The 70,826-nt window shown below is 47.9% G+C and overlaps 2 protein-coding genes and 1 long non-coding RNA gene across 7 annotated transcripts; 1 reads left to right on the forward strand and 2 right to left on the reverse strand.

Moving 5' to 3' along the window:
• The first annotated feature begins 16,236 nt into the window (after positions 1–16,236).
• On the forward strand, positions 16,237–30,743 carry Gm39022. 3 transcript variants are annotated; one of them, XR_880210.3, is made up of 5 exons: positions 16,237–16,290; positions 23,449–23,574; positions 24,012–24,131; positions 25,204–25,382; positions 30,022–30,743. It is a non-coding gene; the product is annotated as a predicted gene, 39022 (long non-coding RNA). The 3 variants fall into 3 exon arrangements; XR_880209.3 differs by lacking the exon at positions 30,022–30,743 and adding an exon at positions 26,180–27,639; XR_880208.3 differs by lacking the exon at positions 30,022–30,743 and having other exon boundaries at positions 25,204–27,639.
• Positions 30,744–36,133: 5,390 nt separating this feature from the next.
• On the reverse strand, positions 36,134–42,599 carry Krt9 (keratin 9). Its single transcript, NM_201255.2, has 8 exons — positions 41,981–42,599; positions 40,792–40,874; positions 40,510–40,666; positions 40,077–40,238; positions 39,274–39,399; positions 38,944–39,167; positions 37,706–38,589; positions 36,134–36,458 (listed from the first exon to the last, which is right to left on the reverse strand). Exons 1-8 carry the CDS (start codon positions 42,554–42,556, stop codon positions 36,439–36,441), a joined length of 2,232 nt encoding a protein of 743 aa, NP_957707.2. The 5' UTR covers positions 42,557–42,599; the 3' UTR covers positions 36,134–36,438.
• A 9,915-nt stretch (positions 42,600–52,514) lies between these two features.
• On the reverse strand, positions 52,515–56,863 carry Krt14 (keratin 14). 3 transcript variants are annotated; one of them, NM_016958.2, is made up of 8 exons: positions 56,266–56,863; positions 54,974–55,056; positions 54,301–54,457; positions 53,986–54,147; positions 53,777–53,902; positions 53,461–53,681; positions 53,309–53,373; positions 52,515–52,762 (listed from the first exon to the last, which is right to left on the reverse strand). In NM_016958.2, exons 1-8 carry the CDS (start codon positions 56,806–56,808, stop codon positions 52,665–52,667), a joined length of 1,455 nt encoding a protein of 484 aa, NP_058654.1. In that variant the 5' UTR covers positions 56,809–56,863; the 3' UTR covers positions 52,515–52,664. The 3 variants fall into 3 exon arrangements, with proteins under 3 accessions (NP_058654.1, NP_001300886.1, NP_001300885.1); NM_001313957.1 differs by lacking the exon at positions 56,266–56,863 and adding an exon at positions 55,324–55,383; NM_001313956.1 differs by lacking the exon at positions 53,986–54,147 and having other exon boundaries at positions 53,777–53,881.
• Positions 56,864–70,826: the final 13,963 nt, after the last annotated feature.

Consider the following 70,826-nt stretch of genomic DNA (forward strand, 5'->3'; position numbering starts at 1 on the left):
GAGTGCAGAGGGGCTGATGACTGGTTGGTTTTCTGTCTTGAAGACAGGGTCTCCTGAATCCCAGGCCAGCTTCAACCTCACTATATAGCCACAGATGGTCTCAAACTTCTGAACCTGTTGGCTCTACTTCCCAGGTACTGAGATTTCAGGCTACTATACTTGGTTTTCTGCAGTGCCAGAAAGCTAACACAAGGCCTGGGACACATTAAGCAGTTGGTCTAGGGGCTGCACCACAGCCCCAGTCAAAAGTTGCAGAGTTGCATCTTCTCAAGTGCTGGGGAAACTACAGGGAGGCAGGTTGCAGCAGCCAGGTGACAGGTAATATTTCTCAGTGTCTTCCATTTTTAAAGTCACACAAGCCATCTGGCCGACTCTTCTCGTTTACCCCCAGAGAATGCCTTGCTCTGGAAGTCACAGCAAAGGATGGTCTGGGAAGCCTTGTTGCAATAGTGAAAAGACAGAAGCAAAGACAAAAGCAATTACAAGTGAGGAGGTAGCTAAGTACATAACAGCTGGGGAGGAACAGGAGCGGAAATCAAGTAGAATGAGTAATGTCAACACGCAGTGACTTGGAAAACCCTAATAACGAGTTGTTGGGTGTAATAAAAGCAGCGGGAGGCCATGACACATCATATGATAAATGCACATTAGCATACAGTTGAAAGATAACTTATTTCTGCAGGTGTATATGAATACGGATATAAGCGTGTTTGATAAGGAATTGTCCAGACTGACTGACTGGAGAGGTTTCTTCAGGGAGAAGCTGATTAAAAGGCAGAAGTGGACATTGATCTGTGTGGTTTCCATTTCTGCAAGAATGTATTTGTGCATTGTTTGTTTTTTAAATTAAATTCTATCCAAGAAACACGTCTATTGACATTTAGAGCTGGCTGCGTTCGGGGCTGAGGAGAGGACTCTTGGTAAAGTACTTGCTATACAAACGTGAGATCCTGAATTGGAGCCTATGGTGGTTTGGATGAGATGTCCCCGTACAGTCTTGGGCATATGAGTACTTGGTCCCCATTTGGAAGTGCTGTTTAGGGAGGTGTGGCCTGGTTGAAGGAAGTCTGTCACTGGGGAGGGGATAGGCTTTGAGATGTCAAAGCCTTATGTCACTCCAAGTGTGCTCTTTCTGCTTCGTGTTTGTAGTTCAAGATGTAAGCCCTCAGCAACTGCTCCAGATGTCATGTCTGAGGATTTCTGCCATGCTGTCCCACCATGAATGTCACTTATCCCTGGAGAACCAGAAGCTAAGTTAGCCCTCCCTATTGCAGGTTTCCTAAGCCGTGGTGTTTTATCACAGCAATAGAGAAGTAATGAGCACAGATCCAAAGGACTCACATTAATAAATAAATAAAACCAGACATGGTGGTACAAACTTTTAATGTCCGTGCTAGAGGGCAGAGACGGGTGGATCCCTCGAGTTTGCTGGCCAGTCAGCCTAGTCTACCCCAGATCAATGAGAATCCCTGACTGATAAGTAGAGGCTAGATAGATGAGCGATAGATAGATAGATAGATAGATAGATAGATAGATAGATAGATAGATAGATAGATAGATAGAAATGGCTCCTGAAGACCTAAGGAATGACACTGTAGTTGGTTCTGGCCTCTGTACCCACATGCACATGCACACACACAAAGAAAAACCAGAATCGGCTGCATTCGATAGAGTACCACCCTCTTCCCTCGCCGTGTGCACCCCCACATTCCACTGACAATCTGGTCTTGATCTAGAAAGAAAGCAGAATATTTTGAAAAGGGGAACAGGCGTGGGAAGGAGAGGCCTTCTGGGAAGCCCTGGGTCTCGGCACCTGGTTTTGTGAAGCAGGGTAAGGTAACCTTGGGAGGAATTCTGGGAACAGCTGATGCATTGTGGGCTCTTCAGGCCCCCATGACCTGGAGGAAGACTCCTTCCTGCTCTGATTCCCCAAAAGTCAGACACTCTAGAAGCATCGTCAGGGCCCTCAGGCGTTCCCACACTAGGCAGGAAGGTCTCCAGGCACTGCTTCTCAACCCCACAGGAAAGAAGCTGGCACAGGTCACAGTGTGCCCTGTGTGGGCCAGCAGCCAGCCGCCACCGCGGCAGCACCTGAGAGACATCCCCCGAGAGACTGTAATAAATAGCCGAGGAGTCTTGGGAGGCATAGGAACATCTAGTCACTACGTAGGCCATCGTTTAGATCTGTCTAGCCAATATTATTTAGGCCTCAAACCATCAAAATAATGACTGCCTCGGCTCCTTCCAGCCCGGGAACATGGAAAGCTGCCTGACAGGGCACGAACCTTAGAGTGCCACAGAAGGAACAACAAATCTGAGGTGCAAGCGAAACTTATTTACCAGACCAGAACTGACAAGAGAGTCTTAATAAAGAACAAACACTGGGGGGGGGGGGGGGGCGCAATGGCTTGGCAGTTAAGAGCACTTGTTCTTGTAGCAGACCTGATTTGTTTCCCAGGACCCATGTGGTGACTCACAACCCTCTGTAACTCCTCCAGACAGAGGGGATCCGATGCCTTCTTCTGACCTACAAGGGCACCAAACATACTGTACTGGCTGGTTTTGTGTGTCAACTTGACACAAGCTGGACTTATCACAGAGAAAGGAACATTTTCTCAATTAGTGATTAAGGGTGGTGCCATCCCTGGGCTGGTAGTCTTGGGTTCTATAAGAAAGCAAGCTGAGCAAGCCAGTAAGAAACATCCCTCCATGGCCTCTGCAGCAGCTACTGCTTCCTGACCTGCTTGAGTTCCAATCCTGACTTCCTTTGATGATGAACAGCAAAATGTAAGCTGAATAAACCCTTTCCTCCCCAATGTGCACCTTGGTCATGATGTTTGTGCAGGAATACAAACTCTGGCTAACACACAAACATATGGTACACATACATACAGGCAAAATACACATATAATATTAAAATATTTAAATCCTTTTATCTTTTTTTTAAAGAATAAAACACTGTGGACAGAAACAGCACACCTCTGCAGAGAGTGAGGTCCTTTTTCATCAGGAAGAGAAGTTATCTAACTTAGCCTATTGGGCTACTTGCATGGGGTGGTATTTGCTGGACTAGAGTTCAAAAGAGCAGAGTTTATCTTGAGGCAGTGAATTTGATAATGCCAATCTCATTTCTCTGAAAGCAGCCATTTGAAGTGAGGCACTAGGGCCCCACTAGGGGTTAAGTTCGAATTGTTTGTGTATGGCATCAGAAGCCACTGGGTTAGACTCCAAACAGTGGAGTCTAATTTTGTTTTCTACCTTGCCCTGCAAGGCTGCGTGAGTGGCACCCTGGGAACTCAGAGGCCAACAATGGCTCATCTCAGGTACTTCCTGCAAGAGGTAACTGGAAGGGGCAGGTTCTCTGAGTCAGAATGGCCCTTGGTGTTCCTTTTTATGAGCCCCCGGGGAGAGAAGAAGCAGCCAGACCAGAGCCAAAGCAAATGTGTGGGAGGGAGAGGGAGGGGAGGGAGGGGAAGAGGGAGGGAGTCCTGTGGACACAGTCCCTGTCCTGGCAAAAGTGAAGGGAGGGAGCATGATCAGGTGCCACGTTCCATGTCCCACCTAGGCTAAAGATGACTTAGCTGAGTGGATGTGGACTTGAGAAGGCACAGGCTTCTCTCCACACAAGGTGGAGCCCAGCTCTCCTTTTTTGTTTTTGTTTTTGGTTTTTTGTTTTTGTTTTTTTGTTTTTGTTTTTCGAGCCAGGGTTTCTCTGTGTAGCCCTGGCTGTCCTGGAACTCACTCTGTAGACCAGGCTGGCCTCAAACTCAGAAATCTGCCTGCCTCTGCCTCCCCAGTGCTGGGATTAAAGGCGTGTGCCACCACTGCCCAGCTAGCCCAGTTCTCCTTGCCCAGGGGTTAGTGCAGCCTCACGCTCCTGTTCTACATGGGCCTTATTTGGAGACCCTGCCCTGCCCCAGGTCAAGGTCCCTAGGATGAGGAAGGGGGCATGGAGTGTGCCAGGGTATCCCAGAGCTGCCCTGAATGCCTGGAGCCTCTTCTCTCCCACCAGGGTCTGTCTGCCTTCAAGGCTATCCTGCCTCACTGGGGATAAAGATTCTAGGACACTGCATTCAAGAGCATTACATTTCAAAAACTTTTGAAAGGATCTTGTGAAGCCCAGGCTGACTGGGTGGGGTTTGGGACTCTCTCTAAGCTTACCAGAGAAGTTGACAGTCCTGACCAGGAACTTCAGTGGACTTCCTCTAGGACAAAAGAAACTCCTGGCCACCTGGTGCTTTAGTGTGCCTCCAGGGAGATCCTACACACACATTCTCTCTCCCTCTCCCTCTCCCTCCCCCTCCCCTCCCCCTCCCCTTCCCCTCTCCTTCCCTGTGTGTGCAAGCGTGTGTGTGTGTGTGTGTGTGTGTGTGTGTGTGTGTGTGTGTGTGTGTGTGTGTGTGTGTAGCATCAAGCTTTCCAGGAGGACCAGAGCTACAGCATTCTCCCTGGGCCCCCACCTCCTCCATTTCCTAGGCCAGTTTTCTGTGGTTCTGCTCAGATCACAAACAACACCTTTGCTGAGACCCTTGGGCTGGGTTCCTTCCTGTTCCCATTGCCCCCTGAAAGTACCTTAGCACACTAGCTAGCTTCTAACTCAGAATCTAGCCCCAGGCTGACCCCAGTACTTATCACATTTAACAGTCATTTGCTATGGTAAAGTAATAAAGAAGCCCTTTGAAAATTATCATTATCGAGGAGCTATGGATACCTTCTGTGGGCACCTTCTAGACCTACCCAAAGCTTCCTGCCAGGCTGGAGCGCACTCCCACACTGGAATGTGCGGCGTTGGGTTGGTAGTGGATTAAGAAGGAGGCACTAAGGATGGGGCTGTTGAAGGAGGTCAGGAAAGGCCTTTCTGCAGTGACCTAGGAGTAGAGACTCAAGTGAGGACTAGAATCTTGTTCCTTCCTCAAGGGAGCCTTGCAGACTGGAAGAGTGCAGGCAGAGTCTCTGTGTGGGAAAGAAGCCAGGTGTGTTAGAAAAACATCTCCCAGACCACGGGTGGGGCATCTGGGAGGTGAGCCAGGGCAGTGTGCAGGAGGTGAAGCCAGAGGAGGCTGGGTGGGAGTGCAGGGGCTCTGTCTGCAGTCTTACTAAGGAGATGAGTGTTGTTCTTCCAGGAAAGGGCTTTGAGCAGGGGAGCAATGGGGAGCTCTCTAAGGCATTGGCCTCAGGGCAGGGAGCAAAAAAAAATGTAACCTGGCGACTGTGGAGTATGAAAAGGGCTGGAGCTGGTTGTGGGGGACACCCAAGGCCTGGGGGAGCATTGGCCTGCTGGGGTGATTCATGAGAACACTGGCCTGACCATGAGGACACTGGTCTGACGTCTGTCCACACCAATTTGAGTGTTTATCTGATTACCCCCCAGAAAGACCGTGGTGCAGCCGGGGTTCTCCTGGATCTGCTTTGGCAAGATCTCAACTATGCTCATGCAGAACTAGGTCCCTCTCTCCAAGAACAATGAGCTCTATCTGCTGGTGCCAACGCTCACCGAGGGAGTCAGATCATTGGTCCAGCAAGTATTCAGGGGAAGAAAACCCAGTCTGGATTTAAGCTCACAAGCCTTGCACGCTTGGGAGAGGTGATCAGTTTATTTGAGTCTCTGGACCAGAGTGGCAGAGGGTGTGGAGGAAAATCGGCACTCCTAAGAATGGCTGGAAGACACTTTGATGGCTGTAAAAACAGAATGCTGAGCCCCAGTCCTGGCTGCTCCTGGCTGAAGTGAACTTCAGTGCTCATGACTTCAAACCCATCACACAAGAACCTGCACACACTCATACTGATATAAACAGAGTCACCAGCACTTGAGTACACACACACATACACATACCGCACAGTGACTGGCATGCTCACACCAACACTGACATGTGCACACATTGACTTGGGCTCCCACTCACACATTGACTTAAGAACATGCAGACACATCTTCACAACTGACACAACACACATTCAAACTCATACACTGATGGAAATATCTGCACAGTCCCATGCTGGCACACCACAAACATGGATTTATATTTGCACACATAGATTTATATTTGAACACATCTCACACACACGGATTTATATTTGCACACATCTCTTTCACCTCACACTTTTGTACACAAGCCCATGTTACACATATGCTCACATACACACAGATACACCCATGTGCACATACACACAGGTATACACACATATGAGAATACACAAACATGTACATATACATGCACACATGTACCTAAAGGCACATGTACATACACATAAATGTAAATTCATGCACTCTTATGTAAGTATACATGCATTCAAATGGATAGTTATTTGAACGTGTATACATATCAACAAAATGCATGCATACACAAACATACACATTCACACACAAACATGTCCACACATGCATTCACACACATATTCACATGCACATATGCTAATATACATAAATATGCACACACACTGTATACACAAACATTCACATATACAAACAGGCCTGCACACAACCACACATACGCACACACACATATATACATACATATACACAGATACTAAGACATTTGACCATGTGTGTGTCTACACATATACAGACACACATATGCACATACACAATTGGATACACACACTCACATAAACACATGCATGTGTAAATGTACAAATATATACATATTGCTTATATACTTATATAAGCATATACACACATATGTGCATGCATATTCATATACACTCCTCTTGCATGCACTCATACACACATACACACACACACACACACACACACACACACACAAAGCATCTCATTCGTTTTGCATACCCGGCTTCTGTAACATTTACCTTCAGTCCACTGTCTTAGCACAACCTTAGGTTTACACTACAGTGAGAAAACTGTGTCGGGGAGAGCAAGGGTGTGGCCTCCCATGGGTCCTCAGCTGCTTTCCTATTGGACATCAGGCAGGTGCTATGAACCCAGGCTACCTGCCCATTGGGGATAATTTCCTATCATGAATCACCAGAAACTCAGAAAAAGGCAATTGCTGGAGACTCCTGACAGAAGTTGGTGATGGGCCAGGGTCAGAGGAGGGGCAGTGTGGAGCCATAGGGACTCAGAAAGGAGGGTTTTTTTCCTAAGCTGGGAGCCAGGCCTGGGCCAGCAGCAAGGGCATGTGGGTGAAAGAGGACATCCTGAGTAATCGAGAGAAGCTTCGGTAAGTGATCTAAGGGTGACAGGTGACCCTGTAGACACAGGCTTGATATGTTTTGTCCCCTCTATGTACTGACTCCATTTGTGGGTGACACACATAAGCTTGCTGAAATCATCCCAGCTCCTTCCAATGTAGTGACTAAGAAACCAAAGATTTTTTTTTTATGTACACTGAGGTTTTTTTTTTTTTAAGGGTCAGGGTGGAATTTAAGCTCAGGGGCCCTGGCCCTGAACCCTGAAACGTAACCATTGTGTCAACAACAACAACAAAAAAGTGGCAGAGGCTACAGACGCCCTACAGATACTGAAGTTTACTCTACTGGCTTAGATTTCCCTCCCTGAAAAAGCCAGCCAATTTTGAAGTCAAAAGGTAACACATACAAAGCTTTAGGTGAGTCAGCCAAGCAGGTGCAGAGCTTCCTGAAGCAGGAACACAGAGCTAATGGCCATTCGGATTGTTCCAGTACCCTTTGGACCCACCCTGTGCCCGTCCCATAATTCTAGTCTCATTGCTTCAAGAATAAAGGACCATGACCCCCTGAGAGCTGGCCTCCAGCACCAGGCCCCTTCACACCAAGCTGTCTTTGATCCAATCACCGCCTGCTCTCTGGCCCTGGCAAGCGGCTCTAACACAGAGGCTCTGTTCATGTGCTCTCTGACTTTAGGCTCCTGAACAGAAGCACCATGGAAAAAAAGCTTGCGTAAAAGGCTGATTCTTGCAAGCAATGGTGCCCCATGCCTTTAAACTGAGCACTTAGAAGGCAAAGGTAAGCAGATCTCTGTGAGTTCGAGGCCACCCTGATCTATATAGAGATTCAGGACAGCCAGGACTATCTAGTGAGACATTGTAAATAAATAAATAAATAAATAAATAAATAAATAAATAGAATAGAATAGAATAGAATAGAATAGAATAGAATAGAATAGAATAGAATAGAATAGAATTTAATTAATGAAAATAATAATAGCAATACCATGCCGGCTTGTGATGGTTGCTACCAGGTTACTGTGTCAGTTTAAATGCATTAGTAACAAATACATCACCAACAATATGTCAGTGTTGCATTAAGCAAAGAAAACAAAAAGCACTTCCCTTGGAGTAGTTTAACCAAGAGCCTGCTGAGATTCGAATTCTCTACCTCTCTCTGGTGTATCTTCACTCATTTGTATGAATCTGAGCCTGCCGGAATGCTGTCTGTCCCTTTATCTGTGTCTGTATGCTCCTAACAAAGGTCTTTGCTCTATGTTTGTCGAATGGTACACAAAGCATCACATAGGGAAAGTGATAAGTTTTATAAAACAGCAGCATGATGTGGTGGGAGGGGGTGCCTTAGTGGGCTCACGCTGAGGAACCCCTGCTGCCCGAGGTATCACCCATAGGACAGGTCTGGTATAAAAAGTTTATTTGGGACACCGTAAGGGCATCTGGGGAAGGGAGTAGAGGCAGAGAACAAAAGGGAACAGAGACAGACAGAAAGAGAGGAGAGAGAAAAAAGGGAAGAGGCCAGCCAGGAACACGTGGGAAGAGAGAAAGAAGGTGGGGGGGGGGGAGAGAGAGAAAAAAGGAGGGAGGGAGGAAAGGAGGAGGAGAAGGAGAGAGAGGGGGAGAGAGAAAGAGAGAGAGAGAACATGGAGAGTCCTTTTATATGAGTCAGGCCTGTTGGGCAGAGCCTAGAGTAAATGCTAACAAAAGAAATGAGGGACTCTTCACAGAAATATTTAACAGAGTTTTACAAGGAATAAAGTCACTGACTCCAACTGACCCAGACAACAAACTGTAGCACACCATCACTGCAAACAGGTCTGTGTCAACAATGAGCCACATTGTTTCTAACATTTATGGTGGTATTCATTTTCTAAGATTGCTTTCAACCTATTTGCTGTTTACTTACCATGACACACATCTATGCGTACATTACTCTAGATTGGGATCATGGGAGAGTACATAGCTTAAGGTTACAACTATGCACCAACTTAGATTGCAAAAAGTTGATTACTTGGGAAATCGAAGGCAAGTAAGGTTGGTTGTTACAGCGTTCTCTTAAAGACAGCTTAAACAAACAATCTGAGTACACAGTAGGATGGCAGCCTTAAGTTTTCAGTGACCTCAAAGTGTATCATTAACCTGGCTGTAAGGATCCAGCAAAATTTCCAGTCTCTGAACATAAGAGATAGTTTTATAACATGCATTGCCACAAGTTACATTTTTGTAAATGAGGCTACATATTTGACAAATCTAATTGTATTTGGTTTTTGTTTAGTTGCTTGGCTCGAGACAGAGTTTTGACTATATAGTCCAAGTCCACCTCAAAATCAAACTCCTACTGCCTCAGCCTCCCAAGAGCTGGGATTACAGGCATGCAGCACTACCCTGGCCAACAACTCTGAATTTTTAATAAACTCTGAAAGCCACTCAGATATTCACTAGAGGTTGTAGCCCGCTAGACAGAAAGCATGAGATCCACTGGACTTCTATGAAGCTATGAAGAAGCGTGAGAGAGACCAGCAATTGTGCACTCAGAAGATCACGTGACTGTGGGTGAGAGGAAGGCCGTCTTAGCACAGCAGCTTGGGGTGCGAACTAAGAGACCTAGCTGAAGACCCAGCCTGGAGCAGGTGACCTTCAGCTCAGTCACAGCCTCAGTTTACCCAGTTACTGAATCAGCACAAGCTGGAAAGATCTAACTTTTTTTTCAAGCTAACAAGTTGTTTTTGCTACAACTTTACAGATGCTCACAAAAGACACAACCCTCCCCCAACCTCTGGGTTTCCAAGGATGGTGGGTCACTTGCAATTTCAGCCCTTGAGAAGCTGAGGCAGGAGGATTACCACGTGTTCAAGACTAGCCTGAACTACCCAATGAGTGCCAAACCAACCTGGACAATAACATGAGACCCTGTCAAGTCCTGGAGGTGCTTGAGCTTCGTGTTTGCATCGAGTCCTCTTGGCCATCAGTTACCATGGGAACGATGCAAAGCTGGACCCTGAAGGATGCTACATAAGCCATGGGTTTTGCATTGCAGGGAAAAAAAACAAAACAAAGCCAGACTTTAGGAAATCAAATCCCCTGTAACAAGCCTCAAGCAAAGCGCTATTTACTCCGGAGAGAAATAGAATCATTCGACAAAACAAGCAGAGTGCTACTACAGCGCCTTTGAAAGACATGAAGAAACACTGCCGGAGCCTCTGCACGGTGGAGGGCCACCTCCCATGAGCCTCTGCAAGGTGGAGGGCCACCTCCCATGAGCCTCTGCAAGGTGGAGGGCCACCTCCCATGAGCCTCTGCACAGGTGGAGGGCCACCTCCCATGAGCCTCTGCACAGGTGGAGGGCCACCTCCCATGAGCCTCTGCACGGTGGAGGGCCACCTCCCATGAGCCTCTGCACGGTGGAGGGCCACCTCCCATGAGCCTCTGCACAGCAGATGACTGCCACCCATGAGCCTCTGCACAGCAGATGACTGCCGCCCATGAGCCTCTGCACAGGTGGAGGGCCATCTCCCATGAGCCTCTGCATGGTGGAGGGCCACCTCCCATGAGTCTCTCTGCATGGTTGGAGAGCTGCCTCCCATGGTAGTATCCCCACCAGACTCAAGAGGAAGTTACAAGCTGTAAACCAGATAACGCTAGTGAGAGTCCAAGGCACATGAGGGCTCTCACTGGAAAAGATAAGACAAGGAGGTGAATAATTAGAAGCAAGGATGCAAAGTGAACAATGTGAAACCTCGTTCAACATAAACGTGTGAAGGTAACAAGGCGGGAATTTACTAACAACCCTTATCGTGGTCCAAAGGCTGAAATCATTAAGCCCAGTAAGATGCCTACAGATAAGAAAGATACCAGCAACCTTGAAGGAAAAGGTGCAAAGAATATAAAGACAACTCCCACCAAAGGCTATGCAAACCACGCTTAAATGTATGGAAATACTCAGCTTCGCTCACAAGAAGACAAATGCAAATTCAGATTGCCAGGAAATCTCGATTTTCCCAGGTCAGGATTGTACTGAGCAGGCTGCTGCGTGATTGACATCCCAGGACCTTGGATAGAGGAGAAGGCGAGTTAGTGTTCAAGGGCAATCTGGGTTTTGAAATAAAACCTGGTTTCAAAAACTTAAGAATAAAAGTGGGAGGTAGTGGCACATGCCTTTAATTCCAGCACTTGGGAAGCAGAGGCAGGTGGATCTCCAAGTTCAAGGCCAACCTGGTCTACATAGTGAGTTCCAGGACAGCCAGAGTTACTCAGAGAAACTGCATCTCAAAAAAAAAAAAAAAGGAGAATAAAGAAAAGGGAGGAGGTAAATAAACAAAGAATAAAGAAAGAATAGCTTAAAATTTATTAGAGATTTGGGGACCTGGACATCACATATTCCTTGATTGTGGTATATTTAGTATAATTATACAAATAATAAGTCCCAGTGTGTATCAAAAATTTAGATGTGGGCTCAAGAGATGGTTCAGCAGTTAAGAACACAGAGTACTCTTGCATGCATGTGAACATTAAATCACAAACATGTAACTTCATCTCCAGGGGATCTGACACCCTCTTCTGACCTCCAAGGGCACTGGCACTCACACATAAAAGCACACTTAAAAAGAAAATAAATCCTTTCAGGTTTGTTTGGGGGGGGTAGGAGGGGTGTTGAGACAGGGTTTCTCTGTGTAGTCCTGGCTGACCTGGAACTCACTCTGTAGACCAGGCTGGTCTCGAACTCAGAAATCTACCTGCCTCTGCCTCCCAAGTGCTGGGATTAAAGATGTGCGCCACCACTGCCCAGCCAAATTTTTTCAGTTTTAAATGTAATGCATTACACTTATTTACTATTATATAGTATATACAATTAGATATTATATATATTAGTTATCGTGGGGTTTGCCATGGCACATGTGTGGAGGTCAGAGGACAACTTACAGGTGTGGGTTCTCTCCTTCCATCATGTGGAGCCTAGTGATGGACGTCAGGTTGTTGAACTCAACAGCAAGTACCTTGGCCCACAGAGACATCTCACCATTTCTAAAGCTAATTTCCCATCCATCCAGATGTACCTCTACAAAATGACATGTGTCCAATGATATTCACTGCAGTATTGTTTATATCAACCAAAGACTGGGAATGCCTGACCACCCACTGTGTGCCACCCCTGTGCACTGGTGTATACCACTCACTGTGTGCCACCCCTGTGCGCTGGTGTATACCACTCACTGTGTGCCACCCCTGTGCGCTGGTGTATACCACCCACTGTGTGCAGACCCTGTGCACTGGTGTACACCACCCACTGTGTGCAGACCCTGAGCACTGGTGTACACCACCCACTGTGTGCAGACCCTGTACACTGGTGTACACCACCCACTGTGTGCAGACCCTGAGCACTGGTGTACACCACCCACTGTGTACAGACCCTGAGCACTGGTGTACACCACCCACTGTGTACAGACCCTGAGCACTGGTGTACACCACCCACTGTGTGCAGACCCTGAGCACTGGTGTACACCACCCACTGTGTGCAGACCCTGAGCCCTGGTGTACACCACCCACTGTGTGCAGACCCTGAGCCCTGGTGTACACCACCCACTGTGTACAGACCCTGAGCCCTGGTGTACACCACCCACTGTGTGCAGACCCTGTGCACTGGTGTACACCACCCACTGTGTGCAGACCCTGTACACTGGTGTACACCACCCACTGTGTGCAGACCCTGTGCGCTGGTGTACTAGGCAATCACCAATGAACAGTGACAACTTATATGATTCCGGTAAGAAAGCTGTTGAACGTATTCTGTGCAATGAAAGGTGAGATGGCAGAGCAACACAGTGTCCTCTACAATTTGTGATGTTCTTTATTTTATTTATTTATTCTGGAGGGTGAAGGTCACATCACACATGTGGAGGTCAGAGAGCCACTCAGGAGTTTGTCCTCTCCTTCCACCACGTAGGTCCTGGGAATCGAACACAGGTCGTCAAAGCTTAGAAACAAGCGCCTTTCCCTGCTGAGTCATCTTGCTGGCCCTTGGCGTTGGCTACCACTTATGTCTATTCCATATGCACATCTATATACACATGTATGTCTGTAAATACTCAGGTACCTTCAGCAGGATGCTGAAGAAAGTGACAGCCCTGGAATGTTTCAGGGAGGGGAGCTGGAAGACTAGGTTCAAAAAGACAACTGTTCTACTGTATAGCTTTTGTAATTTTAAGTTTCTGGATTGTATTATACATTTATGATCACTTCCATACTTGTAATATGTTTGGAACAACAACTCCAATCAAATTAAATTTTATTGGGTTACTTTCTTTCTGACAGGGCCTTCCTTTATAGCCCAGGCTAGACTTTAGCTCTTGATCTTCTCATCTCGGCCCCCTGACTTCTGGAGTCAGGCATACACCCCTACACCAGGCTCAGAAGTTCCTATAGACTTGAGGCTTTAGCAAGGATCCAAGCCTGGGCTCAAGGAGTCCCCAGCCTCAGCCACTCTGCATGTGTGGCTGCAGGGAATCCCTGAGCAGCTCCTTGCTTTTCTCAAAGCCAGGAACAGGAAGTACCACCCGTGTTCCCCCAGTGGCTCCCGTGCACTCTGAGCCAGTCCCTGCACCAGGGACAGAACGCAATGACAAATGGAATGCAGTCCCAGACCCCAGGGAGCTCCCCACAAGTCGGATATGAGAGGATGGAGAAAGAGCTGTACGAAGAGCTAGAAAGCCAAGGTCACGCAGCGTAGCAGTTAAGATTAATAAGTTACTGTGTGACTTAAAGGCAGTGACGAACTTGACCTTTGAAGTGCACCACACCTGGTTTGAGTGTCACTCATTATATAATCTCCCCGAGCTTCAATTTCCTCCCTAGAACCTATGGACAGTGATAAAGCCAGCACAGCCCAGGTTTAGCACACAGGCCTTGGGTTCCAAATGGTCCTGGTGTAACTAGTACTACACACACACACACACACACACACACACACACACACACACACACACACAGCCTGTTTCCTCATCTCTAAAATGGGGTTAAAAATAGTGACCTTGCAGTGTTTGAGGGAGCTGAGCAAACAACCGTGGCTAGAACGGTGCCTGGCCCACAGTCAGCCTCAGGATGTGATAGATGCTTTGGATACTGAATGCTTTATGTCCATCATGCAAGAAGAGGCAAACCAAACATCAGAGGTCGATGTTTCCACAAAGCCTGGTGGAAGCCTGCTCTCTCTCTCTCTCTCTCCCTCCCTCCCTCCCTCCCTCCCTCCCCCCTCCCTCCCTCCCTCTCTCTCTCTCTCTCTCTCTCTCTCTCTCTCTCTCTCTCTCTCTCTCCTCCCTGTGCAGTGGGAAGGAGAGAGGGAAGACAGCCTTCCTAGGAGCCACAGTAGATATGAGGGCAGTGTTTTTGACACTCAGAAAGCTACTAAAGGGGCCTGAGGTGGGGGAGGAGGAGAAGAAGCCCTAAGCAAATGTGCAAGGAGCAGATGGAATCCGGAGGGAATGTGTGTTCTTAACCAAGAACCCAATTCCTCATATCCATGGGACTGGCAGAGCCTTCCTCTCATCCATGTGTGAACTTTAACAGTGTGGGGAGAGCATGTCCTCCTTCCAGATGTTTACAGAGCCTGTCACAACTCGAGTACAGAGAGACTAGCTAACTCCTCCCCCTGTCCTATAACTCCTCCCCCTGTCCTATGCATAGTAAATTCCCTGAGGTTCCAGGAGGTTCCAGGTCATTTTGTAGTTTCTGGCTTCCATCACAGCGGGCACGGGTCTGCACCATCCTGACTTTTCTGTGCATGTGTTTGTGTGTCTGTCCTTTCTCATTCCCCCATCAGTCCTGTCAGTTCAGTCCCTGAGCTATGCAGAGCTGGCCAGCCTGGCATGGAGAAAAAATATGGAGTGTTTGGATGCAACTCAGGATCAAAACATATAACTGGGCGAGCATTAGAGGCTTAAGACTGGGGAAGGCTGGAGAAAGGGGTGGCGCCGCCTCTGAGCCTGTCAGCAATGGTGACACTGGAAGACATTCTAGGGGGTAGATGATGACAAGGATTGGACCTGGAGAAGAAGAGACAGGAATCAGAGGGGTGGTTTGCATTGAACAGTGACACTCTCAACACCCAGCACACCAATCCCCAGTCAGTTTATGGCTAAAATCATGGTGTCTTCAGGAAGTGCCCTTCAGGAGGCTGTGGGGAAGGAGGACCCTACAGGATCGTCTTCCCAGCTTCAGAGCCCCTTGCATTGTCCATAGCTTGTGTCCCCCTTCCTCCTTCAAAACACACCACCCCCACCTCTGTTACCACAGACATAATCCTCTCCCAAGCCAAGCATGTGCTCCATGCCTGTAATCCCAGCATTTGGAAGGTTGAGGCAGGAGCATCACCCCTGTGTTCCACGCCAGTCTGGCTACAGAGTAAGACCCTGTCTCAAAAACAAAATAAAACAAACTTCTCTGACCTCAGACCCCGTATGCTTACCCTAACCCTCAGGATACACTAGCCTGGGTCAAGGCACTGGTCATGTCAAGTAGGCTTTCAAACCCTGTTCCCCAATGCCACACCTGTCTGCAATCAGCCACGGAAGCTGGCACAGGCCACTTACGTTCTTCAGACCCCATCTTTGCTCAGCTGGCCCCACCGCCAGCAGTGGGCATCGCACGTGTTACCTTTGCCTACCTCCAATGCCAGCTAAAAGTAGCCCTCCAAAGGCGCACATGCCCTGTGAATCAGCCACCTTCCGTTAAACCTTCATCACCCTGCATGAGATGGACCCGTAGGTTCAGCCCAAGGGGACTTGGAAGAAGAAGGTTAAGTTAAATGTCCTGAGATAGGAGGCAAATTATCCGGTAGGGTGCAATGTAGTGACAAGGTCTTGTGAGAGGAAGACGGGACCATCGAAGTCAGAAAGAAGAGACTCCGTCGTGGAAACAGAGGTGAGATGATGCACTGTGAGGAAAGGCCCCCCGGCCAAGGGAAGACTCCAAGCAGGCCTAGAAACTGGACAAACAAGGAAGTGCTGTGTTCATTATTTGTTTGGTTGCTATGACAAAATACACAACCAAAGCCCTGTAGGGAAGGGAGCATTTTTTTTTGTCACAAGGTCTGAGGGGACAGTCCACTATAGCAGGGAAGTCATGGTGACGGGACAATCAGGTAGGTGGTCACATCACATCCACAATAGGGCAGCAGAGAGTCGTGGGCTGTTGCTCAGCTCAATTGTGGGGTATCCTCTGGACAAGGCTACTCAGGCAAGGGTTTAAACTAATAGAAAGCCTTTATCAGCGGGCTGGTGACAACACAGGGTCTCACGATGCCAGCGTAACCCTGAGCCTTTCTCAGGGTGAGCTTTTAAGCACAATAACTATATTCTAGACTGGCATACTCCTGTTAACAAGAACAGCTAAGCAAGCAGAACTACAAACGCCAAAAGGCAAGGTTAGTACATCTAGAGACTTTCCCAGAACTATAGACATTAATGAATTAGGTCTTTGTCTTCATTTTGGCTGGTGATGTTGTCTCTGTGCTAAGTTTTATGGCCTGAGTGGTACTTTCATCATGGAGTTAATTATGCTAAGGTCTGGGGGCCTGGTACTAGATGTCTTTTTGTGTCCTGGACCCTACCCTACCAGACTCCTATGTTAAGAATGGGTCTTGTCACTTCTCACCTCTCTGGAAACAAGCTTCCAGACACACCAGAAGCCTTGCTTCCTGGTTCTAAATCCAGTCAAGTTGACAGTTAAGATTAACCTCCATGCCACAGCCTCCAGAGGAAGGCATTTCATACCTACGCTCTCATTTTAGTCATACAATTCATTTCAGACTGTGAGGCAACAAGTTTGAAATAGGTATGATAGCATACCTGCAATCCCAGCACTCGGAAGGCTGATCTGAGGCGGGGGGCGGGGGAGAATCCTGAATTTGATGGCAATTCAGGATACTAGAGAAATCCACCTCAAAATCAAGGCGATGGTGAATTTGTCTTGGTTTGTGGTAACCTGTTACCGGCAGCCTCTTCTCCCACACAATCCCCTGCCCAGGCCCCAAACTCACTCCTCTAAACCCCTATCCGAGCTCCCCTTGGGTGCTGCTCTCTGCTGACTCTACCACTCTCTACATCTCTGGACAGGGTGTGCTTTGCCCACAGCCCTCTCAGCTACCCCTAAGCATCCATCTAGCCCCAATGGGACCAAGTGTCTGAAAATCTCCATGAAACCTGATATACAGGCAGCCTGTATCTTAGATGGGGGAAGTGAGGGGAGGCAACTTTAAGTATCCTCTTCCATATCCAGCCTGTACCAAACAAAAGAAGGAAGCCTTGAGAAGCAAGGTTCAGAGTAAAGCAGCCAGCCCTCATCTCAGGTCCCCCGCACCACATGTTGAGATTTCCGGGCCGCATTTCTCCTTCGTCCAGCCCCCGCCCTATGGGTTAAACAGGGTAGGGCAAGGCCTTGGCCAGTGGGTGTGGCTGGCAGGGCGCCATGTCCTTTCCCAGGGTTGCCTCCCTACCTGGCTTGTCTGCACCCGGTACTGCCAGGCAGCAGGGCCTCTTCACTCCTTCCGCATCCCACCAAGCTGAGCAGGGGGTTGGGGTGAGTGACTCATTCCACACCCCTCCTAATTGCCCTTTCCCTCACCCTGCCAGGCCTCAGCCCCTCTTAACTCCATCTCCACACAACACTAATTCCTGCCCATCCGAGTGCTTTAGGAAGGCCCGGCTCCACTCTCAGCACTCCGGTCCAGGACACCACTGCCACGGGCAACCTCTCCACCTGCCTCAGGGAGTTAACAGTGGGGTCTGTCTGTCTCAGCCCAATCTCCAGCCATGAGCTCACATGTAAAAAACTAGCTACCCTGACTCCTACTCCCTGTTTCTTTACAGTCACTATGTAAATTACATACATATGTTATATACATATGTGCATTACAGCAACCTTCCAGGAGAAATGGTTACCACCCATTTCACAGATAAGGAAACAGAGGCTCATGTGTTTGTTCGTGTCCCTTCCTTCCACCACCTTCACGTACTCTCTAAGCAAACTCAGGAGAACCATAAGAGGAAAGACAGCATTTAGAGTCCAAAGCCCTGCAGCATAGGTTGCATCATCTACGGGTGGCCTGGTCTTGGGATATGTGTGTGGTAGTCATGTCCAGCAGCCTCAGACACTGCTGGCTTCTCCACGGGCTTACCTCATAGGCCCACCCTGCAAGCCCCTAGGCCAAACTGCACTTCCTTCTAGACCTCCAAAACTAGGTAAGGGAAGCAGGACTGGATCTTTGTTCTTGTGCAGTCCAAGATGCATTTGAAGAGAGAATGAGGGCCTTGCACAAGGGCAGCCAGCTGATAAAACACACGCCCTTTGTCCTCAGGCTGCAAAGCGTCCTTTTCTTCCCAGCCAGAGTAGGACCAGCTCAGCTCAACAGCACCCCCTGGAGGCCAAAGGACGCTTGACACTCTGAAGCCGGGCAGGTTTCGTCCACCCCCAACTCCTTTTCTGTCCGGCTGACCTAGCCTTATTCAAACCAGAAAAATCTTGGACACTGCAGAACCTATACTCCAGACTGCTCCCTGGCCTTCCTACAGTAGCAAAGAGGATTAAATGGATAGTATTACAAGAGTTAGAACCCAGGAGGACCAAAAGTCCAAAGTTTCACCTGTGCAACCCTGGGCTTATGTCTCCTTTTTTCTGGCCAACGGGACTATGGAGGAGGTACTGTCTTCCGAGAAAGAGCACTTACCTTCCAGCTGTAAAACTAATTTGACATTTCACCAGTGTGTAATATGTCCACAAGGGGGCGCTGCAGCCATAGTTGTGAGGCAGTTATTGAAGGCACTATTCATACCAGCTTCTGGCCTGCCCCAGGTTGCCTCCAGATCAGCGAACCTCCTGCTTAGGAGTAAATGTCCTGCTCCAGTCACAGTATATTGAAAAACTTCCCAGAATACCTCAGTCATCTCATGTCTCACTTCTACTGGGAGTAGAGTTCAGGGAGACCCATAGGTAACAAAACTGTAGCCATCTTGGATAGACTAGGAACAAGTTGCTGAAATTCTCTTTGGAGCACCTCATGGGATCGGGGAGGAGGCCATTCTGGAACAGGGGTTAATTCTGGTTTAGGGTCCCCATGGGCAGCAAGGACTCAGGACTCAGACCTGAATCTGACCTTAGCACCCACAGGAGGAAGGCAGGGAGCCCCTCAAGGCCATAACTCCAATGTGGCTCTTAATAACCGTTCACCTTCTTATCTCTGAGCCACGTCCACTTCCACCAGCTCTTTCACCTACCCTCCCTGTCTTACTTGCCATCCTTGACCCTCTCCCCTAGCCTTGCCCCAAGTCTAGATCAGTGACCACGCTCCACACTCTGCAGCCTGCATATCGTTCCCGTCACAGCCTATGGCTCACTGGAAGTGGTTTCTGTGTCACCTGCAGGTGGCACGGGATGCCCCTGGGAACAGGAACTGTGTGTCCTCTAAGGATTTGTTGAATGCATGAGTCACCTAGAAGGGCACAATGTGGATTACAGCGTAGACCCCTGGGAGCTGTCGCCATCCTCTTCTTCCTTTCCCCTTAGCTCTATCAGCTTGATTCCATCCCATGCATTTGATGGGTTCTGTTCTTTGTTCCCATCGTCCTCCTGAATTTGCCAAACTTTTCCTCTGGGAATTCCAGAGTAGCTTAAGTGCAGCCTAGGACAGAAAAGGATGAAGTCATGAGAGCCCAGGGGCTGGTGAGGAAGATTTTGTTTCATTTGCATTTAGATATAAGAGAGAGGACGACTTTCCTCTAGACTTGGGGGAGGGGAGTGGCAGGATTGGGTGACACTGAGGTGTTGTTGAGAGAGATAAGTGTCTCAGGGAAGGAGACAGTTTGGGGGAATTTAGGGCTTTTCAATGTTGGTTTTAAGATTGGTGAGTTTCAGCCAGCACACTCCTTTAATCCCAGCACTTAGGAGGCAGAGGCAGGAGGATTTCTGAGTTCAAAGACAGCCTGGTTTGTAGAGTGAGTTCCAGGTCAGCCAGGGCTACATAGAGAACCCCTGTCTCAACAGAAATTAGTCCAATCAGGTCCTGCCTATCTGAACTACTGTCACTTGAAAGTTCAAGATCAAGGTTAGGACTTCACAGCTCTGGAAGGAGCCCCCTTAAACTCAGAGGTGCTTGGCCAGCTGAGGCACTGTAAAGGACACCCACAGTGGAGTTAAACTACTCTCAACCTCTGACCTAGGCCCTGCCCTATGCTGAGGGTCTAGTAGTTAGAACGAATTTCTAATAGGCAGACAGACAGGGAGAGGAGCCATGACTAGGAAGTAAAAGTAGTGTACTTCCAAGATGGCTGGCATCTTTCTTGCCTGTCTATAAACGAGGCCACAGTAAAGAAACAGCTGAAATGGTTTCTCTGTGATATGGAGGAAGGTTTTATGAGAGAGAGACAGAGAGAGAGAGAGAGACAGAGAGAGAGACAGAGAGAGGGAGAGACAGAGAGAGAGAGAGAGAGAGAGAGAGAGAGAGAGAGAGAGAGAGAGAGAACAGCCAGAGGCATCTGAAGAATCTAAAGCAGAGAAAAAAAAGGAAGCAGACTGGATATCTTTGAGAGAAGTAAGAATAACAGGGTCAGAAGAGAAGCGATAGATAGATAGATAGATAGATAGATAGATAGATAGATAGATAGATAGATAGATAGATAGATAGACAGGGTATCTGGGAGGAGGCAAGGCCTGGGATCTTCATCAGCCTGGGAGCTGGCATGGTGGTAGAGGAGTGGAGAAGGTGAGAAGGGCCAGGCTAGCCTGGACGTTGAAAAGCATGACGTAGGGACTTACGGAGCCTGGAGGCCAACACAGGCTTTGATTGCAACCACGGGTGTATGTCATGTCAATGGCAGACAGGAGCCTGTCTCACAAGCTACTGATGAATGGTGGATTTTATCTAACTGCCAGAAATCCTTCCTCAGTCCACCTTGAGTTTAGCCTAGACTCGGTTTTGGACCAAGTCCATAGGCCTGGCCCTTTGAAGGTTCTTAGGGTTTTCCTTCAAGCCTAACACTGTCCTGAGACAACAGCTTGGAAGCTTAAAACAAAGAACTGTGGGCTTTTTCTCCTGCCGGTGGCTCCCTACTGCTGGACTGGCCCAGCAAGCTCAAACCCAATCAGGACAACAGTTGTGGGCCAAGCAATCTTTCTTCCAAATGACCAACCCTAAATTATTGAAGAAAACTCTTCAAAGACTTTCACATCCCCAGTCCACCAGGAGAAACTGGGTTTTAACTTCCTGTGTCCTCATGTGAGTCCCAAGTCCTACATCACGTCCACCCTGCCTCCTCCTCGTTCCCCCATTTTGTAGAGGAAGTGTGATGACTTGGCCTGGGCACTTGGGACAGTGGCACAATTCTTGCCTGGTCATTTACTGAGAGGAAAGATGCTGAGAGGCAGGGGACAGAGAGGAACTTCCTCCCCATCATTCCTCATGAGCTTCTACGACAAGTCAAGACACAACTGCTTTCCCTTGCTGCACACTGCTCTGGGGAAGAGCGTCTCAGGAACTGTGAGTGATCTTGTGACCTTCTTCATTAGGGACCCTGAGCAGCCTAGGAATTCCCCTCCCAGCTGAGCAAGGTGAGTGGAGACACCCTGGTTACCCCAGGACCATCCTTCAGAGGTCATCATTTCCCAGACCTACACAGTACTGCATCCTGTGCTCACATAGTCTGGGAACCTCTGGGTGCTGTTTCCTCTTCCTGGAAACTCAAATGCACTTTAAAGAAACAGAACCCTTTGAGAGTCCTGTAAACAAGAGAAGCATGACTTGTTTGCTTCCAGATTTCCTACTTGATATTCAAGCAAGAATTTTGTAAGCTGTGTGTGTATGCATGTGTGCGATGCATGTGCGTGCAAGTATGCTCACTTGTGTATGGTGTATGAGATGCAAGTGTTCTCACTTGTATGTAGTGTGTGTGAGAGGTATGTCTGCAAGTGTGCTCACTTGTGTATGTAATGCATATGTGTGCAAGTGTATGAACACGTAGAGGCCAAAAGCCAACATAAAGAGCCCTCCTCCCTGTTGCCCACATTAGCTTTGAGTCGGGGGTTCTCCTTGAACTTGGAGCTCACCGATTTGCTAGCCTGACCCCTTACTGACTGAGCTGTCTCCCTGGCCTCTGGTTATTTTACTTTTCAGGTGAAAAATTCTTTTATACTTATAATCCAAATATCCCTTAAATATTTATATTTTCCAGTTTTTCTAAGAAGCATAGCAAAACACACGACTGTATACACATTTAAATATTGAAGTTTTTGAGGAGGTCAAAAGAGGAAGAGGAAACTGACAGCCAGCCACAAAGCCCAAGGGCATGGTGATTGATGCCTCAGAGAGCCAATGGTATGGTGCACACCTCTAGTGCCAGCACTCAGGAGGCAGAGGCAGGCAGATCTCTGTGAGTTCAAGGCCAACCTGGTCTACATAGCAAGTTCTAGGCCAGCCATGAAAGACTTCATAGTGATACCTTGCCTCAAAAGAGAAGGGGGTTGGGGAGAAGTTTAAATAAATATAAATGCCTCAATAAATTCAGATAATTCAAATTAAATCAATAAATAATCTTATTCCCTGGATTTCTAATTCTTAAAGATTTCATTTTATTCAGAGATAGTTTCTTTTTTACATTCTTTATTTGTGTGTGTGTGTGTGTGTGTGTGTGTGTGTGTGTGTGTGTGTGTGTGTGTATGGTTTATGTACACCACCTGCATGCAGGACTCAGGGAGTCCAAACAAGGGCCGCAGATCCCCTGGAACTGGAATTTCCAATGATTGTGAAATAAGACCAAGTGAGTGGTACGGACTGAACCTGGATCCTCTGCAAGAGACACAAGTGCTCTTAGTCCTTTCTCCATCCCCTATAGTTAGTGTTTATCAACACCCAAAGAGATTATACACCAAAAATCCACCGGCCCAGCGACTGCATGAAGAAGCTCAGACTGTTATGAAAGGGACTCCTCAGTAAGCTTCCCTCCACCTCTCACTGTTTGATGTTAGGCCTAACTATTTGCTGTGAGTTTACATTTTTCTTTGTTTCCTTGCCATTTACCCAAGCTTTTTATTAGACCTGATGGAAGCACCTTTGGAAATTTTCAGTATGTGTTAAGTCATGCCAAGTGGAAGGGGGTGGCAGGAAAAAACTTGGTTCTGTTCATATTTGTGTCTGATAAAAGAGAGAAGAGCCCTGAGGGTGGCAAGGGCTTGTGTCAGCAGAGATGGAGGACAGAACCCCAGGGTACTATATGTCAAGACCAGGGAGATAATTCAGCTGTACTGAACTCAGCCCTCAGAACCCACATTGAAAGAAGGAGCAGAAGAAAGAAGAAGAGAAGAAGGAAGAGGAGGAGGAGGACAAAGAGGAGGAGGAGGAAGAGGAGACACTGACCAGATGTTGTGGCATACAACCTTGGTGAGTCCAGGCCGGTGAGAGGCCCTGTCTTAATAATAAGAGTGAGGTAGCCCCCTGGAGAGATGGCTCAGTGAATAAGAGCTCCGACTGCTCTTCCAGAGGTCCTGAGTTCAATTCCCAGCAACCACATGGTAGCTCACAATAGTGTACTCACATAAAGAATTGATTCCAATAAAAGTCAGGGTTTTCTCGTGTCAATGTGTCATCCTAGACCAGTGGTATTTCAGAACTGTTACTGGTGATTGCAAGGAGCATAATCCATTCATCCAAAGTAGAATGAAGTAAAATCACTATCATGCTTTTAAAGAGCAAAACAAAACAAAAAGAATGGGGGTAGCACCATGACTTTTCCGTGGCTCAGAAAGTCAGTGAGGACCACCCATCCCAGTGCTCCTGATTCTTCTTTTTCCGCTCCATTCTGTGCCATAAACAATTAGAGTCGCTCGCAAAGAAACTGAAACCCAGAACTGAGAGATAGCTGGGATGAATTCCACATTCTCATTGGGGCTGCCTGCTTCCCAAGAAGAGCATTTCCAGATCGTTCCTGTTCAGGCAAGGTACCTACTTCTGTACTCGGTGGGTGTCCTGTGGTTGTTTTAGAAAGAACAAAATAACAGTGGGCCTGGGAGTGCAACCAAAGCAGCTCCTTTGCTGGCTGGGAAATTGGTGGCTGTGGAGGACAAAGTTCATGACACCGATAAAGTATCAGTCCTAGACAGAGGAGGTGCCGCTGCCCTGGTGATGTGGCTGGGGTGAAAGTAAAGACCACTGACCAAAGTAACAGTGACCACAGTTGTCATCCCCATAGCACGCTCCTTGGTGGAGAAAGGAACCCAGCTGGTGCACAGTGCTTGGGGGGAGGGGGGTTCAGAGATGTAGTGGGATAGGCAGAAACGAGGAGCTATTGAGGCACCAGACACCACCAGCCCTAGAGTTCCTCAGGGGAAGAAACAGTCCCAAAAATGTGCTAGGCAATGCTCCCCAGCCCTGGTGTGAGTCCCCTATGTCAGTCAGAATGGAGACCACTTGTTGGCTTGCCAGAGCCATCCTCCACTTCAGTGGTCCACAGGAAAGATGGCTGGTAGTTGCACAGACAGTGAGCAATTCTTAGCCAACTGAGTCTTGCCCTCCACCACAGGAGAGATGGTATAGGCTTGTCTGTCACCTTCAGGATGTAGTGCAGGCTCTCCACCTTCAGGATATAGTGCAGGCTCTCCAGAATGCCCTTCCTGATTTGCCCTCCCACCCTCTCTAGCCCATCCCTTACCATCTCTCACAAGCCCCGCCCTACTCTCTGGTTTATAGCTCTAAGACGTGGGTTCCTGACCTCCAGTCCTCCAGGCCTGTTCCCTCTGTCCATTCCCACCCAGCACACAGCACCTCCACTGGCTATCACCTGGGTAAAGCCAAGCTATCCATCATTCAGGCCTTGGCCAGTCACTGCCTCCCCCAAATGTTGCCTAACTTCTAAGACTGAGTCAGGCATTCTCCCTGGGTACTCCGAGTCCTTGCACTTCTTGTAAAGGAATTCGGTATTCTCTAAATGGTTCTGTTATCATTAGTGTTGGTGTTCTTTAGGTCCTAAAGTTTAGATCTCTATGGGGACAGAACCTCTGTCGTCTACCACAGGCATTGTAAGTACCAGCAACTGGCCCCGGCATGGCATAGAGCAGATCTGAAACACGTGCATGCTCAGTGTAGGGATCAATGACTTCATCAAGGTGGCCAGGGTCTGGACCACAGCTTCCAACCAGCTGCCAACTGCCTCCCACCTCACCTTCAACCTCAGACTGGACTTTTGGGGATTGGTAAGTTCTGTTTCATTTCTCTGGGTCTCCTCTGACTTGACAAAAGTTCTTTGCACACCCCAATATTTCCCAATCATGCTGAGAACCAATGGAGGGTTCATAGTTGACCAAGTTTAGCCTAAGCCAAGATGAGGATGGAATATGGCTAAGGCTGAAGTGCTGGTGGCAGAGATTCCAGAAGATAGAAACCATCATGGGATGGATGGATGGATGGATGGATGGATGGATGGATGGATAGATGAATGGATAGATGAATGGATGGATGGATGGTATTCTTTGAGGCCTGTCTTATCCAGTACCCCTGTTTCTTGCTTATTGTTCACATCTCATTAATTTAACAAGTTTAAAGGCTTCCTCGGGGACACAAGAACCATAGATCCCATCTTAGGAAGTCTTAAAAGTTGTTAAAAGACCAAAGAATCCAGAAGACTGAATTTGAACCCACAGCAACCTAACTGTGGGTGACTTGGGTAGGTCACATTCTGCCTCTTCTGAACCAAATCAGTAAATGACAGCAATGCCCACCAGACGTGGAGCTGAAGCCTTCCTGCCCACTGTGGCTGAGTCAGGAGAGCCTGTGCCGTCTCACAACCCATCCCCTCCACCTCCGAGGGCATCTGCTGTGAGACTCAGCACCCAACTGATCACACTGTTGCTCCCAGCACTGCACTGGGCAAGAGTGGAGACCTCACCTGTTCAGGTCACAGTTGCTCTTCCAATCCCTGATAGGAGAGACATCCCATAATTTACTGTTGTGGTCATTGTCACCGTCATCCTTTTGTTTTGTTGGGAGACAGGGTCTCAGATATCCCTGGCTGACCTCAAGCTCATTATGAAGCAAAAGGCATCCTCAGACTTCTGATCCTTCAGTCTCCAGCTCCTGGGTGCTCAGATCTCAGGCATGTGCCAGCGTTCGTGTTCAGGCATGAGATTCGGAGAGAGCATCAGAACCGGAGGCTATGAGAGCTCGCTGAGCCAGCCGAAGCCTTAACAAGTAGGAGAGTCCAAAGGGAGGAGACTCAGAGATCAAAGCCCGGAAGATTTACGGGTGTCAGAATGACAGGAGGAGGGCATCCAGAAGGTTTTCAGCAATCTGGCTGTTACCTTCATTTCTCCACTATTTAATCAATCATTTACCCCCCTCTGGCACTGGCAGGCCCAGGATCTTTTGGGAGAAACAGGGGACTCAGGAAAGCATCATCTGTGCAAGGGCACAGGTTATGTATGCATACACACATGCACACACAATAGATGAATAATTTTTAAAATAAAATATGAACAGCATTGTGAGGTTTCTGGGAGGAATCATGAGAGAACCTGTGTGTGGTACTTACCACAGTGCCCTCCCTGCCAATTGAGCATGCAGTAGGTACTCAATAAATGTCAGTCCCAGCCCCTTCCTCTTATAGATAGCTGTTCTTAATCTTGGTCACGCAGCTTGTCCAAAAAGGAACCTTAATCTAAAGTCTGCATCTCCCCAAGATGGAAGCCATCAATTAGCCTTCTATTCAGAGCACAGGCTCAAGGCTAGACTCTCCAAACCCAACACATTGCATAAGCCTGCAAGCCAAATACTAATGGCCTGAAGAGGGAGGTACCCAGCCTAATCTGTTCTGGCAGGAGTGACTGCCAGACACCCGGCTTCCACAGCAGCAGTGCCAGAGGTTCCGTCCGCGGTGGCATGCAGTGGGACATGCTATCGAATCCATGCCTGCAGCTAGTGTCAAACATAGACGTCCTCAGGACTGCAGCCTTCAGCCCTGTTCTCTGAAAACCCTTCCTGGCGGTTCTAGGACTCGCCTAATGTCACTTAGTGACCTCGCTTCAGGGTGTGGTTCCTGCCCTTGCAAGAAAAAAACCCAATGGGTACAGAAATCTGGGATGGGAATGGCTGATGATGAAAGAGTCTTCAGGGCCTGGGCTCAGGTGTCTAGGTGACTATGTTTCTCACATCTCAAGCAGGCTCCCCATTTTCCACACCAGCGTCCTCCACCCTAATCTTTCCTACCAGCAGACAGCAGCTACTCTAAGATTCCCAGGTATCCTCGGTCAGTGTTTTGTTCTGTTTTGTTGTGTTGTGTTGTTGGTTTTTTGGTACCATGCAGTTCTTCAAGAAATCCTGACAATGAGTTCTGCCTTTAGATCATGTTCATAGCCTAACCATCCCCAGCCATCTCTGCTCTAAGCACCAAGGCACCAAGGACTCTCTCTGTCTCTCTCTCTCTGTCTCTATCTATCTATCTATCTATCTATCTATCTATCTATCTATCTATCTGTCTGTCTGTCTGTCTGTCTGTCTGTCTCTCTCTCTCTCTCTCTCTCTCTCTCTCTGTCTCCCCTCCCCCCTTCTCTGGAATACTGTTCTTCTGTTCATCTCTGTTCCAGCCTCTTCTCGAATGGCACATCACTCCTCTGCTCAGAGCAGTCATGTTCATCGTGTTCATCAGCACCTGCTACCATGACAACCTCAGCATCCCTTCGTTTCCCCCTTGGTGAGCATTTGTTTCCTGATCACATAGACACTGATGTGGCTGCTCCTGACTGGGCGGCTCTCTTGAAGGTCCCTATCCAAGCAGCACACTCCTAGGGAGTCTCTTCACCTCATATCTTAGAGCTCTCTGCCTTTGTATGTTCCAAGGTTCCCTGAGAGCAAAGATCGGGTTCCTGAGACAGCCCTCCCAGGCTACGAGTGATCCCCCCAACTCCAACCTCATCAATGTCTACTGAGTTTCTATCACACAATGTTCTGGCAACAGGGGCTTTATCAGTCTCCCTTGCACACCAAATAAGTTCTCGATGTACGGTTTTCTACACCTGCTATGTGTGCCTGGAGTAATGGCTACATACTTGCCTCTGGACTCAGTCTTATAGTCCACTTTGGCCACTTGCCTTACCATGGCAGTCCTCCATCCTAGTGCCACAGTGCACCTGTCATCTTCCCACGGCCCTTTCTTTATGCACCTATCACCTTTAAATATATACATTCCTATACACATATTCATATAGAGAAAGGGGGTGGCAGAGAATCACCTTGTTACTGTACTGATTTAGTCTTTCTAGGGCACAAAAATGGTTTAAAAACTAAATACAACTATGGAGTTGGTGCTAAAAAGAAAAATCACACTTTTGCATTTCTGAATATTAAATGAAGATAGCACTGATTAAAACAAAGCCGCCTAGTAAATATCTGTCCGTTTTCACACTGAATGACTTAGCCAAATAGGAAGTGACAAATGCATCCATATGAAAATACTTTATACCAACTATAAACTATTTCACAAAGCATCTGTATTATCTTCATTTGCCACATGCACAGTTTGCCCTCCCTTACCTCTGATATAATTCTAACAGTAGCAGAATATTTGGCTCTTCCGCTCAGTTGGTGATGTCCTCCCACCACTGAGAAGGGAAGCTGGAATAGAAAGAGCTTAGCAAGTATTTAACTAAGAGCAGCTGAATGGGGGCTGGGTGTAGAGTTCAGTTGATAGTGTTTGCCCTGGTTTGATCCTCTCGGCACTATATAAACTATCACGTAGTACACACACACAGCCTCAAGCACTTAGGAGGTAGCAGCAGGGTGATCAGAAGTTCAAGGCCAAGCTTGCCCACCTAGGGAGACTGAGGTCAGCCTCAGCTACAGGAGACCCTGTCCAAAAAAAAAAATTGAATGAATACCGTAAGGATCAAATGGTCTCGATATCTCTGAAGTCAGTAAAAATGCAACTGTGACTAGAGCATAGGATTCTACAAGCTCCTGAATGCTAATAAAGTAGGTGTTGGCTGGTTCCTGCTGACCACTCCTGTAGATCCTAGAGAAGAAGCAGTGGACTTGGAGATCGGAGAGACTGACTTTATGGGCAGGGGAATACATTCTTTCCACAATCAGTATGGAGATTTTTTTTTCTTATTCTTTGGGCCAGTGAGATGGTTCGGTGGGTAAGGACACCTGCAGCCAATCTCCGATGACTTGAGTTCAATCCCTGGGACTCAAATGGTAGGAAGGGAGTACCAACTCCCACAAGCTATCCTCTGACCTCATTCATGCACCCACTGTGGCTACACACACACACACACACACACACACACACACATGTCACACACATAAATTAATTAATTAATTAGTTAGTTAATTAATTTAGTTTTTGTTTATTTCTTGTAGTTACAAAGCCAAAATAGCTGATACGCTCAAGTTTGGATTTCCTAAGTCACAACATCATTTCACATATGAACCACAATAGTCTCTTACAGATAATTTAAGCCAAGCCAAGCCTGGTAGGCACATGCCTGTAATCCCAGCTGCTCAGGGAGCTGAGTCAGGAGGACTGCAAATTCAAGGCCAGCCTGAGCAAGTTAGCAAAATTTTGCGTCAAATTTTAAAACGTAAAAAGAGAAGAACACAGTTCAGCGGCCAAGGGCTCCCCTGGCGTTTTTGAGACCCTGAATCCATCCCAGTGCAGGGGGGATGAGGGAGGAGAGTGGGGGTGGAGCAGTTAAGCCATGACTTGGGAGAGATGAGACTCACAAATTGAGAGCACTGTCTGGAACATTTCCTATGTCTTGGGGAAATTAATTGACTCACAGTACCCCAAGTTCCAAATTATTCTCAAGATCCACCCTGAATTGTCTGCAAAAATTACAGGCGAGCCAGATCCCACACGCCAGGGGGAGGAGGCCAATTTCAAACTCCAAGGCTTGCACAACAGGGAAGCTTCGAGATGCCCTCAGAATGCCTGCAGAATGTGAAGGCTGGCTTGGCGGATGGCCTTTTGACCAAGCTCAATGAGTCAGGACAGAGACCAGTACGGAGGACAGACGACCAGCTTCTAGCTTGAGAGAGGGAGAAGGTCGAAACAACTGCTCGGCTGGATGACAGGCACTGAGGTCCATCCTGCCCAGCATGAAGCTGTTTCCAGAGAACCCCTGAGATCATGACGAGGAAGGGCTCTGAGTACTTAGGGAGCCTGGGAGGTTGACTGAAATCTTCATACAGAAACCTGCTCTGTCAGTCCCAACAGTGACAATCTAGAAGACACCATCCAGACCAATGGTTCTCAGCCTTCCTAATGCTGGGACCCTTTAATACAGTTCCTCATGTTGTGGTGACATGCAACCCTAAAATTATTTTTGTTGCTACTTTATAACTGTCGTTTTGCTACTATTATGAACCATAATGTTAAACCTCTGGCATGCAGGATATCTGATAGATGACCCCTGTAAAAGGGTGTTCAACCCCCAAAGGGGTCACGGCACACAAGTTGAGAGCCATTGATCCAGACTCTGGCCATGAAAAACTGCAGCACAGGCACCTGGGTGTGGAAGCACGCACCTGTTATCCCAGCATTTTGGAGGTGAGAGCAGAAGAATTCGAAGTTCAAGGTCACCCTCTGCTCAGAGCAAGTTGGAGGCCAGCCTGAGCTACATGAGCCCCTGTGAGATAATAGAAGGAAAAGAAATATATAGGAATGGTTACAGGGTATCTTTAGAAAGCTGAGGTGGAACACTGGGTAAGGACCCCAAACACCCTGCTCAGTCTTGCCAGGTGTCACACGTACAAAAGACACCACTCTCCTCCCACCTCCATAGACCCCAAGATATTGGATCTTTCTGAGCTTTTGTGCCTATCCAACAGTGTCCTGTTCCCTTCACTAGCCCCTCTCCCAGTGATGTGACCCAGCCTGTGTCAAATTGCACAAGCTCTCCTTCCACGGGACAAAGGAAGTATCTGTATCTGCCTCTGTGAATTTCCTATGCAGTATGGGGGCTGGGTAGGAAAGAAATGGGCTGTCTTCATTTCTTTTCCTCTCGTTTTGATTAAATGCTCTGGCAAGAGAAACAGAAGGGCGAGAAGGTTCATTTCCACTCACCGTGCAAGAGGAAGTCAAAACAGTGGGAGCAGGAAACTGCTGGTCATGTGACATCCACAACCAGGAAGCAGAGAACGGGATGGTAAAAGTGAGTGCTTGGTTCCTGTCTCCGTGTTCTAGTCCCGTGAAGAGACACCAGGACTGTGGCAGCTCTTACAAAAGAAAGCAGTTAACTGGGACTGGCTTACAGTTTCAGAGGTTTAGTCCATTATCATCATGGTGGGGAGTATGGCGGTGTGCCAGCAGATGTAGTATGGAGTTTTCTGTAAGCTGTGTGCTTTTCCTCACATGCCGCTCCTCCAGGAATAACGACTCTGAGACTTAAATATAGTTACAAGCATCTTGGTCATATGCTTTGGCCATGGAACTGACTGGCCCATAACTGAATTACCCCATTATTCTCATCTTAGCATGCCATGTGAATTACCCTGTTATTACCATCTTAGCATGCCGTGTGGCCTGTCACCTCAGCTTTTATACACCTGTCTTCCTCCAGAGTTCCCAGAGAGAATCTCCCACATCTATTCCCCAGATATCTCTCTTTCTCTCTCTCTCTCTCTCTCTCTCTCTCTCTCTCTCTCTCTCTCTCTCTCTCTCTCCCTCTCTACCAGATGTCCCGCCTTCTAATCCTGCCTCAGCTCATTGGCCAAAGGCTTTTTTATTGACAGGTGAATGCTCTTACATAGTACACAAGAGATTATCTCTACAAGCAGGCACTAGAACAGTAGCTGGGAGCTACATCTTGACCATAGGCAGACAGGCAGACAGACAGACAGAGAAAGAGACTGGACCTGGCATGAGCTTTTGAAACCTCACAGCCCACCCCCAGTGACACACTTCCTCCAACAAGGACACACTTTCTCCAACAAGGCCACACCTACTCCAACATGACCCTATCTCATCCTTCTTGAGTAGTGCCATTTCCTGATGACTAAGCATTCAAACACATGAGTCTATAGGCACCCCAGAAGCTCATGTTTAAACAGAAGAAAGTATGGGCACCCAAGGCCAAGGGTCATGGAGAGAGCATCTTAGGCATCCATTTAACACAATGTCTATTCAAGATCCCCTTGAATAAGGCAGGCCTGAGACAATTGACTTGAACAGGGAGGCAGGGTCATGGCATCCAGCTGAAGGGGCAGAGTAGTTAAAAGGAAAGTTGAAAGGAGCCAGGGTTTCTGGTATAACCACTAGAGGAAGGAAAGAAAGGTTTGGCTAAATGCAGCAGGAGCACTGTCTGCAGGGGAGCACTGCCTGCAGGGGAGCACTCTGCAGGTTGTAAACATCCAGGAGCAGAACATATGGTGGACATTTTCCAGAAACACTATCCTTCACATGGACCAGATGGCGCTGCCATTTTCCTCAGAGCCTTTCTCCTCTGGGTCTGAGACCAGGGTCCTTGACACAGTCATGCCCATGCCAACAACACACATTCACTCAGTCCTTCAGGGTTTCCGCCACTTCCATCACCCTGGGGCTTGTGGGCTATACATTCTAGCCTGCTCTGTGGGTGGCAGGCTACCAGTCTCAGAGCAGGTAGACATCCAAGGTTTTCCTCTGGCCTCCACATGCACACTCGAGTTCATGTATACACACATACAAACAAACATAAATATTTTTTAAAAGCTTGGACAGACATTCAAGCTTTTAGATGATATATTAGGTCCCATCACTATGCAAAGAACCTGAGACAACTCCAAAGGAGAAAATACTGACTTAGGCCCAGGGATTCTAGCTAGTCTCTGGCAGCTTGGCCCTGGGCCCGTGACCCTGTGGACAGTAAACTATGCAAAGAACAGAGTGGAGGAAAGTGCTCACCTAAAGGTGGTGAGAAAGCAGAAAGAGAAGAGAGATTGGGGTACAATTAATTCCCTTCAAAGACATGCAGTTCAATGGCCTAGCTTTCTTCTTGTACACCCCACCTTCCAAAGTCTCCACCACCTCCCAAAAGTGAGGTTTGATAGGTTATTTCTCCGCCAATGAAATGAGCCAATTCAAGCTGGGTGAGTCCACTGGCCCTGAGAAAGGAGGGCAGGGAAGTAGCCATGGGACAAAGAGAGATAACAGGAGGGGGGGAGAAGGAGAGATATGAGAGAGAGAGAAAGAGAGAAAGAGAGAGAGAAGCCAAAATATGTGTGTGTGTGTGTGAGAGAGAGAGAGAGAGAGAGAGAAGCCAAAATGTCTGGATTACATAGGGAAGAGCCTGTGGCAGAAGGGCAGCTCAGCCCCTGGGCTGGAAAGCTCGGGGTTGGGTGCAGTGTATGCCAGGTAAGGACAGAGGGATGCTGGGAGAACCTAAAGGCCAGGTCTGCTTTAGTGTGTAAAATATGCACCTCAGTCCCCTGTCCCAGGTTCCTAAACCAAACAAGGTTATCTAGGGATAGTCTTCAACCCAAAAGCCTTTGGGAGTCATTTAAAGTCCATTTAATGTCTATCACAAGTGGCTTGATGTGCAGCCATGGTCCCTGAAGAACTGCCTAGAGAGGAGGGCTGTCCCTAGTTTATGAAGGAGCTTTGCCGTCAGTCCAATCAGAGTGCTTGATGACGCCCATGGGATGCTCTTCACGCTTCCCTGGAGCACCCTGCTTATGCCTACATTTCGCTCTCTGTGGAATCTTCCATTGCACAAGCAGCACCATGGTTTTTTTCTTGTTTCCGCTCCATAGTCATCATGTGGCCTCCTCATGGAGCACACTAGATGGCTTGCCCAAAATGGACTCCATTACTGCTCCTTATACACCCGTACCTTTCACCATGTGACTCTCCAGCTCTTTGCCTCAAGAGGAGTCTGCTGCCCCTGCTCTCAAATCTAGATTAGGTTGTGACTGACTTTGGCCAACACCGTGAAGGCCAAACAACTGTTCCTCAAAGGACCTTGTGTAGTTACCACTTGCGTTGGGACACTGGCTCAAGGTAGCTGACTGGAAGGTGAGAGTCACACATTTGTCCTCACCACCCCAGCCAGCTCTCAGGGAATCTCAGAGGAAGAACTGCCTAGCCCTTGCAACCAGCCACAGACACATAGAGAAAATAAAACTGTTCTGTCTAAATCGCCAACTGCAAAAATCACAAGGTGTCTTAGTTAGGGTCTCTATTGCTGTGAAAAGAACAGGACTAAAGTGACTTTTACGAAGGAAAACATTTAACTGGGGCTGGCTCACAGTTTCCGAGGTTTAGTCCATTATCATCATGGTGGGAGGCATGTCAGACATGGTGCTGGGGAAGGAGCTGAGAGTCCTACATCCAGGTCAGCAGGCAGCAGGAAGAAACTGTGAGCCACTGAGCTAGGGCTTGAGCATCTGAGACCTCAAAGCCCACCTCCACAGTAACATACGTCCTCCAACAAGGCCACACCTACTCTGACAAGGCCACACCTACTCCGGCAAGGCCACACCTCCTAATAGTGCCACTCCTTATGGGCCAAAAATTCCCATGAGTCTGTGGGAGCCATTCCCGTTCAAACCACCACACAGGACAAATAAATGATCATTTAAAGCATTAAAGAACTTCACGGTGAGTTGCTTTATTGTTTCTTCTTTTCGGTTTGTTGTTGTTCTTTGCTTGCTTGCTTTTTGTTTTGATTTTGTTTCGTTTTGCAAAACAGTGTTTCTCTGTGTATCTCTGACTGTCTGGAACTCATTGTGTAGACCAAGCTGGCCTCGAACTCAAAAATCTGCCTGCCTTTCCCTCCCAAGTGCTGGGATTAAAGGCGTGCACCACCACTGCCCGGCTGAGTTACTTTACTCTTAACACAAGTTAAGTGACAGAAAAATTAACCAACTCTTTTCAAAAACAAATTCAGTTAGCTCTCTCTGAACCTCTGTTAATGCCTAATATAAGGAACTTAAGGTCAGTCTCCCTGAGTATCCCGAGCTAGTATCTCACCGGCAAGAATTCACTCGGACAACCGAATTCTTCTACGGCAAAGCTTTATTGCTTCATCTGAAGGAAGACCCCGAACAAGGAAAATGGTGCTGCTTATATACCCCTCTGTGTGACATGTCAGCTCCTGATTGGCTGCTCACTCATTACCCCACTACTACGCCCCGGGATGGGCAGTGACTTGGCACGAATTTACTATTGCACCTGTGCACATTACTTGTTTACCAGTTAGGCACAGCAGAGGCCAGCGCCATCTTGTAATGGCGATTGCTCACGGCTCTCCACACCTGAGCCTGTAAATCCTAGCTACTCAGGACACTGAAGCAAGGTCACAAGTTCAAGGCCTTCCTGGACTCCGGAGAGCTGGGAGTGTGGCTCAGTGGTAGAGTGTTTGGTTGGCAGGAGCAAAATAGGTTTAATCTCCAGGAGGAAAACATGAGAACAAGGGGCTGGAGAGATGGCCCAGTGGTTAGGGATGCTTTCTACTTCAACACAAGGCCTCAATTCAGTTCTCAGCATCTGTATCAGGTGGCTATCCACCACCACCAATTCCAGTTCCAGAGGATCTGACACCCTCCGGTCTCCACAGGTACCTGCAGGCACATGATACACATAAACTTGTGCAATCTTTCTCTCTCTCTCTCTCACACACACACACAATTCATGGATCTATGGTAAAAACAAAGAAAAGGAAGCATAAAAGAGGAAAAGGTTTAGGGAACATGTAGTAGCTCAAATCATGGCATAAAGGTATGGTCAGGGGACAGACAGACTGTCATGTGACAGTTGGCCATCTCCCTTTTTGTTAATTTGGTCCATGGGCTCAGCCTACAGGGTGTCACCCATATTCAACATGGATCTTTATGCCCTTAGTTAACTCGTCTCTGGAGATATGCTCACAGACACACCCAGACGAACATTAACTATCTCCCAAGAGAGTTGCAACTCAATCAAGTTCACAGCCAACATCAAGCATCACGCTACTTCATCTCACGGTACAAACACCTCAGAATCCAAGTTTAATTTGCAACAGGAAAGCTTTACTAGGAAGTCAGGACAAGGAAGGGAGTGGAGCCACCCCCAGGACACAAAGAAGAATCACATTCTCCCTAGCCCTGAAGCCTCCCCAGCAAGGAACAGAGCCAAGAGATGTCCAGAGGCACAGTGCCAACTCCATCCAGTTCCAAACGGTTACCCCAGCTTGTGGCCGGCTTGTCTTGATGTCAGGATGCAGTAAGGATGCTTCATGTAGCTTCTGCCCTCCCGGGACAGTCTCAGCTGGGGTCCGGTGGAGAAAGTGAATCGGGGTTCTAGTATCGCATCTTGTGCTCTGTGGCAGAAAGGAGAGAACAGTAAAAAGAGACACTCTGGGCTGTGACTTGAAGAAGAAACTGGGGACAAGAAACTTGGACCTCATAGAGCTGGAGGAACCTGAGATCAGAGCACTGTCATTGCGAAGCCTCTGGCCCCACCCAGTTCCCCATCTCTCCTGTAACAACCCTGAGTTCAGAGAGAGCCAGTGGACGGGACTCTTCACCACCCCACAGCATTGTCAGTAAATTCTTTGGCTACCCAGACAAAGATAGCACCAACCTCATTCCTAGATTCACACCAGATGCCCTACAGAGCAACTGGACATTCAAAAATACATAAGATACCTTGTAAGTGAACAGTTCCCTGATTCTAAAAGGATTCCCCGAGCTGCCCATTGCAGCGCTGTTATCCTGCCACTTACTATAACTTCATATTGAATTTTTTTTAAAAAATGAAACCATAGCTTAGAGGGCAGTGGCTTTATTTATTTATTTACATGGGTATTTTCTGCCTCTGTGTATATAGGTGCACTGTATATATGTGCCTGGTGCTCTCAGACATCAGAAAAGGGCATGGGATCCCCTGGAACTGGAGTTATGGATAGTTGCAAATCACAATGGGCACCGAGAACTGAACCCAGGTCCTCTACAAAAGCAACAAGTGCCCTTAACAGCTGAGCATCTCTCCAACACAGATATTTAATTTTTACCACATTAAGTTCAATTTGTAAATAAAGATTATTTCATGGTGTAGAGACCACCTCCCTTGCATGAGTCCTTCTCCTTTCCACAGTTGTACTGTGCACTGGTTGCACTAACTGACCACTGACTAAGACCCCTGTGTCTCTTTTCCCTGTGTTGTTACTGATCTGAGCCTCCCATCCTAATGATGGCTGAAGGCACTGGGCATGGTGCCCCACAGGGCTGAGCCCATCATTTGGAAACTACATGATCATGAAGAAACAATTTACTCCTTCTGAACTTCATTTTCCATAAGTAAAACCTACCTATGAGCTACAATAGAAATGTACATGACAGTTCGGTTTTTCAATCCATCTCCTCTAATCACTGAGACTCAGATCATGTGCAGATCTAATTTCATCTAACGGTCAATTTAGAACCATGTGTGGATCTATACTACTCTAAAGACTTTCCTAGAAATCCATTCCATTCAGAACACGGAGTCCTGCCAAGATATCCAAAGATACACAGAAAAGGAGAGTTGCCTCGTATTCACGAGGTTGAGGATTCAGTAATTCCTTACCTTGTGAATCATCATCGCAGTCTGCAGACTTTGAGGAGGACTGGGACTGAGATGGCCTTCTATTTCCTCCACCATAGCTACCCCCACTTCCTCCTCCAGAACCACTTCCTCCTCCATAGCTGCCTCCACTTCCTCCCCCAGAACTGCTTCCTCCTCCATAGCTACCTCCACTTTTTCCACCATGGCTGCCCCCACTTCCTCCTCCATAGCTGCCTCCACTTCCTCCCCCAGAGCTGCTTCCTCCTCCATAACCTCCTCCACTTTTTCCACCATGGCTGCCCCCACTTCCTCCTCCATAGCTGCCACCACTTCCTCCTCCATAGCTACCCCCACTTTTTCCACCATGGCTGCCCCCACTTCCTCCTCCATAGCTGCCTCCACTTCCTCCCCCAGAGCTGCTTCCTCCTCCATAACCTCCTCCACTTTTTCCACCATGGCTGCCCCCACTTCCTCCACCATAGCTGCCCCCACTTCCTCCTCCATGGCTGCCCCCACTTCCTCCTCCATAGCTGCCTCCACTTCCTCCCCCAGAGCTGCTTCCTCCTCCATAACCTCCTCCACTTTTTCCACCATGGCTGCCCCCACTTCCTCCACCATAGCTGCCCCCACTTCCTCCTCCATGGCTGCCCCCACTTTCTCCTCCATAGCTGCCCCCACTTCCTCCTCCATGACTGCCTCCACTTTTTCCACCATGACTGCCCCCACTTCCTCCTCCATAGCTCCCTCCACTTCCTCCTCCATAGCTGCCCCCACTTCCTCCTCCATAGCTGCCCCCACTTCCTCCTCCATAGCTGCCCCCACTTCCTCCTCCATAGCTGCCACCACTTCCTCTTTGTCTTCCTTTGCCACTTCCAAAGCCAATTTGTCCAGCTCCAGACGATTCACTGAGGATAAAGGGAAACACACAGAGATATATACAAAGATGAACCTGAACAGAACTAAGACTTAAGTGTGAACTGAGGCATCCCATCTGGGAGGGAAGGGTGCCTTCCTCTCCCTGGAGCAGAAGGTATCCCCTTTCAGTGTTACCATTCTCCTTTCCAAAGCTCAAAAGCCTCAAGAGTTTCCTACCCCCCCCCCGAAAAAAAAACACCCATAGGGATGAAATCCTCAGTCCATCAGACCCTTGCATACTTTTCTAGATGCTTCTATTCAAGAAGGCTAGAATTGGTAACAGAAGCCTACAGGGACTCCTCTGACATCTACACTGTAGAATCTACAGACTCCTGAGGACCTACAAGTCTTGCTGGCCGCCTTCAAGGAGCTCCCGGTAAGTCTCAATTTCTTTCTCCAGCCGTGTCTTGATGCTGAGCAGAATGCTGTATTCCTGACTCTGGCATTCAGTTTCTGCCCGGATCTCAGCAAGCTGGGCCTCCAACTCGCTGATCTGCTCCTGGATCTGCTGCAGCTGGCCACAGTAGCGGTTCTTTGTGTCTTCCAAAGCCTTCTCCAGGGCTGATTTCTAGGAAGCGAAAGGAAACTTCAGAAGGGATGTTCCATTCCTTGCCCCTCCTAAAGGTTGTTTCTGTGCCCTGCCCTGGCAGTGAATCTGGAGCAGGACAACCCACCGTGGTAAGCTGAGTCTGCAGCTCCACATTCAGTTCCTGGATAGTGTGCTGGAGCTGGGACACTTGCTTCATGTTGCTCTCCATCTCTTGGCCACTATTTGTCATTTGCTGCTCAATCTGGGTCATCTGCAAACCAAAGGCTCAGTTAGGGACAGACACAGTCAAGAACATCTGTGGGAAAGACTGTGCCTCACTCACCAGGCTCTTCACCTTTAAAACCAAGGCTTAGACCAAGCCAAGGATATACTACTGAATTCTGGGTCCCACTGACCAGGTTGACCAGTTCTCCAGACACCATATTCCCTTTCAGTGAGGTTTCAAGGCCCTTCATTCTATGTCCCTAATCCCCTTTCTAGTCTTAGTTTCTTATTCACATGCAAAATGGCATGTCTTTATCTATCATTCTCTGTTCCAAGCTTTGGAGACCAGGGAAGAAGGGAACAAGCGTGGAACTCAGTGTACCGCAGAAGATGCTAGATGTCTCTACTAGAGTCTTACATCACACAGGATTATAGTGAGTTGCCCACTCTCTGGACAACATACACTAATAAACTATGCATGCCTCAAGAGTGGCCATCTTATTTGGCTCACCTCTGAGACCTTAGCTCTTCGCCTAAAACTGGTACCACTCTACAGTTGTGTCTCTATGGGGAATGAAGAAGAGTACACAGCATCCATTGGAGGATGAAAGGATAGAGCTATGCTGAGAGATGAAGAGGCAGAAGAATGACGAAGGAGGTGAGGAGTGGAAGGATACCTGAAAGGTGGGTTAGAAAACTGAATAGGAAGCCCACTCTGCTCACCTTGGACTCATAGTGTTGTTCAATGTCCTGGCGGTTCTTAGAAATGAGCTGTTCGTATTCCTCACGCATGTCATTGAGGACCCGGGTGAGATCTGTGCTAGGAGCAACATTTATCTCCACATTAACATCTCCATCATTCTGGCCCGTCAACTGGCTCATCTCCTGCAAGGAGGAAGAGGATATGAGGTTAGAAGTGGGACCCCTCTTGCCATCTTTCAACCCTTTCCCACCAAGTCCTCTCAGAATGCAAAAGAGGAACATCATTGTGAAATCAAAGCACAGCTGCCATTGCATGCCACCTGTGAGGAGCTGGGAGTGCCCCCTTCAAGAGTGAAGAAGAGGGCTCTCTCAGTCCATGGTCCACAGTGCCCCCTACAATCTCTGCCCTTCTATTCCTCCCTGTACCCAACAAGCCACAATAACAATAGCCTACCTCCTTGTGGTTCTTCGTAAGGGCATTCTTCTCATCCTCCAAACTATCAAGCAGTATCTCCAGATCAGATTTCGCCATAACCAGATCATCCAACACCTTCTTCAGGCCATTAATGTCACCTTCCACCCCTTGGCGCAGGCTTTGCTCCATCTCAAGCCTGTAGGCAAGTCATGGGTACAGAGTGATGAAGAGGGCACCAAATCCTACTAGGACCTCCAGAGCTCTGAAAATTGGGTGGGAGATGGGATGAAAATAAGGAAAAGGAAGGGGGAAAGGACTCACTTAACTCTGAAGTCATCCATAGTCATGCGAGTATTGTCGATGTCCACGAGAGTTTTGTTGTTCCTCACCGTGAGATCCACAATCTGAAAGACAAGTTTGCCTAAACAGGCCATGCTCCCTTGACATATGACCAACCTCAGAGAGAGGAGGATACCAGATGTAGCCAGCAGAGGTGTTCAGGAAGCAAGAGTTTTCCGTCAGCTTGTATGCTGCACGACACCCACACAGCCTTCAGCAGATGTGCCCAGTGTCATCTTCACTCATTCGACAAATATTTCAACATCTGCTGCAAAGGCCGTGTAGGGTCTAAGACAAATCCCAAGGAGACCACCATTGACCTCAAAGTCCAAACCATTTCATGAGAATCATGAAAAGGAAAGGCTGCTTTGGCTATCCTGAGAAACCGGGAAAGACCTTGGAAAGGAGATGACAATTGAACTAGGTCCTAAAGGGTGGCTAAGATTGCATGTGAGTAAATGGGTGGAAGAAATCTGCAGTTGGAGAAACAGCACATTCAGAAATACAAGGGTGTAAAAGCAGGAGGAATGAGTGAGAACAGTAAGGGACCTAACTGTGAACTCCTTTACAGTGGAATCTGAATGTGGGATATCACTGTGACAACTCAGTGCAACACAGAGGGTAGCCGCCCACTTATGTTAGCGGATAAATAAGAAGATTCCAGGCAGATGGATGGGTGAGTGGGTGGGTGGGTGGGTGGATAGATGGGTGGATGGGTATCATCCTCACAACCAGAGAGTCTCTCTATCACTTGATCAACCAACCACCCTGCACATCTGAGTTCTAAATACCTGAGAAGATTAAGTGACCAGCCCAAGAGAAATGGGACAGGAAGGATAAGACTAAACTGAAACCAGGACAAAAGAAAGCTCCAGATAGGTCCTAGCCTTGCTAGTATTAATCCAGGCTTCCTCCCTGCTATGGCCAAACTCAGAATGAAATAGCAGAAAGCCAAGCCTCTAAGACCTTAGAAACCAAATGCAAGTTTGCTTCTGATGGAAGTGTAGTTTCTAAAGGATGATTTTCTGATGTGTCTTTGCTTGGACTCTAGAATCTCACCTTTCCGTGAGAGAAGGTTGAGAAGGGGAGGGAAGCAAGAAGGGAGGGATGGGGGGGAAGGAGGAAGAAAGAAAGAGAGTGACAAAGACAGAGATTTGACTCTCATACATACTCTGTCCTTCAGGTCTTCGATGGTGTCATAGTAATGAGTGTTGTCCTTCTGGAAGACTTTGGGCCCCCTCTTTGAATACCAGTCCTGGATCTGCTTCTCCATGGCAGTGTTGCTCTCCTCCAGTTCTAGTACTTTCTCCATGTAAGAGGCCAGACGGGAATTGAGGTTCTGCATAACGATTTTCTCATTGGTGTTCAGAATACCGCCTTCACCACCTCCAGAGCCACCACCAAAGCCACCTCCAGAGCCACCACCAAAGCCACCGCCAGAGCCACCACCAAAGCCACCTCCAGAACCTCCACCAAACATACCGCTGTAACTCCCTGTACTAAAACCCCCTCCATACCCTCCACCATAGCTAGAGCCAAAACTGCCACCACCTCCACCGCCACAAGCCGAAAAGCCACCCCCGCTAAAGCCACTGGAAGAGTTAAAGCGGCCTCCTCCTCCTCCACCAGCCCTGGAGGAGCGACTGAAAGAAGATCGCATGCTGCCTCCGCTGCCCCCTCTGCCTCCTCCTCCTCCACAGCTGCTGCTGCTGCTCCAGAAAGATGAGGAGCTCTGTCTGCAACTCATGGTGCTGCCTGCCAGAGGATGTAGCCAGGAAGCGGTCTCAGGGTTGCTGGGTACTGAGCCACCCCCGGAGCTGCCTACTTATACCCCCTGCTGAAGGTGGCAAGCCTGGGTGTGTCCTCACTCTGTGCCAGCTTCCCCCCCATAGACTCAGAGAAGGTCTAGGATATGGGAGCAGCAGAGAAGCCCCAGGCTCTGCGTCCCTTGGTGACTGCCCGTCAGCAGCCCAGCCTTTCTCCATTGTGTGAGGTAATTTAAAGATATTAGGCTGTCAAGGGCACCATAAATCAGCCCTGCTGCTGAGGGGCTGACCTATATCCTACAGTCTGGTGTCTGGCTGACCTTGACAACAAATCTGAGACTCAGACCTCTCAATACCTAAGATCAAAACTCCCTCACCATTGGTTGTCACTCTCTAAACTCACCCTGCCCTGCCCCATACCTGGTGGTCACTGTGGGCTGAGATGGGAGCCTGGAAGTTACTGTGAAAGCTAGGGAAAGTGCAGCCCCTGCCCACAGGGAGCTTCCAGGGTAAACAGAAAGCCAGAACCTACCCTGGTGATGCCCCCATCAGATGGGAAACTCAGTTGTCACGTCCTTTAGGCTGACAGAAGAGACAGGGATGTGCTCCTCAGGACATGCCATTTTGCTGAGACAGTGCTATATGGCCAAAAGATGGAGGTAGATGCACAGCTATGCATCCTTCAGGGTTCCAGAGCAGCATATAGCAGTCACACGGAAGACTGTGGGAAAAAAACAAGCCTAATAAATACAGATGCCTATAGCGGGAACATAATGGGCCTGTCTGACCCACATAATGGGCCTGTCTGACCCATGCATGCATGCGTGCGTGTGTGTGTGTGTGTGTGTGTGTGTGTGTGTGTGTGTCTGTTATGTGTATGTTTGTGCATGTGTGTATGTTTGTGCATATGGGTATGTGTGTGCATGTGTATGTACATGTGTATGCATATGTGTATGTGTGTATGTGTATGTTTATTGTGTGCATATGCATACACATGTATGCATGTGTGTGTCTGTGTGTGTCTGTTATGTGTATGTTTGTGCATGTGTGTATGTTTGTGCATATGGGTATGTGTGTGCATGTGCATGCATATGTGTATGTGTGTATGTGTATGTTTATGTGTGTGCATATGCATACACATGTATGCATGTGTGTGTGTCTGTGTGTGTGTGTGTGTGTGTGTGTGTGTGTGTGTGTGTATAGGCATGTATGTGCGTATGTGTGTTTGTTATATACATATGTGTACTTCCTTTGTCACTCTTCACAGGGTCTCTCACTAATCTTGGAGCTCACTGATGCTTCAAGACGTGGCCAACAAGCCTCAGGGATCCTCCTGCCTCCGACTTCCCAGTACTCTGCCTTACAGTGCACTGTGTGGGATTACACCGCTCTGCCCAGCTTTATACATAGGTTCTGGGGATCAAACTCAGGTCCTTGTCCTTCTTGGCAAGCGCCCTAACCACTGAGCCATCTCCTTAACCTCTTTCCTGATTCTTTTGCAGAGTCCCAAAGTATCACAGAATTCCCCTTGGTTGGGTGCCTGTTTTATATTCAGCCCTGGAGGTAGCAAGGTACCATGATGTGACATCCTTGCCCCTGCTAGAGCCCCACACTTGTTCTGGTCACCAATGCCAAAAGAGAATGGTAAGGAGGCTACGGGATCTGCTGCCAGATCACCTGGGCACAGTCAAGACTCTGTGCCCCCTGGCTGTGTGACTACTGGCTTTCTCATGCTGTGCCTCTGTCCTCTCCTCAGCCTAAAAATAAATTAAATAAAATAAAGCCAGTTTGCCCATCCCAAGAAAAGAGGCATGAAAGAGGCTCAAGAAAGACAAGAATGTTTCTTATCATTCAACTGCTTAAGTCCCCCAACTCCACTGTCCTCCCTTGGCTCTGGGATGTCAGCTTCTAATAGCTCTCCTTGTCCATCCTATACCCCTTGACCTTGTTTTAAATTTTTAAATCATTAATTAATTAATTGGTGAGTGAGTGCGCATGTTCACGATGAGGGTGCACCTGCCACAGCACACAAGTAAAGACAGGAGGTGACTTTACAGAGAAGGTGTTCTTCTCTCACATTCACTCCGGTTCTGAGGATCTGAGGACCCAGGTCTCCAGGTTTGTGTAGTGTCTTTATGCCCACTGACCTCTTGAGCTATCCTTGAGATGGCCCGTCTAATTATGTCTCTGCTCTGACTACTCTGTTTTCTTAAGATGAGAGCCATAGTCCTTTGCATCCTTGCCTCATTACTCCCTGTTCTCCAAACCACACACACACATATATATACATGTGTGTGTATATATATGTATGTGTGTATATATGTATGTGTATATATGGAATATGTGATATATATGCCACATATATGTGGTATATATGTTATATATGATACATGTGTATGATATATATGATGTATATGTGTGATGTGTTAAATATGATATATGTTATATATGATATATGTGTTATATATATGATGTATATATGTGATATGTTAAATATGATATGTTATATGATATGTGTAATACATGTCATATATATGATATATGTATGTGACATGTATGATATATGTGTGTTATATTATATATGATATGTTATCTGTGATACATATGATATATATGTGTGATATATAATATATATCTTTGATATATGTGATACACACACACATAATGTTCCCTAAACAACCCTCAAATTCCTGCAGTCCCCTCCCACTGAAATGTCCCTTTATATCTTCTCTATCCTACTCACCGTTGGCAAACCTGTGCACCTTCTCTTCCTGAATGCTCCCCTTCTGAATTCCCACTTGTCCTTTGTCCAGTTTTGACCTCTTATCCTGCATCTTAAGGCCTCTACCACCAGCTGCACCACCCCCACTGCAGAAAGGACTCTTTCCCTCACTGTCTTCAACAATGACTCCTCTAAGCCTGTACCTGTTTATCTTGCACATGCCCCAGGGCCCAGACCCCATGCCTGGTCCAAGTAAGATCACAATAAGAATGAAAGAGATAAGATCACAATAAGAATGAAAGAGAAAGCCATTTCAGACAGATGCTTGGGGCTAGAAGAGAAGTGAGGTAGGGAGAAAGGCCACAAGGGTAGAGAAGGGCCTGAAGCGTTGGAGGTGTGGCTGAGGAGTACAAGTCTCTTCCTAGCAAGGGTGTGAAAGAGGGTCTCCGGGTGGTAGGTGTTATAAAGAGTAATGTGTGGGAGGTGCATGGAGACTGTGTTCAAGAACAGTGCTGGAGTGGTACAGGACCTATAGCAGTAGAATTACAAGTTGGAGACCAGCCTGGGATACATAGCAAGATCCTGTCAAAACATCAACAAAAATACTAATTGCACAGTAAGAAAAGCATTTCCTTTCTATTTTTTTTTCAGTCTCCTGACTCTTCAGGAAAGAAACCTCCATCTCCTTAGCAGCCTCTGTAACTGTCAATCATCCCAGCCAGTTCTTAGCAACCTCCACAACTGTCAGTCATCCCAGCCAGTCCTTAGCAGCCTCCCCACCTGTCAATCATCCTATTCAGTCCTTAGCAGTCTTTCACCTATCAATCATCCTAGCCAACAAAACTAAGCCCACCTTGGACTCAGATCCTTCAGAAAGCAACATCTATTTAGACATGTCTGTTTCATTGGCCTCTATGAGTGACAACTGATTTTTCCTTTCCTATTTTTTCTGTAGTAATGTAGGATTCCCTCTACAAATATGCCTGTTGGGAATGAAAGGTGAGCTAGTTTACCAAAATGAGTAAGGTAAATATTTAAATAGACGATGCGGCACATGTTAATTAAAATAGACAATTAGGTAGAACTAAATGTTAACAGCATTTTTGCAAGCCTAACACACAGGACACCATCAGGTCAAGGCTCAAGGAGTCTGATCACTCTCCTTGCTTCTCAGTGGTTCTAAATCTCTATCTACATTCCTGCCTGTCTCTACAAGAAACACCCAGGACCTGGTCTCAGTGTGATCCTAGGCCCTGACCCAATCTGATGTCTTTTCTCCCAGCTTTGCTGTGGGCACATTGACATCACCAGCCTGGGTTGGAATGGAAACCCCAAGTCCCAGGGCTTGAGCTAGGTGGAGGATGGGCTAGGCAAAGTTGGATAGGCAGCTTCAGGGAGATGCTGGGACCCTGTTTTTAATGAGTGCATTCTTTTAGATTTAGTTTGACATGACTTAGCTCAGGGTGGCTTGAGTTTAATTTGATTTTGTTTTGTTGTGGGGGTCTAACTCTTGTAGCTGACCTTTAGTTCATGATTCTCCTGCTTCAGACATCAAAGTTCTAGGATTATAGGCATCTGCCTGCTCTTCCTGAAGGTTACACCTATCTGGGCCATCCTGTGCCTGAATCCACAAATCCCAAAGCAAACCCTCCCATCAGAGTTCAAAGCAGGCCTTTCCCCTGTGTCTGGATTGGCTTTGCATGTGGCTCCAATTCCACTACCTCTGAGGTGGAGTCCTCCCCACTGAGCCTCTGGGACAGTGCAGTGGAGACAACAGTATCTTGCCAATGAGGCAAGCCTGGGCTACCATCTATGTCACACTCCCTATCCTTGTGGCTTTGACCTCAGTTTCCCCATAGAAAGTCCTTGCATGCTGAGTTGCCAGGAACATAAACATCGTGCAAGATGGAGGAGTCCCATTGTGAAAGCCCACCTGTCCATTCGTATGCATCCTCTTCCTTCCCCCTCCTCCCATTACCTATTCTTCCTATTCTCCCTCCTCCCACTGCCTACTCCCCCCATCCCATCTACCCTCCTCTCTACCTCTATCTCTACCTTCCATTCCATTGCATCCCTTCTCCTGGTTCTCCTTCCCTTCTCCACATCTGGATCTACTTCCAACCCAAAGAGGACCCAACCATGCTGGGTACCATGAGCCACATGTGAATTGGGGCTACAGTTTTGTGCCATCTTCTTTCTCTCTTCTCCCAGCACTGCCTGGCATGGGAAAGGCAGTGCCGTAGATGAGGAAGCTGACTGTCCTGGGTTGAATAAGAGACCTCTTCCTGGCTGAGTAGCATGGGTCATTCATTTACCCTCTCAGGGTTCAAGGTCTTTCTTCCAAGCCCTACTTCCCTGGGACTCCTCCCGGCAATGAATGAGGAATAGATCTCCTGTAGTTCAGGATACCCTGCCTCAGGTCCCTGTAAAAACAAATCCTGTCTCTATCGTCCGTGAAAATGCTAGCACATCTTGGGACATTATCCTGACTGTGAGTGACACTAAGTATGCTTTTTTTCCCCTTACTCTTGGACCATCTGGGTGACCCAGATTTAACTCTCTTGCTGACTATTAATCCATCCCTTTAGTCAACTGGGCCCCCACGCCAGTCTCCCAAGTCCAGTCCTAGCCCTCAAAGCACTGACAGAGCTAAACAGAAGGGATTCAGGGACCAGAGCATCAGAGAGGGGAATCCTGAGTGAGTTCTACCTCAAAGTGGCAGGGGTAGGGGTCCCTACTAAGTTGTATGAGAACTTAAGAGGAGACAAATCCAGCCTGGTTCTGACTATAGAAGCCTCCTGCCTGCCTGCATCCCCGCCTGAGCTTTCTGGCCCTGCTTTTTCCCACCACTGCATTTTCTTGAGCTCAAGTTGGGCCAGAAAGTGCTGAGTCATCGTGAGGCTGGATGCTGGCTGAAGGAACCCAAACATGACTCACAGGCTCCTCTCCTGGCTCACGGGCCCACCCCTTTCATGAGCCACCTAAGTACATGGGCACTTTGGGTTGGTGCATGGCTGGAGGTGCCTACATGTGTCTTTCAACGGTGACTCTTTCTTACTGAATAGTCACCTGCCACCACCCCATCTAGCCAGATCCCACCAGACAAAGGTGCCCTGAGCCTAAAACCTGAGTCTTCCATCTATTCGAGAAATACTGCTTCCTCTCGTCCCAGAACCGGCTTCCCCATGGTAACTTTTGAGTGTATCTTTCCCTGAGCGTCTACGGTGTTCTACACATTGGACTGAGATTGAGGGTAAAATTATGTCAGTCAGTAAAACGTGTGCCCTACAAGCATAAGAACCTGAGCTCAGCTCCCATGCAGAAAGCCAGCTATGGCAGTGCATTTCTATATTCCTACTGTTGGGAAAGCAGAGGCGAGAGGATTCCTGGCCAGTCTAGCCAAATGGGTGAGACTTGAAAGAAGTTTTAAAAGTAAGTGGAGAGCAACTGAGGAAGAAACTCAACCTTGACCTCTGGCCTACACATGTATCCACATGCAAGTGGGCCTTCACACGTGTGCACATACATGTGGACACATGTACCACACATACACATACACACACACACACCAATGATAAGCAAGCCCTGTCTCTTTGAGCAGCTATAGGACAAAGCAGACTCTCTCCTCCACAAACATAAAACTCAAAAGTGAAATAAATGCTATTGGGAGCATAGAGTGAAGCCTGTGAGTGGTCGGTGGGATCGGGAGCCGTCCCTTGAGAGCCACCACACCTGAATGAGGGACGATCAAGAGTGAGCAAGCAAGAAGAATAGACGACACTCCCCCTGAGAGAGGGACCAGATATCCTGGTGTAGAAACAGAAAAGTGGTCACCAATCAGATAACCAGCATGGCTGAAGTACAACTTCATGTGAGGCTTAGATGAGCTACTGAATAACTGCTGGGCTGAGCCCCAGCACGCCATCATACATTATCCTGAGTCTCGGTGACCATGAGCATGCTTCTGCCCTTCCTCTTGGTCCATCTGAATGACTTGAATGTCAAGTATCACGCTTATGACTAGGACATCCTTCTAGTGCACTTACCACCACCCCTTTACAATCAAGAGCTTGTGTCAAAGTGAATGCTGTTGAGGGCACATAGTCCCTCCCTCAAGGAACCTGAAGGCTGGATGTAGCAAGGTTCAAACTCTAAGACTTGGAACAGAATGCTCTCCCTTAGAAGAGGAGAGCACCAGAGAGATGATCTCCATCCACCTAGCACAGCCCCATTCTGTATTCAGAGTAGGCGGAGAAGGTGGCTCCTCCCAAATTACATTCAAGGGATGTGAAGCCACAGCCCTTATTTGGCTAGCCCCAGATCTCTGAAAGGCAACCTCTCTTGCTTCCACCAGGCGGTGCTATCGAGTCACTTTTCTGGTCTGTTTCAATGGTGGGGGCAGAGCCCAGTTCTCCAGAATAAGCACTGTGAATAAGAGAACTAGTCAATAGTAGAAATCAGTTGTTGGCTCTACCTTTCCCGCTGAATGTGGTGGTGAAAATCAGGAGAGGAGGTTGTCCACGCAAGACCCCAGAACTGCTGTGATATCTGCCCTTTGTTCCTCAGGCTGCTGGAATCCAAGCTCACAGCTTGACACCCCCCTCCGCACTCCCATTCTGAGCTTGCTTACAGCCAAGTGGCCTCAAGCAAGTCTGCCTTTTCCCTGTATTCTTTCCAAAAGCAGTGGCAGCCATCCAAGCAAGGACAGAGGGTGCTCCCCCACCACACTAGTGCTAAGGAACTCATGTGCGCTCCCTCAAGGAACCTGAAGGCTGGATGTAGCAAGGTTCAAACTCTAAGACTTGGAGCAGAATGCTCTCCCTTAGAAGAGGAGAGCACCGGAGAGATGATCTCCATCCACCTAGCACAGCCCCAATCCTCCAAAGCCGGTTCCTTTGGAAGAGAAACTCAAATGTCCCAGGTAGGGTAATGCTGGGAGATCCACAAGCAATCGGCAGCATTCTGGGCTTCTATTTCCATACTGAGTGTAGCTGCGTTTTGCTCTCAGTCCATCCAGATGACCCCCTCGAGTGTGATCCAGCCCCTATATTCTATGTCACACTTGACAGGAAGCTTATTGCCCTGGTGGACACTATACACCAAGCTTGATGCTAAGTTCATTGGTTCCATGAGATCATTCAAGTAATCAGCGTTGTATAGTGAAGGTATTACTCCTCCGCCTTAGAAAAGAGGAATGTGTGTTCTCGATCCTGTCCCAGTTCTCCAAGGCTGGTGAAAATGGGAACCCAGGGCTGACACACAGGATTCTCAGGTCCAAGGTTTTAGCCCCCCGTGTCCAAATTGTCTTTCTTCATTCACCTACATTCAACTCTACCTAGAAGTTTCCACCACCAAGCCAAATGAACAAGCTATTGGAACTGAAACAAAGCTACTCAACTCTTTGCTAGCCTAGGGGGGCAGTGAGCCCTCCCCAGCCCTGGCATCTCTGCCATGCACCCAGATAAAGCTCCTCCCCTTCCTACTCCTGAGTCGGCCACAAGACAAAGCAAAAGCCACTCCTCCACCAAGCAGAGGCTCCTAATGCCCTCCTCACTACTGAGCTCACTCTGGCCTTAAACTCACAACAGTCTTCCTAGATCCACCTCCCTAGCTCTGGCTTACATCTATGGCCATCAGAGGTCAGCCTGGATCTTAAGGTGTAACTTACTCATTAGATTTGTATATCAACCACAAGACACAGGTTACATCATCTTTAGTGTACACATGAGAAAACTGAGAGCTAAGATCTCCAAAGTCACTAATACAGAGCAGGGCCAAGGTTAGAAATCATTTAGCCTATTCTAGAAGCCTCTAGAATGCCCTTACATTGAATGGTACCCAGCATTGCTAACACAACCTTGCCTTGAGCCTGCATACTCCAGGGACTATGCTGGACAATGTTCTTACAGACTGTGCATCCAGTCAACATCCAAAAGACCAGGAAAAAGGACTATCATCATCCCCATTTTACAGATATGAAAACTGAGGCTTATAGGGGGTCATCAATACCCTCTAAATCAGTGGTTCTCAATGTGGAAGTTGCAACCACTTTGGGGTCCAAGGACTCTTTCACGGGGGCCACCTAAGACCATCAGGAAACAATACAATTCATAGCAGTGTCAAAAGTACAGTTATGAAGTAACAATGAAAATATTTTCATGATTGGGGGGTCACCACAGCATGAAGAACAGTATTAAAGGGTCCCAGAATTAGGAAGGTTGAGAACCACTGCTCTAAATTGACTAAGTATAGACTAAGTAAGACTGGACAGATGGCTCAGTGGTTACGAGCACTGATTGTTCTTCCAGAGGTCCTGAGTTCAATTCCCAGCACCCATATGGTGACTCACAACCATCTGTAATGGGATCCGATACCCTCTTCTAGTGTGTCTGAAGAGAGCAACAGTGTACTCATATACAAGAAAGAAAGAAAGAAAGAAAGAAAGAAAGAAAGAAAGAAAGAAAGAAAGAAAGAAAGAAAGGAAGGAAGAAAGGAAGAAAGGAAGAAAGAAAGAATAGACTCAATTCTAGACAGTCCATCTCAGGGAGATATGACACCAACAGAGCATGAGTTAGTACTCGGGGTGCACAGGGTCTTAGGGGACTAGTGAACCCCATTACATTGCACACAAAGTTTCCTACTTATCTAGAGATGGGATATATAGAGAAAATGTATAAGTTCCAACACAGAGTCATCTTAAAGGATCACAAAATCGTTCTTAACCTAAGGCCAGTGAGATGGCTCAGCGGGTAGAAGAGCTACTCAGACCTGATAACCTGAATTCAATACCCCAAACCCACAGTGGAAGAAGAGAAACAACTCTCCAAAGTTGTCCTCTGATCTCCACGTACACATGCACCCACACATATATCATGCACACACAACAACAACAGCAATAATAATATTTTTTTATTTTTAAAGAATCCTTCATCTAACACACTGCCTGGCACCTAAAGGCACTCCATATCTGGTGAATGTACGGACAAACAAATAAATGAGGAGCTATGTCTCTGTCCTAAAAGATCCCATGACCTGGTGCACACAGTTACCTATATCTTCTGAGGTGGTGAAACCGACCTGGGACCTGAGCCAAGCCTGCCCAAAGAGCCCTTTCTCCCAGTCCCAGAGGCCAGAGCCAGGTGCTCTTCTGTGCTCCAAAGCAACACTTCCCACATTCCTCCCACCCCTACTCTTGACAATGACCAGGGAGGCAGTGATTGTGCAACTCAGAAAAAGAAGCTTTATTGCTTGCCAGGAAGGACAAGGGTCAAGTAAAGAGTGAAGCCTATAGGGACAATACAGGGGCTCTTCCAGCAGTATCTGCGTCCACGCAGGAGCCTCCTAAGCCTGAGCAGCATGTAGCAGCTTTAGTTCTTGGTGCGCAGGACCTGCTCGTGGGTGGAGACCACCTTGCCATCGTGCACATCCATGACCTTGGTGCGGATCTGGCGGTTGGTGGAGGTCACTGGAGAAGGGGAGAGAAGAGGCATTAATGAGGTGGACAAATGGAGAGTTCTAAATGAGAGAAAGAAGCCAAGATGCTGAGAAATAGGCTGTCTCCTCTGCCCTCTGTCCCGTTTACCACCTCACTCCCTGCTGCAAGTCCAGTCTGTGCTCTCAGACTGGAGCACTCAACTGCTGCTGTCCAACTAGAACCAAACGCATTAGAAGGTCCAACTAAACCCGAACACCTCCAAAGAGAGGAGCGATGTAGGGTGCTCTCCGTGGTGCTGATTTCTGTCACTATGGAATCTACCCAAACACCCATTGGAGGAACAAGATTAAGGTCAGCAGTCCTAGCTCTGAGGAGCGTTAGAAAGTGTGTTTGTTTGTTTTGTTTTGTTGTTTTGTGGGGGTTTTTTGTTTTGTTTTGTTTTTCTGAAGGGACTCATAGAAAATACTGAGTAAAACACTTAGCTTAATCACCAAGAAAGTTCTAATATAGGTTGTCAATCTGCTGAAAGATCTGAATTATTCCAGGCCCAGGTTTGAGGTGGAGGAGGAGTCTTACCATCTCTGGATGACTGAGAGCCAGAGGAGAATTGAGAGGATGAGGAGAATTGGGAAGATGAAAGGCTGCAAAAACAGAAATATCAGGACCGTTAGACATATGGGGGACATTTGTGAGAGGAAGGGGCATGAACTAAAGGGCCAGGCACTCACTGGGCGTCCTCTCCCTCCAGCAGACGGCGGTAGGTGGCGATCTCCTGCTCCAGCCTTGTCTTCACATCCAGCAGGATTTTGTACTCCTGGTTCTGCTGCTCCATCTCGCAGCGCAGCTGAGCCAGCTGCTCCTCCACACTGCCGATCATCTCCTGGATCTGGGCCAGCTGCATGCAGTAACGGCCTTTGGTCTCCTCCAGGTTATTCTCCAGGGATGCTTTCTGTGAAGGAGAGAAATAAGGCAATGGATCACTGAGAATGGCCATGCCCCTGCGGTAAGTCCAAGGCCGACCTTTATGTGCAAGAGCATCCGTACCATGCTGAGCTGGGACTGCAGCTCGATCTCCAGGTTCTGCATGGTGCGCCGGAGCTCAGAAATCTCACTCTTGCCGCTCTGCACCAGCTCGCTGTTGGTGGCCACCTCGCGGTTCAGCTCCTCTGTCTGTGAACAAGAGAGAATGGTTCACACTAGAAAGCCCTGGAAGGCAGGTACTCTGCATTCTTTCCTCTCCAAAGGACACCCACCTTGCTGAAGAACCATTCCTCAGCATCCTTGCGGTTCTTCTCCGCCATCTTCTCGTACTGATCCCGCATCTCGTTCAGGATGCGGCTCAGGTCCACACCAGGGGCGGCGTCCATCTCCACATTGACGTCTCCACCCACCTGGCCTCTCATGGAGGCCATTTCCTGCAGAGACAGAAAAAGGTCCCATCATCAAGAGCCACATGGCTCACAGGGCTTTCCAGCAAGAAGTGATTCCACCCAGAACACCATCTGCTACTCCAGTGCTTCTCTCCATCCATCCACCCTCTTAAGCTGGCTTTTCCACCTAGCTCTTACCTCCTCGTGGTTCTTCTTCAGGTAGGCCAGCTCCTCCTTGAGGCTCTCAATCTGCATCTCCAGGTCGGCTCTGGCCAGGGTCAGCTCATCCAGCACCCTGCGCAGGCCATTGATGTCGGCCTCCACGCTCATGCGCAGGCTCTGCTCCGTCTCAAACCTGGAATGATTCAAGAGAAAAGGAATGAGCTATCCATCCCAGCCACACTGAAAGCTTTGTTCTCTTCCTTTACGCATGATTCCCAGAGTTGGCACCCGGGGTGTTGTGGAGAGACTGTGCCCATTGGTTGCTTAAGTCTGAACATTCCTAGGGTCCAGAGAATAAGGAAATTCACCCTTAGTCATGTGCCTGAAAGAGGCACTTCCAGCTTCAGCCAGCCAATAAGGCTCAAGGCCTCCAAATATGACAGCCTACTGCAGTTAGGGGACAGGTAGGGGAAGTGTGGAACACCTCTCCCTAACGTGATGGCTTTCACACCTGGCTGTGGATCACAATCTCCTAGGTAACTGGTTACAAATAACTGAACCCAGCTCCAAGGGTGGAGCCCCACAGTGTTATATTTTTACAAGCACCTCAGGGGGTTCTCCCAGCACAAAGCAACCCTGGTTAGAAAGCACCGATCCAAGATGCCCCGCCCTACACGCTGGCAGCTCTGAACCAACACCGCAAACTCACTTGGTCCGGAAGTCATCGGCAGCCAGGCGGGCATTGTCGATCTGCAGGAGGACATTGGCATTGTCCACGGTGGCTGCCAGGATCTGTAGAACAGAAAAGCCATGGGTCTTCGGTTAAACGAATATCTGTAGGCAGATGTCACTGCAGCCTGCACTGGCCCTTCTCTCTTGCTCTTGCTTGAATCCTGTTCTTCTCATCTCCTGAGCCTTTGTTTCCCACAGCAGCCTGAGAGGCAACCCCACACAGTCAGCTTCAACCCAGGACTTTGAATCCTGCTCAACAGAAAAACTGCAAAGGTCTGGCCCCAGGCTCAAAAGCCCCAGAATTCAGATCTTATTACTACCACTCACCTATAATCCTAAAATGGGGCTTGGCATTTTAATGTCCCCCTAAGAATCCCTACATAGCTTTCATCTTCTGGATCCTCCTCTCAGTACAGAGCAGCCTTATCAGCCATCTGCAGACACACGCATTCCTTTCTAAGCCCATGGGGCATGGACCAAGGGTGGGACTTTCCCAAGAGACAAAACCCAACTTGCCCAGGGGATTAGAAAAGAGGAAACTGGAGAAGAAGAAGAAAAAAAATGACAGAAGGATCTCTGAAGCTGGCTGGAATTCCGGCCAGGGACCCGTCTAATTTCCGTAACTTATGCGAGGCACAAGAGCCAAGCAGGTTTAACAGGAGGAAGAAGAGGAGCTCTGGAAACACAGCTCCGCCAGGCTCCCTCTGGTTTGTAGTAAAAAAATATACGGGTCTTGATAGTTGTGGGTGTGGATTTTTCTACGTCTGCCTGACTATAGGGAGAGGCTATCTGGTGCCAAGGTTCATGGGCGGAGGCAGCCTCAGCCCAGACTAACAAGCTAATGAGCGGTTTGGGTGTCTAGCTCGGTGGGTCCCGTTACAGGCTCACTCCTCCCTTCTACTAAAGAGGTAAGTGCCCCCTGTAGCAGAGGGTGAGCCACCTGTGCTCTAACCTCAGTCCTGCACCGCCCCCTCTCTTGATCTTTAGCAAGACACAGCACCTCTCAACCTTCAACTTCCTCCTCTGCCAAATGCTAAGGGCAGGAACCATCAGTCTCACGTGGGCTAAGGACTGGAGCACATAAAAGCATGGAGTAAAGAAAGCCAGGGAGCAGCACCGTCTTCTCACTGACCAGCTCTATGGGGGATGGCCAGGGAGGGTCTCAGAGAGAGATACTGGGGACTAGAGACTGTCTTTCTAGGAGTCTAGTGATGATCTGAAGCCTTGGAGGACACTGGAATGGCAAGTCCTGCTGTCCATTTGACCCACCTTGCTCTTCAGGTCCTCGATGGTCTTGAAGTAGGGGCTGTAGTCTTTGATCTCAGTGGGCCGCTGCCTCTGGTACCAGTCCCGAATCTTCACCTCCAGTTCAGTGTTGGCCTCTTCCAGGGCACGCACCTTGTCCAGGTAGGTGGCCAGGCGGTCATTGAGGTTCTGCATGGTCACTTTCTCACTGCCCACCAGGAGCCCATCACCAATACCACCGCCAAGACCACCACCAAGACCACCACCAAAACCACCACCAAGACCACCACCAAAACCACCACCAAATCCATCAAATCGACCACCAAATCCACTACCAAGTCCTCCACCAAAACTGCTGCTGCTGAAGCTCCCACCATAGCCACCTCCAATCCCACAGGCTCCCCCAGAGGAGAAGCGAGAGGAGGTAACCGACATGCCCCCGTAGGTGCTGGGAGCCCGGCAGGATCCTCCAGCCAGGATGGAGGACATGCGGCTAGAGCCACCACCGATACCACAAGAGCCCTTCATGGAGCTGGAGGAGGTGAACTGGCGGCTGCAGGTGGCCATGGCTTTGAGAGAGGTGAGCAAGTGAGCGAGTGAGTCGGCAGAGAGAAGAGAGAGCTGCTCAGGTGTGTTAGAAAAGGATGATAGTGCTTTATAGTGGTGAGGAGGGGGCGGGCCTGGCGTATTCCATTCCCCTTGGCTTTCATCACTCCCAGGCCAGCGCCAACTCCCGATCAGATCCCTCCTCTCCTCCGCCTCATCATGTCTGTCATATTTTACTGGAAACTCATTGTTTGAAGTGTTTTGGGCTTTCTCGTCCCGCCAGGCATGATTCACCAGGGGAGGGGTGGGCCTGCGGGCTACACTTTCCCATGAGGCCCTGGGAGCCACAGCCCTTAGGAACCCACACTCTGGGCTCAGCTAGAATGACAAGTAGGGCCTTACCACACCATAAACCTGCTGACCTGTTAGTTCCCATTAAATGGGTGGGAGAGTCCTTTATTACACGTAGAAAAAGACCACCAGAGCAGGAGACTGGCACTTAGCTGGAGGTACATTGGCGTGGCCACCCTCAGCGCTACCTGCTAAGGACTAGCTATCTGTCACATCCTCAGCCAGCCAGGTGGCTCAGACTCAAGGCAGCTTCCCCTGAGCCCTGGGTACAGACCCTAATATCCACCACACACCTACACGCAGATCTGTGACAATAGCTATTAGGTCACCAAAGGACTCAGAGACACAACCAGAGACACTGAGAAACAGCACAGAGTCAGGCTCTTCTCAGAGCCCTCATTTGCTCTTCTGAAAAGTGGGAGGAAAGAGCATCCACCCATTGTTTCTACTGCAGAAAGCTCTGAGGGTTAACTTTGGGTGGCACAGAGTCTGGCCAGAGGGTTGAAACTTATTTTGACCTCAAAGCAGGTAAGGGCACATGCCTGGAACAAGCCTAGAGAGATTTGTTTGTCTGTTCATTTGTTTGTTTGTTTGTTTGTTTCCAGCCCCAGATGTCCTCTCGGATGCCAAGATAGCTGAGCTGAGAGGCAGAGGGCTGACTCAGACATCCTCACTTCATCTCCCATGGAGCTCACCCAAGACACGTATGGGGAGGAGGAACGCAGGCACCTGGGAGGAAGGCAGGACTGAGCCAAGGGCATAATAGCCAAAGTGGACGAGAGGGTTTCTGACTCCTGAGTCCCTGAGGATCAGGGGACAGCTCCAAGAACCCAGCTAATTCTGCTTCAGAGGTTTGTATATCAAGCTTCAACTATCCCCAGAACACCCACTTCCTGCCCCTCAGCTCCATAGACCCCTGCAGGCATGTCGGGAGGAATGTGGTCGTGTCTGGGACTGCCTGGCACGTCCTATCTTCCCAGACAGGCCCCAACAGCCCCCGCTGAGGCTCCTGCACTGTTCTTGGTATCAACTGCTCCCAGAAAGGACATAGCACCTTAGATAGCCAATCCCACCTGACCCTTCCTGCCACCAAAGCAGAAATCAACGCCCTCCCCACACCAGGGCTTAAAAACTCAGAAGACAATGCTAAGATGTACTCTTGAGGCTGAGAGCTCCCCCAAATCTGCCTCTCTAAGGACTGGCGAGGATATGAGTAACCTGGGGCCCCACCCGGCTCCACCCATCCCTGACAGACACTTCTAATCTCCTTCCAGAGAGTATTCTCCCCAACCCTGGCCCAGCCCTGCAATTTCCCCAGCACTTGGCGAAGGGGATTTGGGTTGAGGGAGAGACTTCTATTAGAAACCATGTTGCTACCGGGTAAGGTATGAGGTGGGGGTATCCTTCCTGGAGAAAAAGACAGCATCCAGGGAGATACACACACAGGAGCAGGGTGAAGAGTCCAACTCCGGTGTCTTTAGTGACCTAACACCCCGAACCAAGAAAAGTTCTGCTTCCTGTCCCTCAGTGGGACTCCAAGAAGCCTTCTTTCCAGTGTTCCCCCTCCACTACCCAACCTCTCCCCCTTCTCCTCTCTCCCTACCCCTCTACTCCTCCAGTCTCTCCTCCCTCTGCTCCTCCTCCTCCTTTTCCTCTGGTCCTCCTCCTCTTTACCCTGGTTTTCCTCCTCCTCTCCCTCTTGCTCCTCCACCTTATCCAAGGGGAACATAAAGATGGGAGGAAATGAATGTCAGATAAACACACACAGGCTAAAAGAGAGACCTTTGCCACCACTCGCTACCACAGACTGAATCTCCAAGGCCAACGTTCTAGACTCCATGGCCAAGGAGCTGCCAAAGGCTCAGCCAGTTAGGACGTAGGAACAAGGCAGCACACTCCTAGACTCATGGTGGGTGATCAGGATTTTCAAGGCATGTAGCCTCTGGGGCAGCAAAGGCTAATAGGTTGTAATGGGCATCAAATAGCCATTTCAGTCTGTGGGGACCTGGCGTACCTCTACCTCCTGTAAGCATGTTTTATATAAGCACCAGGTCTCCCTCACCCTTCCACCTGCCCAGGAACACGGAGGGAAGGAGGGGCCTGGGCAGCCAGCACTCTGTGGTTAGTGAGTCTCCTACACCTCCCTGCGGTGTGGAGACCTATGCCAACCCAAACAGGTGAAGGGACTAGGCTAGGCAGCCCCTACACAGCCTCATTGTGTGCTGAGGTCTGGGTGGAACTACAGAGTTGCATCCTCGGGGAGGAGGAGCCAGGGCTGCAGTGGGGTGAGGTCGGGGGAGAGACACAGCCTTGGTGTAGAAGCCCACAGGCTAGTTGGAGAGATAGTGGAAGAGACCGGCCCAGCCTTTGGAAGTCTTTTACCTAAAAAAGAGTAGAGAAGACTTTCAAAGTTGCCTTAGAAAGGGGTGAGCATGAGAAAACTGATCCCAGTCTGCCAGACTAAGCAGTTTCAACAACACAAGCCTACTGTGTTCCCCCACGGTTCTAGGAGCCAGACACCCCCAGAGAAGATGGAAGGGCCATGCTCCATCTGAAGGATCCTTCCTGGCCTCCACCAGCTCCTATTGTCTCCTGGAGGCCCTGGGTTTAGGGCATCAAAACTCCAAACTCACCACATCCTTACTGTGCATCTTTTTCTATCTCTTACCGTGCCCCCCAGTCCAGAGTGACTTCATTTCTGTCCTTACCTTATCAGCCCCTGCAGAGACCCTGCTTTGGGAAGAGGCTACGCAAACCCTCCACTGTGTAGTAAATTGGGTGCTGGTAGCCAGAAGTGGAGGCGGCAGGGAAAACTTGGCAAAAAAAAAAAAAAGCTTGGCAGCAATAATTATGATAAGAGGCAGGCAGGGCCAGTCAGGAGGTTTCTGGAGAAAGCAACTTTGAGCTGTGCCAGTTGAAATGCAGGGGGCAAAGCAGGAAGGAGATGCAGGCTGCGCAGTACTGGCTCCAAGCTCCCCACCCCGCCTTTCGCATCCTCACAAACTCATGGGTGCTCTGAGCTAGAGGGTGCATTTTAGTTTTATTTTGGTTTGGGATTTGGTTGGTTTTACTTTTTTTTTTTGGTCTTGTTTCGTTTGGTGTGGTTTGGGTTTTGTTGTTGTTGTTGCTGTTGTTGCTGCTGCTGTTGTTGTTGTTGTTTTGTTTTGTTTTGTTTTGTTTTGTTTTGTTTTGTTTTGTTTTGTTTGGAAACAAGAACTCCCTATGTAGCCCAGGTTGGCTCCAAATTTATAATTTCTACCTCTCTACTCCTTACCTTCCCAGTGCTGGGATCACAAACCTTTGTCACCACACCTGGCAATTTTTAATTTTTTTTTATTTTAAAGTATTTTCAGATTCTCAGAAGTTTTTCAAAATGAAAAAATTCAGTCAGGTTTTGTGGTGCATGCCTGTAATTCTAGTTCTTAGAAGGTGGAGGCAGGGGGCTGGTGAGATGGCTCAGGGGTTAAGAGCACCGACTGCTCTTCCAAAGGTCCTGAATTCAAATCCCAGCAACCACATGGTGGCTCACAACCATCCGTTACGAAATTGGATGCCTTTTCTGGAGTATCTAAGACAGCTACAATGTACTGACATATAATAAATAAATAAATATTTAAAAAAAAGAAGGTGGAGGCAGGAGAATTATCCTCAAGATAGTTGTCAGCAGCACAATAAGTTTGAGGCCAGCCCAGGCTACATAAGACTCGCTCTTGATGATGATGATGATGATGGTGATGGTGATGATGATGATAGCAATGGTGGTGATGATAATGGTAATAATAATAATAATAACAATAAAATTTTAAAGTTCAAGAAAAGAGTTTAGAGAATAAATTGTACCCTTACACCTGCTTCCCTTAACATGAACGCATCGCATGAGCACTATACAGTTTTCAAAGACAGTAAATTAACACTGACACAAATTATGCCATTAATCAACCACAGACATGCCTGTAATTTTGCTGGCTTTCCAACCAACATGGCTCCTTCTCTGCTACAGAGCATAACTGTAGATCCCACGCTACATTCTTCATCTGGTCCCCTGTGCATCCTCAGACCCAGGGCAAGTCCTCCAACTTGCCTGTTTTCTATGACCTTGACACCTTTGAACAGGATTGGTTGACTATCTGCTAGAATACCTCTGTTCCAGTTTTCCTGCTTTCTCGTGACCAGACAGGTGCTGTCCGTTGCCAAGGATCCCAAACAAATGAGGTTGTATCTTTCCAAGCATCTTCCTAGGTCAGAGAGGAAAGATACGTCACCATGACTTGTTGCTCCTGACTTGGCCACGTACAGAGGGTAAGACCTTGAGGTGGAATTCCCTACCTTCCTATTTCTATTTTGCTCAAGAAGAGACCTAGAGGCTACTCACAAGTTTGATATCCCCTTCGTCTTTGACTGTCTAACTTATGGCTCCATCAGTGGAGGTAAAGAACACTTATCACCCTTTTGGCTCAAGAATATGATTTGTTCTGGACTCCCTAGAGAGGTACAGCACTCCATGAGAGGCCTGAGGGAAGCAGAGGTCCTTGCCAGAGAAAGAACATTTTGGCTCCCTCCTCTAAACCCCAAGTTAAACTGAGTTTCCTAGAACCCTCTCACTACCCAGTCTAGAATATTCCCCAGCTGACTTCCTTTGGACAAATACTACATGTCTATTTGGTGTGTGTGTGTGTGTGTGTGTATGTGTGTGTGTGTGTGTGTGTGTGTGTGTGTGTGTGTGTGTGTGTGTAATAGGTGAAGATAAGAGGTGTTGACATTGGAAGGTTTGTTTATCTCTTTGCTTGCTTGCTTGCTTGCTTGCTTGCTTGCTTGCTTGCTTGCTTGCTTGCTTGCTTGCTTGCTTGCTTGCTTGCTTGTGACAGGTTCTAACTATGTTGCCAGACTGGTTTTGAAGTCACAGTGATCCTCCAGCCTCAGCTTCTCCTTAGTTTGGGGATTATAGACATGCTATTGTGTCTGGCCCAAGCATTTCCCTCATCCTGTTTTCCTGAGTCTTTTGGGGGAATTGGGGTGGCTGCCACCCTGTGGGAAAGAAATAAGCAGCAGGATCCTCCCCAGCCACAGGTAGGATCCTCAATTTCTTTTTTTTTTTTTTCTTGAGAAAGGGTTTCTCTGTATAGCCCAGGCTGTCCTGGAACTCACTTTGTAGACCAGGCTGGCCTCGAACTCAGAAATCCGCCTGCCTCTGCCTCCCGAGTGCTGGGATTAAAGACGTGCGCCACCACACCCCGCTAGGATCCTCAATTTCAAGGCTGGACTTCTCTATTTTTTCTGATAAAAGAACCTTTTTTCTCTTCCAGGCCCCTAAGCCCTACCATGCCCCTCCCTGCCAAGCTTCAGAGAGAGGTCACCTAGCAGTCGGGGTTGTCATTTTCAGAGAAGCTAGAACCTAAGCAGCCTCTGAAGCCAGAGGAGAGCAACATTTGGTCCTGAACAGGCCAGCAGGCAGGGACGTAGGCAGGGAGTCAGAAGCCTGAAGTAATCCCCCAAGCCTAGGGTCCCCTTTTCCCCAGAGACTTCTGCCATTGGCTGGTTGCTAGTCTCCTAGGCCAGCCTGGCCATCTGTGTCATCTTAAGCCTAGCTGTGCTGTAAAGCTAATGGGACAGAGAATGTCCCCACACTATGGATGACAATCAAGGAGTGAGAAACTTCTCAACTTCTACAGCAAGGCTCCAACCCCTGCGTAGCCCATCTGTATCCAACCCTCATTTGTCACGGACAGGTTCCCTTGACAAGAAAGTCCCCAAGAGACACAACTCAACCTAGGCTCTAGAGTCTAGAGCAAGGGTTCTCGACCTTCTTAATGCTGCAGCGTTTTAATACTGCCCCTCATGTTGTGGTGATCATTAACCATAAAATTATTTTGTTGCTACTTCATAAATGTGACTTTGCGACTGTTATGAATTGTAATGTAGACATCTGATATACAGAATATCTGATACACCAACCCGCAAGGGGTCACGGGCCACAGGTAGAGAACCGCTGGTCTAGACCAACTTCTTAGGTTCACAAGTGGAATGTAAAGCTCTGAGAGATAACGAGAAGTGCCCAAAACACACGAGTGATCCTACTTCAAAAACGAAAAACATTTAACAGTGCCGCAAGGATCTGGAACAGTTAGGGTAAAAATATATGCAGAGTACTCTGGCTGCATGCATCCCAAGATCATATCCAGGTTAAGTACATTGGTGGTCAGGTGACTAGGACCCAGCAGTAGATATGGTCACTAACCACCTTGGCTTCCAGCACAGGGAACATGCAGCCATTCTGCAGCCCATTACCCATGAGGCTCCGCTGTGATGCTTGTCACAAGCACCTATATTTCCCAGCATCTGCCTTAATTTCTACACTTGTCCTCTCTGCCCTTTCCAAATCCCTCAGTTTCCTTAGGACCAAACCTCTGCTCCACATGGCTTTAGAGTAGGATTTCTACAGACACTGCAGCATTGAGCAGATGCTCATAAAGGACAGAAGGACAGAGGGTGGAAGGTGAGGTCTCAAGGAAGAAGAGAAGGAAAGGGAGTGTAGATAAAATGGATGGTAAATAAGTGGGCAAATGGATGGATGCATGGATGGATGGATAAATAGATGGATGGTCAAATAGGTGGATGGATGGAGTGTGGGCAGATAGATGAATAAGTGTAATGAAGCAAAATGAAGGGATGGGATGGAAAATCCAGGGGATGAGCTCAGTGTTAGAATGCTTGCCCAGCATGTGTAAGGCTCTGGGTTTGATCAGGGGTTTGTGAGAGGCAGGGAGCACGAGAATGAGTAAATGAATGAAATCAGGATGCATGGGTGGATTCATGGGTGGATGCATGAATGGATACATGACAGATGCATGAGTGGATGCATGGGAGGATGCATGGGTAGGTGCATGGGTGGATGCACGGGTGAGCACATGGGTGGATGCATGATGGATGCACGGGTGGATTCATGGATGGATGCAGGGACAGATGAACAGACAAACTGCCAGAAGACAGGTGGATTGTAGGTAAGCAGATCAATAAAGACGTACTGAGAAAGGGCAGTCTGCGCAATCAGGGCAGGAGAAGTATCCTTACTGAAGCTTGAGGGTCATTGGGATACCAAACCATTCTTCACAGAGGATGTGAAGAATGACATCGCATTGCTCAGGGAAGCATCTAAGCAGAGCAAAGGAGACAAGAAACCAATAGAAAGGACCAGCAGCTAAGCCTGGCTGCAACACTCAGCTTGGGGCTGCCCTACCTGATAAAACTGAAAGCAGAGACTGGAGATCAAGAAGGCAGTGAGGCTCTCAGTGTCCAGTCTGACAACACTGGGGTTCTCTCTTGGGGTTCTAAAAAGTTGTAGTATTGGGCTGTTGACAAAGGCCACCATGGTGTCCCCACAGAGCATACCTGAAGGGACAGACAGAAAGGAAAACACAAGGAATGCTTGCCATTATCCAGATAAAGAATAGTGTTGGCTCAGACCTCTCCTCTCCCAAGAGGGCTCGCCTTGTCAGTTCGGGTTACCTGACTCCCCCTCCCACTGCCCTTATCCTTCCCTTCCCCACTCCATCCCACACACCCCATGACCTGAGCCCTCCTACAGTACCTGGATACCTTAGAGAGCTGTAAACATGCTTTGCCTGGTAGGTACTTAACATAGTAATTCACTGTAATTACTCTGGTCTGATGAGGGAACCCCATTCTTTGCCACTGAAGCACACTGGTAGTGGAAAATGAACAAGATTTCTCTGTTCTGCAGGCGAAGGGAAACCAGAGTTGGAAAGCTGCCAGGTCAGGTAGATGGCACACTGAAGGCTTCTTGAAAAGAGAATCTTGACTCAGGGTCGCAGAGCAGGAAACATTCTAGAGGGTGGAGCAGGGAAGGCATTCCCAGCCAGGGGTGGGGTTGTGGGAACTCCTGGCACCACAAGGTGAGTTGCTAGAGAGTCAGCACCATGGTCAGAATAGCTGTGTCAGGAGTCCTGAGTCAGACAGAGGACAGGGACAGAGTGACAGAAGACACCCTAGTAGTTCTACCTCAAGGGGAAAAGTAAAGGAATGTTTTTCAGCAGTCAGGGGGTTTGAGAGCAAAGTCAATGTCTTATAGCCATCTGCCCCGAGAACTGAGGGAGGCTGCTCAGGACCACAGTCAGAAAGGCTGGGATTCAAGGCTTGGGTACTGAAGGTCAGTTTGGGGGAAGCTCAAACCAAGGTGCCCAAATCTTTGAGTATTAGGAAAGTCAGAAAATGAGTATTAGTATGTCAGAAAATGTTTAACAACCAGTTACCCAGGAAAGAAATGGAATCTATACTTTGATGGTACATTTATTATAAATTTTATTAACGGAAGAGGTAGGTGGATGCTATCACTTTATTCTGCCCAGCTTATGTATCATACCTTCCCAAACGCACGCAACTTATGACTACAGACATCAAATACTGCTCTGCCCTGAATACCAATGGAAATGTATCATTTGTCAAGAACCTGGGTGAGGAGGCTGCAGAGGTGGCTCAGAGCCTGAGAGCAGTGACCGCTCTTCCAGAAGACACAGGTTCAATTCCGGACATCCACGTGGGAGATCAGAAGCAGATATAACACCGGTCCTGGGGGAACTGGTACCCTCCCTGGCCTCTGCAAGCACCATACACATACATGGTACACAGATATATATGCAGGCAAACACACATACACATATTAAAAAATACTCTGACTTTTATGCACAATCAGAATTGTTTTGAATACTGAAAAATAATTGATCTGAAGTTTTAATTATTCACTTAATTATTAATTATTTATTATACTTAATGACAACAGACATGGCACTCTTCTAAGATTTGTTTTCAATAAGCCAGGTGTGCTGGCTCATGACTATACTCCTAGCACTCGGGAGGTAGAAGATTGGGAGTTCCAGGTTATTCTCAGCTACATACTGAGTTTCAGGCCAGCCTGGGCTACCTGAGACACTGTCTTCAAAACAACAAAACAGAGCAAAAATAATAATAATAATTTTCATTATTACACTTTTCCAGCCAATTCTTAAATCAAGAAAATAAAACAATAACTCAAACCCCAATTTGTACTGTTTGTTTTGGGTTTTTTTTTAAGTTGGGTTAATTTGGTGCACAGGGAGGAGATGTACAGTAACATACTATTAGGTAGCATGTCTACTATACAGATAAGATAGTCATAAGTCACCTCAGGAGCACAGATATTAGTAAAATAAATTAGAAGTAATACATTTTGACCCGGTCCGTGGGTCAGTCAACGGGGTCTGCAAGAGAGAGACTGGGGGGCAAGAGACTCGAAGAATGGAAACAGAACAGTCCCTTTGATCAAGGCTTAAGCCTCGGGTCTCCTTTACTGGAAGGCAACTATGGGTATATATGTACTCGCTGGGGAGTGCAGCTGGAGACACTTAGCTATAGGTCCAGGATGTGTAGGAGAAAAATAAGATGTTATCAGAGTGTGTTCCACTGTGGTGGGCTTCTTGCAAAAACATCATGCTAGGAAAACAAGTCTCTCATCAGAGTGGAAAAGTACCACCATTAAGTAAATAGCCCCAGATGGCTGCAGAGAGGATGGCTGCAGAGATGATAGCCGCTTTCTGCTAAGGGCCAACTCCTGGGCTGGAGAGATGGCTCAGTGGTTAAGAGCACTGACTACTCCTCCAGATGTCCTGAGTTCAATTCCCAGTAACCACATGGTGGGTCACAAACATCTATAATAAAATCCACTGCCCTCTTCTGGTGTCTCTGAAGACAGCAACAGTGTACTCACATATATAAATTAAATAAATATATTAAAGAAAAAAAAAAAAGAATTGGCTCCCAACCTTTAAAGTATTTACTATCTTTGTTTTAGTATATTTTACCTAACTTATGCTTACATAATTTAATTGTTAGTACTGACCATGTTTAACAATCAGTTCAAAAAAATTCCTGGAGATTTAACCCTGACTCTGAACAGTCAGTATAAGCGAGCTGCAGCATGCTAAGGAGCCTTGAATCTCAGGTCATGTATAGACTAAGAGGGGAGTACATCACAAGCCAAACAACTCTTCCACTAAGTAAACAAAAGGGAAGGTACAGGGGATGGGAGGAGGAAGAAGAATTGGTGGCCATAGGGATAAGGTAAGATAATCTAGGGGAGAGGAAGCAGAAGTCACCAGGCCTTCACCAGGTCCACCAAGCACTGTCTGCCCCCAGGGATTCCCATGGGAGCTAGGGTGTGTTGTGGGGGGGGGGTCCTCCTTGGTAGTTTGATATTAGCCTGTCTTTTGGAAAGGTCTTCTATTAGTTTCCTTCATTGTCATTATGCACTGACGATCCTTCTGCTGTCACACCCACGGTACAACCATCCTTCAGCTGTCGTAGTGTGGGTCTTGGTGCCCTGAGACTTTCTTTACATGTTTACTTAGCCCATATAGAAAATGCACTTGAAAGATCTAGAGATAGTGGTACTGGGCATATTGATGGTACTGGAGGTAGTGGGGGTGGTGGGGATGAAGGTAGTGAGGGTGGTGGTGGTGGTCGTGGTGGTAATGGTGATGATTATGGTGGGCAGAAGAGATAATAATGGTGATGGTAAGAGTAATAGAGTTGGGGCTAGAGAGATGGCTCAGTGGTTAAGAGCACCGACTGCTCTTCCGAAGGTCCTGAGTTCAATTCCCAGCAACCACATGGTGGCTCACAACCATCCGTAACAAGATCTGACTCCCTCTTCTGGAGTGTCTAAAGACAGCTACAGTGTACTTACATAGAATAAATAAATAAATAAACAAACAAACAAATCTTTAAAAAAAAAGAGTAATAGAGTTAGACAGGTGGTCTTGATGGGGATGCTGGAGATGGTAGAGATGGTAGGGAAAGGAAATATGAAACTGACTATTCAAGCCTTTTGATGGGCAAAGTAAACCCAACTGAAACAGCTCCCCTTGGGGCTAGCTTAGAGGTAAAACTTCTTGCTCTCTTAGGATCTCCTCTCCAAACACTCAGAAGGCTTCGCCGCGACTAAGTCTCAACATCCTCACCCCTTCTCACCCTCAGAGCTGTATAGAAGGTAGGTGGGAGGAGGCTGGAATCCAGCCCAGGCAGATCAGCTTCACAGGATTTTATTCCCACCACCTAGAACCAAGTTTACAAGCCTTCTTGGGGCCATCCGCACAGACGAGGTAAACAGTAGACATGATTTAGGCCTTTGTCAGCTCCAGTGCCCAGCCCCCACCACTTTGCCCAGAGGAGGAGTGGGAGAGAGATGATCCACCAAGGCCAGGCTGTTGAGAAAGAGTTCAGCCTCCGTGGGCACTGTCCACCCACACACAACGGAGGCACCTGAAGCAGGACAAAGAGCATCTTATCTGTGAGACGCTGTGAGGAAGTCTTTCCCTACAGCCAGGGCGGGACCTGATATATCACTGTAACCCCATCTACACCTAGCCCAGCACACCACCTGCTGGGAAGCAGCCTGTAGTGGACTTGATCTAGATTCACAGGGCTGCTTCTAGAACATTAACTTCTCTGCGACCCTAATCAAGTCAAGGGAGACCAGAGGTCAGTTCACCTGGGGACTTTCCTGTCACCTCATCTACCAGTCATGAACTCTAGGCTAAGTTGCCCCACCTCTTTGAGCCTCAGTTTCCCCACCTGTAAAATGGGATGAATCAGGCTTATGTGAGCCGGCAAGGAAACTTGACCGTGCCAACAGGGAAGAGGTGCTTGCTCCAGCTCAGCATTAAATGCCACAACACAGATGTCTATCTGGAGCCTCGTTGCAAGACTCAAATGAGGCAATAATGGGTGGGGCCATCTGAGAAACTGTCAAAATAGAGAGCGAGTAAAAGGAGTAAGCAAGTGCTTGCTTTGCCCACCTACTGTAGCCTTGAATCCCTAACCCTAATCCTTTAGGTTTTCATACTGGAGACATACAGGTAAAAAAACACACTCAGAGCAGCACAGGATCTGCCATGCTCATACTCAGGGGCCAAGCCCACGATGGCCTCACTCACTCCAATGCCTCCAGACCTCCTTCTGCGAGGTCTACATTCTGGGTTATTTTCTTCCCTGAGTTATCGTTTTCCAGTTATATAGTCATCTTATTTGAGCACAAGACAAATTATAAACTGGCTCTATTGACTGGACAGGGACTGGAGAGATGGCTGGGCAGTTATGAATCCTTGCTGTTCTTGCAAAGGACCCAAGTTCAGTTCCCAGCCCCCATTGGTCAGCTTACACTTGTAACTAGGGTTCCAAGGAATTTGACACTCTCTTCTGCCCTCCACTGGCACACACTTATACTCAGATACAGGCACATTCATACACATAAATTTTAAAACAAATATTTTTAAATTGGGAAGCCGATAGCTCAGGCAAAGTGCTTTTGGTTTTGGTTTTGGCTGGGTTTTTGTTTGGTTGGATAACTGGTTTGGTTTTGGTGGTTTTGTTTTATTTTTGTTCTGAGGATTGAGGCAAGAGCCTCGTATATGCTAAGTAAGTACCGCACTCAGTGTTTGATTGGGTTTTGGAACCAGAGTTTCACTGTGTAGCCCAAATTAGCTAATAAGCCTCATTAATACACACACACACACACACATACACACACACACACACACACACACACACACACACACACACACACCATAAAAGAGAAAACAGAAAAGAGAAAGAAATTAAATAAAAAATTTTAAAAACTAAAGAATTAGCTAATGAGGCGGGATGATACACATCTCTAATCTCAAAACTTAAGAGATGGAAGCAGGAGGTTCAGGAGTTCAAGGCCATCCCCAGCAGATCAGAGTCTGAGGCTAGCCTCAACTACATGACACCTTGTCCCCCAAAATACTAAAGATGGAAAGGGGGAATTTACTTATTGAATACCACATCAATTTCCAAATTTAAAAAGGCTGCAAAGACAGGTATCGTGGTTCTTGTAACTGCAGCATTTGAGAGGCAGAGGTAGGAAAATCTTGAGTTGAAGGCCAGTTTGGGCTACACGGTGAGTCCCCGATTAAAAACAATCAATCAAACAGGCAAATACTGGATCTAGTGCTTGCTCAGCATGCATGAGTCTCTCAGTTCAATCCTCAGCCCCTCTAAAGAAAAAGAAAGCAAAAACATCAAACCAACTCAATGAACCAAGCAAACAACTTAGAGCTCAAGTGATCCTCCTGCCTCAGCCTCCTGAGTAGCTGGGGTGGTGGGTGTGCCACAGCTCCTGGCTCCTACATCCTTTGGCACTTATTTTTTTCTATTAACTTTTAAATATTTGTTTATTTACTTATTATATGTGAGTACACTGTCGCTGTCTCCACACAGACCAGAAGAGGGCATCAGATCCCATTATAGATGCTTGTGAGCCACCATGTGGTTGCTGGGGATTGAACTCAGGAACTCTGGAAAAGTAACCAGTTCTCTTAACTGCTGAGCCATCTCTCCAGCACCCCACCACCACCACCACCACCTTTCTATAAACTTAACATTAAAGGTAGCACTTGTGCAATTTGAAAAATTATCTTCCACACATACCATGTATAATGCAGCTAGAAAATACTCTAAGGGAACTTAAAACTCTGAGCACTAAGAGATAGAAAAGTGTTTTTCTTATATTTTCTATTTTGCCATAGAGAAATGAAGGAAAGGAGAGAGGCATCCACTTTATGTGTAACAGCTTAATAACTGGAGGAAGAAGAAGGACCCTTGAGGCCAGATGTGTC

Source organism: Mus musculus, chromosome 11 (genome assembly GCF_000001635.26).
Source record: "Mus musculus strain C57BL/6J chromosome 11, GRCm38.p6 C57BL/6J".
NCBI lineage: Eukaryota > Metazoa > Chordata > Mammalia > Rodentia > Muridae > Mus > Mus musculus.

Bases quoted from the DNA above. Each gene is read 5' to 3' on its own strand.
- Krt9 (NM_201255.2), bottom strand. From the start codon at position 42,556: ATGAGTTGCAGACAGAGCTCCTCATCTTTCTGGAGCAGCAGCAGCAGC. The intron at 40,875-41,980 runs GTATGTATGAGA...CTTGTCTTTCAG, and splicing joins TCGAAGACCTGAAGGACAGA to ATTGTGGATCTCACGGTGAG. The intron at 40,239-40,509 runs GTAGGCTATTGT...TCCTCCTTGCAG, and splicing joins TTACGAAGAACCACAAGGAG to GAGATGAGCCAGTTGACGGG.
- Krt14 (NM_016958.2), bottom strand. From the start codon at position 56,808: ATGGCCACCTGCAGCCGCCAGTTCACCTCCTCCAGCTCCATGAAGGGC. The intron at 54,458-54,973 runs GTGAGTTTGCGG...GAATCATTCCAG, and splicing joins GCCGATGACTTCCGGACCAA to GTTTGAGACGGAGCAGAGCC. The intron at 53,374-53,460 runs GTGAGTGCCTGG...CTGTTTTTGCAG, and splicing joins CTGGAGGGAGAGGACGCCCA to CCTTTCATCTTCCCAATTCT.